General features: G+C 38.1%; 5 protein-coding genes and 1 long non-coding RNA gene across 9 annotated transcripts; 3 read left to right on the forward strand and 3 right to left on the reverse strand.

Annotated features, from left to right (window-relative positions):
* Window positions 1-3,343: 3,343 nt before the first annotated feature.
* sat2a.1 (spermidine/spermine N1-acetyltransferase family member 2a, tandem duplicate 1) lies at window positions 3,344-6,805 on the reverse strand. The gene is made up of 6 exons (XM_079865312.1): window positions 6,622-6,805; window positions 6,049-6,100; window positions 5,857-5,940; window positions 4,806-4,907; window positions 4,690-4,730; window positions 3,344-4,552 (listed from the first exon to the last, which is right to left on the reverse strand). The coding sequence occupies exons 1-6, from the start codon at window positions 6,682-6,684 to the stop codon at window positions 4,379-4,381; spliced, it is 516 nt and encodes a 171-aa protein (XP_079721438.1). The 5' UTR covers window positions 6,685-6,805; the 3' UTR covers window positions 3,344-4,378.
* Window positions 6,806-21,224: 14,419 nt separating this feature from the next.
* Window positions 21,225-27,037, forward strand: LOC307155017 (uncharacterized protein). Its single transcript, XM_079865315.1, has 3 exons — window positions 21,225-21,511; window positions 23,970-24,659; window positions 25,315-27,037. Exons 1-3 carry the CDS (start codon window positions 21,469-21,471, stop codon window positions 25,398-25,400), a joined length of 819 nt encoding a protein of 272 aa, XP_079721441.1. The 5' UTR covers window positions 21,225-21,468; the 3' UTR covers window positions 25,401-27,037.
* A 53-nt stretch (window positions 27,038-27,090) lies between these two features.
* Window positions 27,091-35,741, reverse strand: LOC307155016 (uncharacterized protein). Of its 2 annotated transcripts, XM_079865313.1 has the most exons (8): window positions 35,438-35,741; window positions 35,010-35,075; window positions 33,681-33,752; window positions 32,385-32,560; window positions 32,244-32,301; window positions 31,616-31,787; window positions 29,303-29,500; window positions 27,091-28,740 (listed from the first exon to the last, which is right to left on the reverse strand). In XM_079865313.1, exons 1-8 carry the CDS (start codon window positions 35,447-35,449, stop codon window positions 28,625-28,627), a joined length of 870 nt encoding a protein of 289 aa, XP_079721439.1. In that variant the 5' UTR covers window positions 35,450-35,741; the 3' UTR covers window positions 27,091-28,624. The 2 variants fall into 2 exon arrangements, with proteins under 2 accessions (XP_079721439.1, XP_079721440.1); XM_079865314.1 differs by lacking the exons at window positions 35,010-35,075; window positions 35,438-35,741 and adding an exon at window positions 34,142-34,259 and having other exon boundaries at window positions 27,392-28,740.
* A 5,352-nt stretch (window positions 35,742-41,093) lies between these two features.
* zpax4 (zona pellucida protein AX 4) lies at window positions 41,094-47,809 on the forward strand (the record flags this gene model as incomplete). Its single annotated transcript, XM_079865794.1, has 17 exons — window positions 41,094-41,236; window positions 41,334-41,416; window positions 41,501-41,590; window positions 41,681-41,805; window positions 42,489-42,629; window positions 42,700-42,759; window positions 42,831-42,998; window positions 43,129-43,225; window positions 44,466-44,689; window positions 44,762-44,915; window positions 44,999-45,207; window positions 45,471-45,600; window positions 46,506-46,711; window positions 46,794-46,911; window positions 47,057-47,226; window positions 47,313-47,410; window positions 47,674-47,809. The coding sequence occupies exons 1-17, from the start codon at window positions 41,214-41,216 to the stop codon at window positions 47,807-47,809; spliced, it is 2,232 nt and encodes a 743-aa protein (XP_079721920.1). The 5' UTR covers window positions 41,094-41,213.
* Window positions 47,810-48,142: 333 nt separating this feature from the next.
* Window positions 48,143-60,651, reverse strand: LOC307155756 (uncharacterized protein). 3 transcript variants are annotated; one of them, XM_079866681.1, is made up of 12 exons: window positions 60,395-60,651; window positions 53,767-54,593; window positions 53,565-53,686; window positions 53,292-53,444; window positions 51,965-52,188; window positions 51,416-51,567; window positions 51,235-51,338; window positions 50,988-51,048; window positions 50,187-50,275; window positions 49,969-50,103; window positions 48,892-48,989; window positions 48,143-48,762 (listed from the first exon to the last, which is right to left on the reverse strand). In XM_079866681.1, exons 2-12 carry the CDS (start codon window positions 54,530-54,532, stop codon window positions 48,330-48,332), a joined length of 2,337 nt encoding a protein of 778 aa, XP_079722807.1. In that variant the 5' UTR covers window positions 54,533-54,593; window positions 60,395-60,651; the 3' UTR covers window positions 48,143-48,329. The 3 variants fall into 3 exon arrangements, with proteins under 3 accessions (XP_079722807.1, XP_079722808.1, XP_079722806.1); XM_079866682.1 differs by lacking the exon at window positions 60,395-60,651 and adding an exon at window positions 55,316-56,123 and having other exon boundaries at window positions 48,254-48,762; XM_079866680.1 differs by lacking the exon at window positions 60,395-60,651 and adding an exon at window positions 54,872-55,194 and having other exon boundaries at window positions 48,254-48,762.
* Window positions 49,336-51,338, forward strand: LOC307156238. The gene is made up of 3 exons (XR_013820681.1): window positions 49,336-49,416; window positions 51,060-51,164; window positions 51,262-51,338. It is a non-coding gene; the product is annotated as an uncharacterized lncRNA (long non-coding RNA).
* Window positions 60,652-60,948: the final 297 nt, after the last annotated feature.

Consider the following 60,948-nt stretch of genomic DNA (forward strand, 5'->3'; position numbering starts at 1 on the left):
AAATACATCAAATGTGTAGTGTCACTCAGGGAATTGTGGGAATGTCAATTTACGTTTTTTCACTGTAAATTATACAATGATTTGTTCTTTTTCACATCCAAAAACTTAAATTTAAAAAAACTAAATTTAACGGTATTGTACTGTAAAATGTGCGGTTAGATTTATCACAGTTATTCACTTTCTGTTAACCAATTACCAGTTTTTCTCCGTAGCATTTTTAAAGTCTTTTACCGTTAAAATCATGATAATTTTTTACAGTGTAGGACCATAAAATGTTCATCCAATCATTTCATTCGGTCCGAACGCAATGATACGATGTCCTACCTGCCTGTCAGCGTATATATTTCCATACCTCTGCGCACCTGTTCGTGCAGACATCACACATCATCAGTGCGTTTCTGCTATGCAGAGTTAGACAGACGTCAGTCACCGAGCAGCACAACCGAAACAGTAGCCATAAGCTGCGTCCCAATTCAGAGGCTGCATCCTTCAAAGGACGATTGATTCACTGTGGCACAACGAAGGCGGTCCCAATTCGAAGGCTCCTCCAAATGGGGATTTCGTTTCCTGTGAAACCAAGTATACAGCAGATGATCCTTCGCGGCCTTGCCTATCCCAGAATTCATTGCACGCCAGTGACAACAGGATTTTTTTGGGGTTTTTTGTTGAGAAATTGCCGAATTACACTTTTAAACGCAAGTACTGGGTTTCAGCTTACTCAAATATCTATTGATACAAATGTAAACATAATTATAAAACTTTAAAGCAGTTTAAATGTTGACTTATATCTTACTAAGATGTGATTATATATAGTTTATTCTCTTTATTTTATACAGAAATGTTTGCCTTTGAATTGGGACACAGCCACAGTTCCTCGTGAGCCAAAACAACGAGCATATGCCACGTTCACACCATAACTACTGTAATTTGGAAGAGATGGAAACCTGTGATGTTACACTCGGAGCGGTTCGTGACTCGAATTTATGCGTTTCAATGGCAACACTATCAACGCCGAAATGAATCTGCAGCAGTCAGGTGATACAGGTCAGTGCTCTTTAAGTTATGTTCATTATTAATGAAATGTTATGTGCTTTGAGACATGAGGTAATTTTTTTTATTTATTCATATATTTGTTCGAAAAGTAACTGAAAGGCATTAATAACTGAAAGATTTACAAACAAAACTGAGCTTACATTCAATCATCACATGAGGTAGTTTAACGCCTTCTCTCGTCTCTGACGCTTTGCAGACTCTGCTGTACTCGTTCATGTGTTTTGAAGGAGGCGTGGCTTTGGAGACGCTCTGAAGGGAGGGTGGGATCCCATGCTTTCAAAGCTGAGATGCTTTAAATAGCTGCTCCGAAAATTGCCTACCCTACCTTTAATAGTAAAAAAAAAATATTAATAATTTTTTGCATATGCCAGAATGATCTTACTGTGTTTAAACAACATATTAGGCTCTATTTCATATGAAAATACTCCATGAATACATATTTTGGATTCTTTATGTAACCTGAATAAACTCATAAGTGATGTGAAATAGTATAGGGCTATAAATTAACTTTGTGTGTGCTATTTCATTAGAAGTGGTAATATTAGCATGTATTAACTTAAAATGACATGTAAATTGTTTGCTTGAGCTGGGTAATCTTTTAATCATAAATGTAATTTGTTGAATTTCTTAAAATCTGTTGTCATTTTTATGAAAATGTGATCTTTAAAATGATAAGTAGTGCAGTCTAATCATCATTTCCAAAAATAAACATCAATAATGTGAAGATGTGTGTAGTTCTGCTCTCCATTCTCCCTCGCCATAATAAGACATAAACAACAGGTTATTTCCTGGCAATGAGTTTGATTATTATGAGTCAGAATATTTGCAAATCACAGCCTGATTTTCAAATCACAGCCTAAAATTCACAGATTTTAATGGATTAAACAAATGAACATCTGTACTTCACATTTGTTTTCTCATTTGTTTTTAACATTGAAATACTACTTGAATTCCTCAGTGAAGTGCTCTGGAAAAGTCCTAAATGTGGTATATCGTTAATCACTTCTCCGGGTGAACACTTGATGGCGCTGTTGGTTAAGGTGTGGAAACTGCAATATGTTTGCGTTTGAGCTTTTTTTTACAGTCTATGGTTTGAGCAGATTAGAAATGTGGTGATCTGCAGGCCAAATGTGAATCCTCCTCTCAGCTACAATTTATCTTATGGTCATTGATTTAAAAGTGAACTTTGATGGCATTAACTCTGTTTATTTTATGATTGGTCGTGCATAGTTTTCTTCAACACTAATCTAGATCACACTGTTTTAAAAGCTTAAAGGAATAGGTCACCCAAAAATGAAAATTCTGTCAATAATTACTCGCCCTCATGTCGTTCCAAACCCGTAAGACTTTCGTTCATCTTTGAAACACAAATGAGGATCTTTTTGATGAAATCTGAGAGTTTCCAGTCCCTCCATTGACAGCTACACAGCTGACACTTTGACGCTTCAAAAAGTTCATAAAGAGATCGTAAAACTAATCAACAAGAATTGATGGGTCTATTTCAAATTTTCTGAAGAGACTTGATTGCTTTATATGATGAACAAATTGAATTTAACACGCGAACGAACCTCATTGCTTCTTGCTGATGCTCAAACCTGATGCGTAACACAGGAATGAACCTCTGGTTCTTGCACTTCAAGCGAACATGCTTGAGCTTCAGTTTACCACATCTGATGTGTGCGTTGATGAATGTTTATATGTGAATAAAAGCCTAAATTCAATCTGTTCAGAAAATTTTGACTAAACCACTCAATTCATATGGATTAGTTTTACGATCTCTGTATGAACTTCAAGCATCAAAGTGGTTGCGTAGCTGTCAATGGAGGGACAGAAAGCTCTCAGATTTCATCAAAAAGATCTTCATTTGTGTTTCGTAGATTAACAAAAGTCTTGCGGGTTTGGAACGACATGAGGGCGAGTAATTAATGACAGCATTTTAATTTTTGGGTGAACTAACCCTTTAAGGCCCGTTAACACCAAGAACGATAAATTAGCGTCAACACCAGCACACAATATATCTGTTTACTCCAAGCGCGTGCTGCAGTTTTGTCGTCTACTTGAGCTCTGATAGCAGGATGAACTCTGATTGGCTGTCAGTTCATCAGCTGGTAAAAATCGTTCTGAAAGTGATTCCAATGATATTGTTCCTCTGCGTCTTACCGTTATAGTTGGTGTGGACTCTATTCTTTTATGTTTATAACTATAATCTTTATCGATATAGTTACCGTCCTTGGTGTGAACGGCCCTTTAGGCAAGTTAAAAACCCATGCAGCAAAAAAATAAAAATAAAAAAACTCACAAATGTTCTTTTATTGATGACTGAAAGAACATAATCTACAGTTCATTGGATACAGCAGCTATAGTTCAGTGCTACAAAATAACAGTTTCTTTCTAGCAGGACTCAGGTACTTATGAGTTGTATGTTGTTCATTGTTGTGTTGTATTCAGCAACAGCACGAGATTTTCTTGCCAAAGACCTTTTGGCAATAAACATAAAAATGTCCATTTTCTAAAAAAATGCACAAAAATCAATTCAGAAAAGCTAAATCCAACCACGCTTCCACTAACCAATAACACAGGATTCATCTTAATTACAATTGTAGTGCATTTCTCTAGTTTTGGTGAGCTTATTCTCTGTTATGACTGACAAATGCCTGGTGACAGTTATCAAATGTTAGATGAGAAAAGTGTGTGGCTCATAACTGTGCATGTAAAACGTAAACGGACACATCTACATCATCTAGGTGGCTGCGACTCTTGTGTACCAATCAATTTTCCATATATTGCAACACAGTTTAAGAACATTACTTGTGTATATTTTCAGATAAGGTGGATTTGTGAGCTAGACTGACTAGATGTTTAAGCAAACACATATTCAAATGTACAAATAAAATGACACATACATGGCTAAACACTAAAATGGCTATTTAAATAGAACATCTAAAGGTAACAGTACCAACTGTAACTATTTCACTTCACTTGATAATGTCTAAATATCCCCAATACATCCGATTCCCAATAACACACCAGTGCACTTCTGAATCTTTGGTTAGGCCAGACTTCACAATTTAAATGTGTAAAATGAATCGGTATCACTTGAAATTATAATGCATGGGCATTTTTAACATAAATATGCAGCATCTGGTGGCTGTTGTTCTCTGTAATGTTTCTCGTCTATATAGAAAATCGATTTAGGAGATGAGCACGGTTACGTAATCCATTTGGCCCATTTTAACTGACAGATTACTCTCTTCCTGTGCTTATCAAACAACTTGTTACTTGTGGGTCTAGTCTAGGGTTGACGGGATTCATTGTGCTTCAAAATTTAAAGGTCCCCCTGTGCCAAGTGTTCAAGGGCATCGCCCTCACAGCGCATGCAGTGATAGCCGAGGTCTGAGGTCACATCCCAGCAGCCCTGCTTTCGGTAGAAGTCAAGAGATGACTTGTTCCAGTCCAGCACAGTGAAATTCAGCTGAGTGCAACCAGCAGCCAGACCAAGCTGAGGGTGATCATAAACACCAACATGTCAACTTGTGCACAGTTAACAAACAGTTTCCTCAATCACGACAGATTCAACAGCTTCTTCTGACCGGCTGCACATGCTGTATTTATCTAGTGTAAATAAACTCCCCTCACCTGGGAAACTTTGGCCATCAGAGCCTTGCCAATGCGTTTGCCTGGAAATACGCGCAGAAAATCATTAATCGGTTTGTTACATTCAAATAAACAAAAGCATGGTGTTGTTTCCTTACCTCTGAACTCTGGCATCACGTACAGATCCTCCATGTACACAGCCCGACCTTTCCATGAGCTGTACGTGTAGAAGTACAGTGAGTAACCAACCTTGGTGTGACCTGTAAAGAGAATCACTCGCTTCTGTCAGCTTGATGGCTAAAATAAAAACACAAAACTCAGAAACAACACTGTGAGCTAACAATATCAAATTGCAAAGCATACTTTTTCACCACAATATCAGTAATGTGTTCCTTTATTGCTATTTTTCCCTTCACATTAGCAAATTTGGCTTGGTACTTAATTTGTTTCCTATTCTACCTTGCATATGTAAATGCAAATGAACTTAAAGGGGTCATGACATGGCTTTCTTTTTATTATTTGAATATGTTCTTTGAAGTTCACTTATAATGTTAATAAAGTAAAAAGAAAAATACCGTCATTTACAGACAAAGCATTATGAAATCAATTACTTCAGTTTGTGCTGGAGCTGCTGTCAGATTCAATACAGTCGCTGCTTCAACTTTCAACAAAAGTTTCCTTGTGAACTCTCCATTACACTGTGCCTAGTTTATTTTTCTGCAGTTAATGCTCCGAACAAACATAATCCTCTGACGCGATCCAGTTCGCCATTGAAATAAACTATACACTTGTTTGGCCATGGAAGTGATTGGAACACCTGGATTCAATGATTTGGAGAATTGTCCCAATACTTTTGGTGTATGAGCCATTTTTGGAGATTTATTTTATAGCTTTAAATAATGGATTTGTTTATAATGAGGAGGATGTTTTAAGCCATGAAACTTATAAGATGTTTTAATGGTACAAAGACCTCTTATTTGTATGTTGTGTCATGACCCCTTGTATAAAATATATATATGTGTAACTCTGGGGAGGTAAAGCAGAGAATAAAATGGCATACAAGCTTATGTAACATCCATGCACTCAGGCTAGACATGACACACATGCCCAGATTAGATAACAAATGTGTATCCTAATGCAGAGCGACACAGAAGGACAGCAGTTTTTATCAAAGATAAATATTGAATCAGGCAGTTCTTTTTTTCTCACCATCCCTGGACTTAAGATGCTCAGGCACTTCAGCAATAATTCCATGGAAAAAAGGGTTTTTGGAGAATCCATCCTGCTCCAGATCTATAGTAAACGTAGTATGATTGATACCAGCTCCAAACAATCCACAGTATGAATTATTCCAAACAAATCATTGTATTTGTATTGAAGAGATGTGACAATCATACCTACCTCTTTGAGTAATCTTGATCTGGTCTGAAACTTTCTCATACTCTGCCAGTTCCTAGTTAAAATGATTCAACAATACAAACAGTTTTGATGCTGGGCCAATTTGCACTATTCTGACATCAGCAAAGTGCATAATTATTTTATGTATTTATTTATTAATAATGAGGTACATTTAATCCATGACGTGACACTGGCCTGCTTATTGTAGCGGACACGATATGATCTGATTTTCATCATCATTAATATGACGTCATTCAGATCCACCATTCAAAACGCACAAAAGTCGCGGCTGACAGGTGAAGGCTGCTGCACGTTCCCGAGCATTTCAAAGCCGCCCACTTCGCTCGACGACAGGAAAGTGTCAGATTACAGAGTGTCAAGTAAATGTGGCTTACTGTAAACCGGCCATCAATACTGATGCCATTATACGCACGTTACACGTTAAACAACGGAGGTTGGAGGATAATGAAAGACTGCGCATGCTGTCGGTGACGCGGAAGATGAGTGTTCCAATTCTTTAAGTTCTAAAATCGTCAGAAATAGACGCACGAATGACACGCGGGCGCTTCGACTCACCAGAATCATCCGCGAGATATCCTTACAGTCCTCGAGCGTGGCGGCCCGGATTGTGAAGTCCATCCTGTGTTCAACAATAATAACACACTGAGCAACAAAATCTGAGTGTCTTGTCAACGTGGAATATTATGAAACGGAAGAGATGTGTTTATGTTGCTCTGACTCTCACGCGGCACTTGGAGACGGAACTGTTGAAACAGCGCCATCTGCATGTATAATAATACCGTCCTGTCATCATCACTATTGTCCATTTATACAATTATTGTTGTAAATAAACCGTTAAACAGTGGATTAAAATGTGTATATTATCAGGCACTTATTATTAGACATCGTCATTGCTTGAAGGATGTCCCACAGAAACATTTCTTCTGTACAGTATATTCAAAGCTGACTCATGACAGCTGATTTAAAGTCCCCATGAAATCAGAATTGAGGTTTTTGGCTTTTAGTATGAATATGTTAGCCTTACTGTTATCTATAAGCTAGTGTGTCCAAAATAATGACAAAATTCGCATTTAGAAGATATATAAGCATTCAAAACGTACATTCTCTCATTCCCAAAATCAATTATTTTGATGACATCACTCTGCACTTCAGATTCTCATCAGATTTTCTGTCCAATCAAATGCTCTCTAGAAGCTTAAGCTCCGCCCCCTTCATTTTAAATAGACGCTGAAGCTGCGGCTAAAATCGGTCACTTGTTCACACATTTACTATTTTCTACATGGTGAATGGCACATATAGTGCACTATGTAGGGGATAGGGAACAATTCAGACGGTGTAAATATGCTCTTCATTGGGAGTCTGGTTTCTCGTTAGTATCACGTGGACCGCCACCGCGCACACACAGTCTGCTCCAGTCCAGAGACACGATAGCGCAGTGTGGATATGCGCGAGACCACAAAACATATCGGACCCATTTGAATTCTGCACAAAATGCTATATTTTAAAGCAATATGGAGGAGATCATGAGGAAATTGCGGCTTTACTGAGCTCAACGGCTCTAGCCGAACTGTGATATAAACTAAACGCTATTGGCTTTTAAATGGGAGGGGCTGTTCAATAGGCCCCGCCCTCTCTCCCTGTTTCACCGGAAATTACGTCAACACACTGAATAACACTGCGTGTTTCAAGGCTCATAGTGAGCTTTTAACAGTTACTTTCATTATTACTAGTAATATCACCATTTACTGTGTGGTTTAATTATTAGCTTGTGCTGATGCAGTGAACAAACTATTTCTCCCTCACACATTCTTTCATGAATCATTCAAATATGACACATATTCAACCAATATTAAAGCTGGAATAACCTTGAACAAAACATAAGGAATTCAAGGAGAACATATTTTTTTTTCTTGAGTGGCCTACACGTCTTCCAAATGTACGTCAGTTGGCCAACATTCATTAAGATTCATTGGTATGACCTATTGTTTATTTCAAATGTAATTTAATACATTATATCTGATGCAACTATCAGAAACTGCATGTAAACTCAAATGCCTTTCATTCTCAGTTTATTTCTAACCCTATACTATAAATAAAGTATAGACTATGTATTATGTGACTGAACAGTTTATATAGCAAAATAAATATATTTATAAAATATAAAAGTGCGGGTATCTAGAATCATATTGACTTTTACAAGCATATATATTCTAAATTCAGTGTTTAGATTGCATATGTAACCAGCTCATAATATGATAACAGCTTTCCTTGAGCTTTTTCATGCATTATTGCATTAGCTCATTAAATGTAAGGCCTGCAATCAATAGGACCACACATTCCACACCACAAAGTCGCTGTTCAACTCAGGGGTGTAAACTGTATTTTCAGAGTTTATATACGCCAGTGCTAAATATAGATTCGTTGGCTCAGCTCAGGCATTACTTAAACGGACAGGGTGGGGATGCTTTCAGTTGAACAGTTATTCAGATTTCGCTCTCATAAACTGGACTCGTGCCACTCAAAACAGGTCCAGTGTTGAAGTAATGGGCGCTGCTGACTGAACCGTTGTCTGAGGCTGACTAACGCAAGAGAGGGGGAAAAGCTGCCGTTTTCCATCAGCGACTCATGATCTTTAGATGATGACGTCACGTCTGTGAATGATCGCGCGCTTGTGTCCATTCAACTGGATGAGCGCGCGTGGGTTTCTGACGGAAACAGCTAATTGTGTGTGTGTATATGGGCCATTCTACAGAATTGGTGCAAAGTCAGAGTTGGAAACATCTTGAAATTTTTTTGTTTTTTCCCACAAATTTTGCATGTATGCAAATTGTATAATATCCAAGGTATGCTTTTCTAGTAATTGTGCAGTTAATTCTCATATTGTATTTTCAGAAAATGCTGGAATATTTTCCTTCTCCCCAAATTTGTCACTACCGAAACACAATATTAAATAATTTATTAAGAAGGCTTATAATGACCTATTAAGATTTTGTTTACATCTACCTTATAAATATATATTTTTTCTATTTTTAAAAAATATTTTTACTGGTTAAATCAATAAAGATTATAATTTTAATAATATTTTAAGTGTGATTTATGAGATTTGTTGTATTTTGAACCCAATCTTTCTTTGTAGAAGGCATAAAGTTTATCGTACTGATTTCAAAGTTAAGGATTCATTAGTATTAATATGCATTGAACCAAACACTATCATAACATCTTAGTTGATAATTCAATATACTTTATTTTTGACAAAACATCCCATGTTACGGTAGTGACTGCACATTTTTGGTAGTGACAGTAATGTTTTGGTAGTGACCACAATAATTAGTTTGCCATGGCTGAATCAGACTGTCCACATTTTATGTTAATATAAATAAATAACTATGATGCACATATGCAGTCAGTACATATAGCAGACACACATCTGACAGTAAATATCTTATAAGAACACCTCGAGCTATTCTATACTTTGGTCTTGAGGTGCAAGTGAGAAGAGGTATGCTCATAGATTTTTCTTCCTAAAAAAACAACAACTTACAATGTAGACTCAGAACCACTTTGTTTTATTTTCACATTTTCAACATTTTGTTTATGAGTCATTCAGATAAATCTCCAGAACCACTGAACTCTGTGTGTGTGTGTGTGTGTGTGTGTGTGTGTGTGTGTGTGTGTGTGTGTTTACATAATACATTAATTTCAGAATAATTTTCCTCATTCAGATAAATCTCCAGAACCACTGAACTGTGTGTGTGTGTGTGTGTGTGTGTGTGTGTGTGTGTGTGTACTGGTGTCTGATCACCCTCACTGGAAGTGCTAGGTGGTGTGGAAGCCCTGCAAAATGTCTCCATCTCTTTTTGTCTTTTCACCATCATCCTGTGTCTTTTCTGTCTTTTCCTCCATGCTTTTCTGACATGTCTTTGCTCCCTGTCAGATAATTCACTGATACTCTTCAACTTTCCTTCTTCCCTTCGTTTCTTATTTCTTTCATTTTCTTTCCTTAAGTATTCCTCGTACTTCACTGGGTCTTCCCTCAACCTTTGTTTGTATTCTCTCTGTCTCTCTGTTGTAGTTTTTCTATTTTTTTTAGGCATGTTGGTGTTTTATGTCATTCTCCTTGCCAAGTTAATCATAGAAATTAACATTACTGACAACAACCTTACACCTAAGCTAGTATCATGGACTGCAACCTTAAGTAATTGTAACCTCATCACATTACAGAATTTTAACAGAATATTGCATACTAAAACACTACTAAAACATACTACAGTAGTAATTATTTGCATAACTGTACTAAAATGTAGTTTATTCCTCCAAATAAAGGATTATGTGTTCCCTTTTGTCACTACCAAAACAATGTCACAACCGAAACTTCAAGAAAATGTTTCGGTTGTGACTGTTTTGGTAGTGACAATTTTAGATAACTTTTGAGCCTAGCTCGAAGATGCTAATCAGCACATGGTTAGCCATCACTGGTCAGAACAGTTGAACACATATAACAACTAAATTTTATGGAATAACATCCCAAAAAAAATACTCAATAGCAGAAAAAATGAGTTTGGTAGTGACATTCCTTAAAGTTACACACAGATTTTTAGACTTTAGAACACATTTACCTCAAAATGATGGGATCAATCTACTCACCATATAGCACATGAGAGCGAGGGACACAGGAATATTTCCTGATCAAAAATGTAGGAGTGTGGTTAAAATCAGTCTCAGCCAATGGACTACAACATTCACTGTTTTGGTAGTGACATGAAAATGCGGGACATGTTTTTTTAGATAAAGTTTCATGATTTAAAAATAAAATATAAAATAAATATTTTTTTTAACTTCATTTTTTTAAAAAAAACAAAAATATTTTTTTTAAAACAAGAATGGAAAAATTTGCAAAAAATTATTCAATATCATTTTCACAAGTTGAAATTTAGGGGTTAGGGTTTGGGACAGCCACCTCCTAATTGAAAGTAGCCCATAAATTATGATTTTATATATATAAAGCTTACTGATATCTTAAATATTATTGTGGGTTTCAATAGATAATTGAAGGATCTTAGTAAACATCTAAGATTTTAATAATTAAATGCTTTTCAAATGTGTTTTTGGATGAGGGACAGCAGTTTGCACCAATTCTGTAGAATGGCCCATATATATATATAGATAGATATAGAGATAGAGATATAGAGATAGATATAGGCTATACACAATTAGCTCACATATATACAGGTGAGGAAGAAAACATCTTAGAATACCAGACAATAGCAACATCTTCAGACAAAATGGGCTACGTGTTAAATCTAATCAGGTACCACATTACGTCGACACATTTCTAACGTTTTAATAGCTTTTATTTTTAAATTACACAGTTATATAATTGGCCACGTTTTTTAAACACAAGTTGCGAGTTTCTTTAGGACTAGACTACAATATATGGTTGTCTGATTCGTCAACTCACGTGGTGCGTTCAAGCCCTCCTGGGAAGTTCGTATTTACCAGTTGGGAAATCGTGTTTACAAAGTTCAGCTGGTCATGTCACTTTTGTCGGAGCAAGATGGCGGCCTACCTTCTCTTTTGCCACAAAAAAAATAAATAAAATAATTATAAAAAAAATAATACATATATATATATATATATATATATATATATATATATACAGGGGTGCACATAACTGGTGCTCACGTGTGGTAAAAATAAACGACGCGCAGCAGAAAACATGGAAGGAAGCGCTTTTGAGTAGGCCCAAAATGTTGGTACTCAAAAGCGCTTCCTTCCATGTTTTCTGCTGCGCGTCGTTTATTTTTACCACACGTGAGCACCAGTTATGTGCACCCCTGTATATATATATATATATATATATATATATATATATAAAATTGTTATTATTTTTTATTTTTTTTAACTGTACTAAAAATGAAGAAACCAATAATGTGTAGATATCAGGTATTGTTTTTTTACGTTTTAATAAATTTATGAAGCCACTGTAAACTTTGTTACATATTTTTATATTGTTTTATTACAATGCTATCATATTTTGTGCAGGCAATTTGCTTATTTTGCTGTAAATAAAAAAGTCTGAGAATGTCACTGCTAAATTAAATTTATGGTATTCTGCCTTGTTTCTCACTGACATGGCCCCAACTCCTAAAGATCAGGGATCAAAGGAAATCCTGAGCTTCCCACTAGTATTTACGACTTTGTGGTGGCATTCATGTGCGTTCAACTCGTAAATACAATCGTTCCGACATGACTTGAACACATCAACATTCTTGTGTATAGTTGAAGTCTTTAGTACGGAGCCCCTAAAGAGACATGGTGAAGAAAAAAAATATGAGATGGGAGGAAAAATTTCTTGCAAAAGTTTTGCATTCCCCCGAGAAACTTTGCGTTCACTAAAGCATTGACTTATTATTTTTCCTCCCATCTCATGTTTTTTTCCAACACCATGTCCACTTTGGAGCTCCATATTTAGGAACTAACGTGCAACTTATGTAAAAAAAAAAACAGCAGCTTCAAAATACACATTTGGGGTATAACTGAGTGTAATTAATAAACAAAACATAAAACTCTCTTCAAGTCATGTTAACCACAGACCTATCATTTCCTCATAAATCCATAGTAAATTTCAGAAACTTATGGTTAGGATTGAAAACCATGACTGGAAAAAGTTAATTCTCTTCTGGGTTTTAGGACTACACACTGAACATCTCAATTTGTGCCCGAAATGTCAAGGACAACGCTGACGTAAAGAGGACCTGTGAGTGATCAACAGATGTATGAAAATGTTGAAGGTGTGGCGACATGAAAGAGCACAAAAATAGATGCAACTTTGTCCTTTACGCCACATGGTGCCCCAGCATATAGGCTCATTAGTACCAGTACAGCGCCAAGAACCATTATATAACTGACATTAACACTTCTAACAACAGCGCTTAGAAAACGCATGCATTCATGGAAAAATAACGGCTCTGACGTCACAACCAGTAGCCTAAGTCCTTTTATACACACCTCATAAAGAGCACCAGATGGAAAAACAGAGGCTCAGTCACTCTTCACATAGGATACAAGAACCTTTATGTAGAATGGAAAGAAATTGAGGATTTTTAACAGTCAGTGCAAACAATGTAAATGTACACTAAATGCAAAATGCAAACAGTGCACAAATAACAACTATCTACACCCAAATTAACATCATCTGAAGGTCCGCTCGCAGCCTACATACTATATAATGCATTCTCCTCTTGATCCTGTGCTGGGCAGGAAACATCTTCCTTTCCTGTTTAGTCTATGACGTGATGGCAGTCTTTTTCTGCTACTATACTAGTATCTTTATTGGGCTGCTTTCATTAGTTTAAATGATTAAACATGCTTAAATAAACATGCTTAAAACATTTATATATATATATATATATATATATATATATATATATATATATATATATATATATATATATATATATAAAAAAAATCAAGAGCCAGTTTAATTAAAATACGTAATAATAATAAAATAATATTTTCAAACTGGCCTCCAGGGACCCTTCGAGGGAAGTGTTGGTCCATGGAGAAGTTTAGAGAAAAAACAGTGCAATAAATAAAATGTAAAATATATATATATATATATATATATATATATATATATATAAATAAAAATATGTAATGATAAAAAAAAAATAAAAAAAAATTTTTTTTAATTAATCATCATACTAAATAAATACTTTGAATAAAAAAATAAAAAAAGATTTAAATAAAACAATTAATATTACATAAAACAGTACAGTACTGAGTATAAAAAAAAACATAGTAACATAACAGAAACAAAACTAAACTCAGAAACTTAATATTTTGCATCTTTAATTAATTGTTCACACTCCAGTATAAACTGGGTCTTTATACATAAAAATATGTAGCTACCCTCACACCAGAATGGTCATTTAAATACTAGGCAACCCTGACATTCATGTAAAATCACTATCAGTATTACAGTTGAATTGCGTTTTTGTCAAATAAGCACAATTAACCAAGTTATTTAATAGCTTGTTGTCTTCTGTTTGTTTTATATAGATCAGATAAAAAAGGGAAATGAGCTCATAATCTAGCTAGCTGATGCAACTGAGCCGCAAGAGAATTCAAGAGTGAGGAAAAGGGGGAAAAAACCTGTTATTCAGGACTAACGTCCCTCTTTCCCATATTAGGAGAAGAACAACTGTTTGTCATCGCTGCCGTATCTGAGTGAGGAAATAAACGTTGGCCGGCAGCGTCCAGACGCATTAGTCATGTGACACACAGTGACTCGTGCTGGCCGTGTTGGGCCGTCCAGCGCAAGACTTAATATTTTGTTAGACATTAACCGTTTCAGTCAGTGAGTGAGCCATTCAGAAATGTTTGATTTTTCCTCACCTAAACCTTATTTGATCATGGACTCTTGTCCACTAAACTGACCTCAGGGCAGTGTTCTTGAGCAGAAATAGCTGCTCTTCAGAGTGTGTTTGCAGCAAAAACAAACATGTACATTTTCTAGTGCATGTGTTATTTACACATCCAGAATACTATGAGTAGAGGCACTCACGGACAGTGCACACACACCAACTCACGCCAACAAGAAAGAGCACTGAGGGAATTATTTGGGATAGTGTGAGTGCTGTAGTGTGTTAGCACTGCTATGTACATTTTAAGAACTTTTCTAAAGAAAAAAACAAGAACATAAAATTGAGGCCTATTATTTGTCTGATTGTTTCACAGTGTTATTCAAGTTGAATCACTATATTTTTAACAGAATGACTATGGGTAGATGACAACAATGTACTAAAAACGGAAAAAATGTTCCTTTTTGTAAAAAAAATAAAAAATTCCCGCCTACAGACTGAACACGTGATACACACATGATGTCACCATTTCTCACTATGATAATAGTGTCATTTTCAAAAGGCCCCCAAAAAGCCGTTTTTGTGTAAATGAATGGCCAAAACGCATATAAAAAAAAAAAATTTAATTGAATTATATATTTTGAAACTAAATTTTTAGTTGAAAATAATTCTAAGTTTATATTAATTGGCATTGACAACATTTTTGTCCTTTACGTTTTCTTATCATTCCTATAACATGTATTTTAGTAATAGTTATAGGTTATGTTAATTTAAATGGTTCAAATTCTAATAAAAATGAAACAAAACAAAACATTCATCTAACAGGTAAACAAGGCATTGAACATGAGTGAAAAGCATATGGGTAAAAGAGAGCATTTGAATGTATAAAAAGCAATAACTTTGAGCAACATACAATCCCATATATAAAAAAGATAAACAAGAAGCTCATGCTTAGAATATTATGTTTCTGCATATGTGAAGTGTTGTTTAGTCAGATAAATCTAGCAACGTATTTGTCATGTTTGATTAAAAAGGAAGACTCATCGAATTAAGAAGTATATCGGGAAATTAGATTGACGCTGTCCCAATGTTAAAACTCCATACATGCAGGATACGTTGTGAACTCAAAGCGTGTTACGTGGGAGATGCTGTATAAATTGTCGCAACTAATCTAATAATGCTGTTTATGGCTCGCTCACCTAAACTAAATTTAGCACCAGTGCTTTGTCAGAGGTCACACATAAATATTCAGCACGCAGCTGTCTCTGAATCTGCTACAGCAGACGAAGTCAGTACTAATAAATGTCTCTGTTTTAAATTAAAACATCCAACATTTCTTAACCCCAACTCTCAGTCTTATTTTACAGCCCTTTGAAAAAGTGATAAACAATAATGTACATTAACTGTTAGAAGCATATTAGGAGTCTTTCCAAATCAAATACCACTGGCGTAAATTATGTAAATCACTCACTGTTGCATATAAATCATATTTGTAATTGTAATTATTTGTTATTGACCTCATTATGAATCAGCATCATGACTCTGCACCATGCAGAAGAATGTAATTGTGCATCTTAATAAACAAGCACTGTGAAACTCAAGACGTTCAAGTAAAACTGGTTAAACCACTTCAACTTAAGCATAGCAAACTGAAGTATCAAAACACCCTTGAGCCCCATTCACACCAAGATAACTATAATGATAACGTTTTGGTTACTAACATAACCTCGGTTCCTGAGATACCTGGAACGAGAATTATACTGAGACTTTGTCCAGTAAGACAGGCTCGGGTCTACGGACGAAGCCCGTAAGGCATGACGCCACCAGAAGTAAGACCCCAGAGTTAGGCGATTGGCTATGCAGACAATATCCGTGCCTGAAGAGCAGGAACGTCCAGGTGGTAAAACCTGGCAAAAGTTTGATGGCAAGGACCAGCCAACCGCCACACAGATGTCAGCAATGGACACTCTGCTAGACCAAACCCAAGAGGAGGCCATTCCCCTGATGGAGTGGGCCCTTACTCCATAGGGCACCTCAAACTATCCAGCCACTATCCTTCGAGAAAGCCTCTGCTTCGTAACTGGAAGCCCCTCTGAGCGGCCTCCGAAGTCCACAAAGAGCTGCTCTGATTGTTGGAACTGGCTAGAACACTCAATGTACGCCCTGGGGGCCTGAACCGGGCAGAGTGGGTGCGGCGCATGCTCATCCTCAGTGGAAGGGAGAGCAGAGAGCCTTATAACTTGTGCTCTGAAGGGCGTGGAAAGCACCTTAGGCACACAGCCTCCTATCGGTATAAGGACAACTTTACTGTCATTAGGCCCAAGGCAAGATGCGTGAAAGTGCCTGCAAGTCATGAACTTGCTTGACCGATGCCAAAGCAGAAAGGCGGTCTTTAGCAAAAGAGGGTGAAGGTTGGTTGTTGTGAGCGGCTCGAACAGGGGCAGGGCTCTCAAGTGTCACGCATTGAGCGTGACAGTCACTCATTTCGGTCTTTTGTCACGCACTCCCGCCACACGCTATTTCGCACGCGGAAAAACTATTTATGCCGCAGCGCCCAAAATTTCTCTGGCCGTGCCGATCTCACTATGGAACCGGCAGCCAGGAATCAAGCGCGTCTCCCCTAGCCGAGCCTGCCACTTATCAGCCAATCAAAAAAAAAGAAAGGGGCTACACAATAGCCAATCAGAAAATAGCACTATTGTATCTGGGTAAGATTTAACGCAACAACCAATGAAAAAAAGTATCCTGAAATTGTTAACATGATTCTGCTACAGCGTCTTCGTTCAAAGTTTCGTTCACCCATAGAGGAAACCACTGGAGCTCCGAGCATCACTTTGAGCACAGAGTAAGTCATGATGATCTCCTGTTTTAATGTTACAACAAATTCACAACTTGTTTGACACAAACAGTGACAACTTGACTGCTGTTAGAGAATGTTTCCCAGATAATTAGCATCAGTTTTTCGTGAGTGTCTGTAACTTAGCCAACAGTTTTACAGCCTGTTCACTGACAACACCTGCTCAGAACAAGTAGTATAGGCCTTGTCATATTTTCGTTATCACACATGACTGATATATTGTCACATTATAAACATCTCTCTCTCTCCAAATAGGCTCAATCATTTTATTAGCACTAAATAAATTAAAGTGTATTGCATATATAGGTCACTTTTAAAATAATGTCATATTTTATAATTATATCCTGGCCATGGATGCATTAATCATTGCATCTGTCTTTCAAAGATGTCAGGTAAAAAGCAATTAAGCATCCTCTCATTCGCCCTGAGAGGAAAGTCCCCTAAAAAGGCCAGGTTAGAGGATGCTGTCCCAGAGAAGGTGGTGAAAAGGGTAGATCCATTAGAGGAGGAGACAGTGCAGGTGGAAGGCAACAAGTCCAAAAAGGCAACAAACACTTTCAATAAACAACACCAGTCATAATCAATCAATCTCTTTCTCTTTCTCTCTCTCTCTCTCTCTCTCTCTCTCTCTCTCTCACACACACACACATGCGGAAATTGAATAAATACTTTGTATTTGGTATTTAAACAATTATTAATAACAACAACAAAAACACTAATAATAATATTATTAATGAAACACCCCATTCCCGTGACCTGTACAACAACCCCCTCCCCCCCACCCCACCGTCAGGAGGTCGGGCGGGGGGGGGGGGGGTGTCACTCTTGCCTGTCTTCAAAACTTGAGAGCCCTGCAGGGGCCTTGAATTGCCCTCGGGATTGTGGACAGGCCCCTCTGAGAAAACAAACGCAGGTGGTGGAGTGATAACTTCCTTTTAATTAATCTGTTAATCTAGATTTGAGATGTCAGATTTTTTGCTATAAATTATTGACATGGCTTTTGAGGACTAAATGTAATTTTCTCAGTTATTTTGCTTTATTGCAAGATCATGTACGCACATGCGCACTCTTCAAAAACAGTGCTTTAAATCTCTTGATACACTGTAGTATGTGTTAAATCTAAGTGACGTAAATGACATTTGTATGTATTCAAAATAAAATACATAAGTTGTACTGAATGTCAGCTAGCTTATTTTGCTCAAAATAAGGATTTATTAAGTCCACATGTCATGTAAACAAGAACCTACTAGCCACAGGTCAAGAGCTGTCGTTCCAACCACACAACTTTGCGATGCTGTTTGCAAATGTTCATCGGAACACAGACTTGTAGAACTATATTGGAACTTATATAGACCATAGCTGGCTATCAATGCTTTCGGGAAACGCACCCCTGGTTAAAACATCTGCTAAATACCTACCTGCTATGAGAAAAAGCCCAAATCACATTTTAGGCAATTGAAAATGTTCCCTATTTAGAGCAGGCAGTGTCTGCTTTTTGAGATTTTCTTGTTTTTGTTGGAAAGCTTTAGTTGAGGTCTGTGAGATAAGATATGGAGGTTTTCAGAAAGTGGGTGGTTGCTCTGATTACTAAGATGTTGAGTTGAAGAAAGAAAACAGCAAACACTTTTTATGTTTTGCTTTCTTGAAGTTCTCAGGCTCCACAAATAGCAACCCCACCCCTAAAAATAACAACACAGCTTAATGGACATTAGATTAAGATCAAAGATATAACCAAAAAGATCACAGATAAGACCGCTTTATCCACAAATGGTTGTATTTCTTTTTATACAGCTGTGTTCCTATTGCATTTATATATATATTTTTTTGCACGCAAGTTGCCCTTCTTGTTCATGTCAATTTGCCATCCTACTGGCAAAAACATGAAGTGGTTTACGTCAAAAGATTTACCCGTGACAATTGTTCAGTCATTCCTGCTTTGGCATCGTGCAATGAACCTGGCACACTGTTTTTCATGTTGGGTTTACATGAAAGACAGTGTGTTTGTACTGAATGTGTTGGAGTCATTATGCATTCGGTGTGTGTGTGTGTTTGTGTTGTTGGGGGGGGGGGGGGGGGGGGGGTTGTGGCGTCATTGGCAGATGTATAATAGCACTGCTGTGCTACCAAAGGTACTTTGGTGGGTGTGTCTCCCAAGCCTCCCATTTGCTGATTACACAGGGGCTCAGTGTTCCTTTCAGTGTTCAGTCTAAACACATGGCATGAATTAACTCAATTCACGTTCACCTCTACTGAAAAACCCAGAAAATTATTAAAACACATAAAAATGTTTAATTCTTCTAAAATATAAGACATCCAATCTTAGTTATGTGTGGACTCTATTTCACTTTTTTTTTTTAATCAGAATTTAATGTTTAGGAGAAAAGATTCCCAATTTCACTAAACCAGGCTGGTGGAAATTCAATAATGTGCAGTGGAATAGAAAGAGATAAACAGATAAAATGAAATCATACATTACAATCAAACAATAAAAGTACAGTATAAACACATCACTGACAGAGCGAAGCATAACTAGCAGTGCAGTAGAGATGAGTACAAACAAATTACAGCCAATTTGCTAAATGGTGTGTAGCAGTTTGAGGGGGGCTGCACAGTGTGAAGGCTTTGGTTGCAATTGGAAAGATGCTGTTAAGGGACGTATACTGTATAGTAATATAATTCCAGAAAAAGTTCACCCCTCTCTGAGGTTAAGTGTCTTGCTCTTGCTCACAACAGCAATAGATAGCATATTAAATTCTGCAGGTGATGCATCATCTCCATTTGAGAGTAAACAAGCAACCTTGGTATTGATGGCCCATGATCATTAACCTTTCAGTTACTCACTCCACTAATTAACACTTTGAAGGTTGATTGCTATGCATTGGTGTTAATTTCCTAAATTAATTTGAGTCTCATTTGCCTCAAATGCCTATACTGTCACATTTTGTGCAACCTTTGTGGGTCCATAACAGTGAAACTAGGGGCCGTTTACACGACACGTTTTAAAAACAGAAAACTTTTTATGTTTTGGCCATTCATTTATACGACAACTTTGGAAATTCAAAGTGCAAGTTTTTGAACATGATACCATTATCGTCTTTGTGTAAACGACAAAAACGCAAATTTTTGAAAACGGTGATGCATATTACATGTTCAGTCTTTAGGCGCGTAGTGTTTCTGTCCAACGTGACATCGCCAACTACTGGCCAGGCCAGCGATACAGCGTTTTTAGTTGTTTTGGTGGATCTGTGTTAACGGGATCGTTTTGACAATATCGTCGTCTGTACATGAAAATTGCAAAGGAAAAACTTCCATTTTTAGTACATTGTTGTTGTGTAAACATACCCTTAAGTGTTACAACCTTCTAATCAACTATATTTTTAAAACAAGTAACACTCCCTATAGTTTCCACAGCTTGTCAGCTGTCTAATAAAGAGTCAAATATAGGCCTTTAAATTTTAAATTGACCTTAAATTTAAAAGATAATACTAATTAAGCTACACACTGAATGTTTTATCATTCATTTATCTTTTATATACACCTCTCTACCACATGTGCAGGTAAGCACACACCAGTCAAAAAGTGCAAAAGTAGCCTACTAAATATAGTCACACAAACTCATGCAGGTGTAGTGTTCCCTTATCAGTCAGTGTACTTACAGCAAGTTCGTCATATTTCGATGTTATCTGTTCTTGAGCATTTACATATTCATTATCTCACTCCACCAAACCAAAAGTTAAATGGTCGTTGTCCCTGGTGAATCTTATTTTTGGGTACATCGCTGACGCTTTCTTCAGGGCTGAACTTTGCTCACACACCCTCCTCCTCATACAGTTCTTCCAGCACTCGTTAACACCGTCTCCTCGTGGTTGCCTCACATCTCCCCGCGGCGCGGAGGCGTTCCCACGCCGCTCAAATACAGCGCAGCGACGCGCGTCTGAATCACTCGGTTTGTCAGAGCGCGCAGAGTGAGGTAAGCAGAGCCGCGCGGCCCACGCCAGGAGAACATGCGTTTGCCTCGTTTCATATCCAATCCCGACATTGTAAAAGAGCGCGTCGGTTTCAGTGTATCGTGAAGCGTCCCTACCGCTACAATTTCGATTTGAGTGAAAAACGGTTTACGAGGTGACAAAAAAGTACGAGGTTTGGACGTCTACTCGCCATTCAGTTGTTTGCGGAGGACGCATGATTTATCTGTGCCGGACCAAAAGCAAAGAGTGCATGAAAGGTGAGTCTTTTACTGAATTGTATGTGGAAATGAAATGTAGCCTACACAGTTTAAGAAACTTTATTTGTGCGCATGAGATTTTTTGTTCTGTCATCCTTATAGTAATACATTAGTTTAAGATGGTCTTTCAGCCTAAACCGATGAAAAGTGGCAACTGGTCTCATCCATTTTTTTTTTTTTTTTCTTTTTTTTTTTTTTTTCTTTAGTTGACCGTTTTTTATTTGTCTTTATGCAGTAGCCTAATGGATGGCTGTCAGACTCAATTCAACAATTACTATTACATTTTATAAAATTTTTACCTGATCAGAACCAACCACAGTAAATCCAGGCTGGAAGAAGTGTAAGCAATTTTTTGGACAGTTCCCCCCCCCCCCCATAGTAGGTCAGCAATATATCAGCATTGGCATCCTATATAAAAACATAGTGATTCAACCACTATGAACTAATTGCACCGATTTGTAATAGGCTAATCAACTCTTCAAGGCTTATGGATGACCACAATCTCTGACTAATGTTCAATTCATACTTTTAAAGTCAGTTAAAGCTGTGTTTTTCCTTCATGTTGACCACAGCATGTTTTAAAAAAAGCTTATCTCTATTATTAGCTGCAACTAGAGGATAACAATCAGAATGACTTTACATGTACGTCTAGTTGCCTACTGTATTTGACTATGAACGTCCTTATCATGTGAGTACATCTGAGTGTCTCTTGACAACAAATGAGGCAACATCACAGACAAATGTAATATAATTATTCAAATGTAGTGAACAAAAAAAAAAGCCATTTCAGACATTGGTCACTAATCTCATTCTGGGTCAGATGTTTACAAAGGTTGGCTAACTGAGAAGTCATTTCCTTACAGGTGTGTGTACTGTATGTGTCTTGTTGTCTCTAGATCAAATCAGTCTAGGTTATTTTGTGTTGGCATTCCTTACATGACACGCTACACACCATTGTCTTTGGGACAAGAAATATTTTGAAGTTGGCGGGATGTCGTCTAAAGCTGTTTCCTGTAGAAAGTTTCTCTTCAATAGGCATCAGGGCTAAAAACAGTTGGACGTCTGAGTGGTGACCAACATTAGAAGCCTCTGGGAATGCTCAAATAATGGGCCAGGAAAAAGACAGCAGGAAAAAAAAAGTGCAGCACAATGGTATCGGCCACATGGCCGACACAATGTGGGAATAAAAGTGAGGTTTGTTTTCTGGAGCACAAGACAATGGAAGAAAAAAAAACAGCTTCAAGTGTTACATAATTTCTGCAAGGTGGAACTTCAACACCCGTCCATGCATTTGGACTTGACCCAATGAGGCCCTCAAGGGTTTTGTTAAAGTACATGTTTGAAATGGGTGGTGTGCATGTTTCTACATACTAAGTATGTACTTATGGGACATGCTTGAGCTTGGTCATCTGTTTCTTGGTCAGAAACTTGGGATGCATGATATATATTGGTTCCATATTGATTATCAGCCAGTATTAGAAATGTATTCATCATTATCAGACCGTATTTAGATATTTAATTATGTTTATGCTCATTTCCTCTATTTTTACATATAGATTACATTTGCTGTTATTTAACGCTAAAATTAATCTTTAAAAACACAAATTTGTGAAATGACACTTAAATGTAATCTTTAGCCAATCTCTAAATGAATATTTATTGAATGTTCTGATGCCTAAACTCACTTTTAGGTGGGATTATTTTACCTTATGGCTGATAACTGCAAAATGACCAATATTAAAATGTATAAATACATTTTAATATTGGTCATTTTGCAGTTATCAGCCATAAGGTAAAATAATTAGTGGCTTATCTGTTTTGGGCAGGTTTTTTTTTAATTGGTCCTTCCCTACTCATCTAAACTTGAACAAAATCGTATTAAGCCCCTTCAACATGGTGTGAAGCTGCTAAATTGAAGTGGAAAGTACTTCTCGATGCCCACCACACACACACACACACACACACACACACACACACACACACACACAGGTTCATTAACGTCCTTTTTCCAGCAAAGTGTCTCAGATGACTCACAGACGTTCTTCCACTCTTGCTAGACGCAAATGTGGCTCCTGTGCTGCATGCAGGAGGACACAATGCACACGTGTGTGTTAATGCTTGACTGAATCTGATCCTATCCTGAGATCATTGGTGTGGGTTTATTTGTGACCATCTTTCCATGAAAAGCTCTCAGATAGTTGCAGTCTGATTGCAACATAAGAACACAATGTTCTGGGTCATTTTTATACTTAAACATGTATAACATGTGTGGCTAAAGATATAAATGAAGTGGAAAAACCTGGTAATGAAAAGTAACACTAAGACCACACTTGAGTAAATATCTCTTTTGGGTAAAGAAATTTCAATTTCAATCATACCTGCATTGTTTAAAGTGTTTTCCAGTTGTGTTGTGATTTGATGAGTGTGACAGTTTCTTTCTCTTCCTCCTCGGTTTCAGATCTCAAGGCTATACTCTGCTGCGCCACACTGGGAGGCTTACTGGATAAGCAGGAGAAGGATCCCTGTGACTCCAAAAAAGCTCCACTTTTATCTTCTCCCACGATGGCTCTGGCCTCTTTCCATCTGATGCAAACTCTAAAGAACTCACCGGCGGCTCTGCGTCGGCGATTCCGTCGGGACCGTACGGAGAGCCTCTCTCATGGCGATCCCCTCTTCAAGGTGCACTACCTCGGCACCAAAAAGATCTTCTCCCTGGACTTAGAACAGGCGGAGGAAGCCATCGATCGACTGCTAGACGGGGCCCCCGGGAAGCTTTCGAAAGACCATGCCCTGGTAGTGCGGCCCCGATACGTTGAAGTTAAAGAACTGAGCACCGGAAGGCAGCTCACTAAGACTTACTTGCAGGACATCGCGTACTGCGCCTCGCACACGGCAAGACCCAATGTGTTTCTGTACATCTGCAGGCAGCCCGGTCAGCAACTGCAATGCAGAGTGTTCTGGTGCAGTCGGGCAGAAAGGGCGAAGGACATGACCGCCTGCCTAGCGAGGTCGTTTCAGCGAGCGCTCAATGACTGGCAGGGTGGATGCGCCACCTTGCCGCAGGGGGACGGGATCACTAAAGAGCCGGAGATGCCCGGTACACCCACAGCACCCAGAGGGTCAACATTGCCAGCCAGTTTGGGAAAAGGTGAGTTGAAGAGGGACAAAGTGAAGAGTGCAAGATTCCTGTAGCTCACATGTGCCACTGTCCTGCAGAGTTGTAGCTCCAACCAGCTCCGAAACGCCTTCCTGGAAGTTTCTAACAATCCTGAAGATCTTGAATTGCTGGTTCAGGAGTGTTTAATTAAGGTTGGAACTAAACTCTGCAGGACAGTGGCTCTCCAAGGAACTGAGTATGTAGCTCAAACAGCATGGTGCTAGCAATGCCAATGTCATGGGTTCAATTCCCAGGGAATGCATGAACTGATCAAATGTGTACCTTGAATGCAATGCAAGTCGCTTGGGATGGAAGCATCTGCCAAATGCATTAATGTTAATGAGTGCAATGAGGAATGCAAGCACTGGAACAGGGGTTCTCTTCTCAAATCTGGCCCTTGAAATCAATTTTCCAGAGGTTTTGCTCTAACCCTGATCAAACTCGCCTGCCTGCAGCTTTCTAGTAATCCCGAAGACCTTGATTCGCTTGTTCAGGTGTGTTTGATTAGGTTTGGAGCAGGACAGTGGATCTCGAGAGCCAGAGTTGAGAACTTCTGCACTAGAATCTTGTAAAATTCTAATTTCCTCAATGTTCTTTTTTTGGTTTCCATTTCAAATTTGTAACTGTATTTTGTTTTGTGTTGCAGTCCGTTGGAAGAAGAGGGGGTCGGTGTCCCACAGTCCTCTCCGTGCCATCACCAGAAGAGGTTCTGCCAGCGACAACTGGCATTGAGAGTCCCCATCACACCCTGGAGCTTAATTTTGTGATGCCTGGGAATTTCCACAATTGAATGTGAGGAAAAAGACAACCACACCTACAACTGGTGGAACTTTTGAGCTTTGATAGAGTTTGCAGCTCAAGCTTGTGCCGAGTCTGTGTCTGAACAGCCAACACATTTGAGGTTACCGATTTACCAAAGTGATAAACTATAGGTTTCCAGAGATAATTATTTGTGGTTTAAGAAGTTGATGGATTCAGTCATTTTATCTCTGTTTGAGTTGGACTAAGAGACAAAAACCAAAGCTGTTCATCTGCACTGAACTGGTATCTAGTATCGCAGGGTTGAGTGTTTCTAGTCCGTCTCCTCCTCTGTGTACATGTCTGGGTAGTTTGTTAATGTGACTGATGAGCAAAGAGACCTTTTTTGTTTGTATTAGAGGTATGAAGAGAGGATCCGTGTGGAAAGAGGGTGGATGCATGATGGTAAACAGTAGCACGATCAGAACGTCAGCGTTAAAGCGTTTTAAAAGTGTTTCTATCCCAAATGCACAATGGAAGTAATGCTTTTTATGGTAAAGACAATTAGCTTTTTATCCTACAGTACTGTATGCTTCCAAATGCTCTTTTTCAAATGGCCAAATCTCAACACATTGTTACCAATGATATTGAATTCATATCATCTATGTGAACATCATTCATGGTGAATTATTTACTGCATATTTACTTGGCATCAGGACCAACTTGACAATCAGGACTGGTTGTAATTTGGCATTGGAAAGACGGAGGTACTGAGATTTTTGTTTCTGGTGGTCTTGTCTTATAGCCATATCATGCTTTGCCGGGTTCTACCTCAGTTTGCCATTTTTATTCATAGCTTGAGTCATTCAAACTTTGAGCTTGAAACGTAGGTTCTAATTCCCAACAGATAATGAAGTGTAGATGTACTGGTATTACTCTGAAAATGAGAAGTATTCTCTCTATGCACCTGCATTCCAGCAGTTTTTGAGACCATAATCCCCCTTTTTCTTTTTTTTTCTCTGCAACTGCAAGTTTTTACAACATCAGCCCATTTTTCTTAAAAAAGGAATAAAAAGCCACCTGTCTCCAGGCAACCGCTTGTGACATCAGAATGCTGACTGATTCAAAGGTATGTTTGCATAGAGCGTCATGTCCTTGAAAAAGCAGCATCGTTGCACTGCAGTTACATGCAGTTGTGAAGCATTTTTAAGTGGCCTGGTTGCATAAGTATTTTAAACAAGGACGTTCTGCTTCGAATGACTGGAACGATCAAGTTTTCCTAGTTCAAAGATTGTCTAGCACTTTCCTTCACACAGTTACATTATGCTTACTGAGAATTGCATCATATATCACAGTAGTAGGCTATACAGTCAGTGCCTCATGGTATTAAACATTGTGCCTGATGCGTTAGGGCAATTACGTCAAAGGATTTTTTTTTTTCTTTCCTGTTTTATTTAAAGTTGTATTAAACCATATCTGGCACTACAAAGACTTCAGGTCTGTTGTTGGATCTGTTCTGTCTGCTTTATGAGGTGTTTAATGTTCTATGAATGTTCTTGTACCTTATTTTAAAACTATTCGCGTGTACCTATTTAAATATATTTTATGGAATATTAAACTTTTTATACATGAAACATTTGTGTCTTGTATTCTATTCACTTATTAAACAGACAAAAGACTCTTTAAAATAAAGGTTCTTTATTGGCATTGATGGTTACATGAAGAACCTTTAACATCCATGGAACCTTTTCATTGCACAGAAGGCTCTTCATAGTGGGAAAAAATGTGATGAATTATGACATCGCTGCGAAAAACGCCTTTTGGAACCTTTATTTTTAACACAATTTTTTTTTTTTAAAGTTGCCAGCCACCGCCAGTTTTTTGTGTGTGATAATTTTCACAAAAATGTCATTGCTCACAGAATATTTTGTTATATGAATATCTGAACATGCAATATATCAAAAGAAAGAACAGAGCCTCTACTTAAAAAAAAAAAGTTTTAATGCATTTTCTTTTTTATCAACATTTGAATATGGGTTTCATTAAAAAAAGCAACATTTTAAGCAAAAAGCTGAGAAAAAAACTTGTTTTTGTCAAAGACTACATCCAGATTAGATTCAGAACGATGATCAAAACACAGATAAAGTAGATCGAGTCCGTCAACACCCCAAAGCTTCACAGCCCAACAGTCCTGGGTCCATTCAGTAACATTAGGTAGTTTTGATTTATATACTGTTTAATGTTGATGATCATGTTATTTTACATGTGCATGGGCTTACATATGCTATCGCTATCGCTTGTTTCTGCTGCTGCTTCGCATGTGTTTTGATCAGGAGATTCTGTACTCTTTCAGTGCGATGCACAATAGCGCCCCCTACCATATAACAGTGAAAACATGGAAAGCCAGAAGCGCAGTCTCATAAATGATGGAAATTTTTGTCAATGGAAGGGAAAGAGTTAATAGTGAAGACACAAATAACTTCTAAGGGTACGCTTACACGACAACGATGTACTTAAAACAGTAAAGTTTTTTTTTGCGTACAGACAACAATGTTGTCAAAATGATCCCCGTTCACACGGGTCCATGAAAATGCATGTCAGGTCAGTAATTGGCAATGTCACTTTGTAAAGAAACACTAACACACAAATTCACAATCACAAATTCGGTGACTATAACAGTATTGTTTTAAAAAAACTTGGACTTGCACACCTGTTTTTAAAAGTTAGCATTTTCCGGCCCCGTTGTCGGCCAAAAGCATAAAAAGTTTTCCATTTTTAGTAGAAAACGGTGTTGTGTAAACGGCCCCTAAAAAGCCAGTGTTTTCCTTGACTTCCAGGACAGACTACATCCTTAAAGAGGGAACAGTTTATTCATAAGTCATGGGGCGCAAATCTTTTAATGCGAGGGATTAAAATACTCCTGGTCTGATTTCATAACTTTTCAAAGACATACGTGCTGTGGTTCACAAAAACATGCCATGGTTGACAGTTAGGAGCTTAAAGTCATGGGGCTAAAGCTGTCATTATTAAACCTCTTTGTTTACACATAAATTAATGTTTCTTAGTATCAAAATAAAGAAAGAACAAAACATACTGTATTAGTTCATGGTTTAACTTGTAACCGTTCTAGATTGTGATGTTTGGAGTTTTAGGCCAATTGTTAAAATCCTCTGGAATTGAAAACCCTTGCATGTAGTTGTATTTTGAACCATCAGTTCTCATTCGTCGGGTAAGTGATATGTAGTCCTGTGAAACCTGTCACTGCCTTTAAACTTCTGGAACTCAGAGAGGCTTTGGAAATGAAGTCGTCTCAATGGCACCAACTCTGCCACAACTAGGAAACACACCAGAAGAAACAGAGGATAATGGTAAAAAAAAAACTAGCCTAAGGCCTGTTTTACACAAACTGGTAAAAGCTGTGGCTCTAGCAGAAAAGAAAGTGATTATACAATACATTAGTGATTAAATGCAACAGACACAGGATGTATTGTACGACTAGAGAAACTGGAAGAACTGGAAGAGAGAGCTACTCTCTGAGAAAACAAAGGAATTAACATTTGAACTCTCTCTTGCGAAATTAGCATTCCCATCCAAGACACATTCACACTGAGTCAATCACCTCAGTATTGTATTAATTTGCTCTCTCGTGCTGAGATCACCTGAAATTCACCCAAGAATCTATATAGTTTAATGTGAAAAATGATCATACAACACTATACATGATAGGGCAGGCCTTACAATAGTATGAATCAAGCCTAAGACTTCGCTGTGTTTAGATTTATTGTTTTTCTTACACCCCTTATCTTGTGAGCACAAGGACAATAGAACTTTCAAAATGTTTGGATCCTGATTTCCCGGACTCCAATCTTTCAAAGAAATTCAAGCTCTGTGCTCACCCAGATCATAGAACGGTTCCTCTCGGTTTCCCTGAACCACAATCATCTCCAGGAAATTCAGGAGGGCCCCGGTGGCCAGGAAGCGATCTGGGAGGGACAGGGTTTGGAGGTAGCGCATGTCCAGAGAGAAGGGATTGTCGGGAGGCGGCATGGTGCACAGTCCCACCAACTCACTCACTACATCCCATACATGAGTTCCTGCAGGGCAGAGACATGTTTAGTGTGTTATGTAAGGCTCCTCTAAGGGTGTGTTTACACAACAACTATGTACTAAAAATGGTCGTTTTTGCATTTTTCGCGTACAGAAGACAACGTTGTCCACAATCTGATGACTGACTTGTGATGCAGCCTGAATCATAATCGCACACTGTTCGTTCGTTGGCCAGAGGAGAACTGAGCCTGGTTTCTCCCAAGGTGTTTTCCTCCATTCAGTCACCTGATAGAGTTTGGGTTTCTTGCCACTGTCGCCTCTAGGGCCGGTTTCACAAAGCTAAATTTGCTCATAGACTAGGCTAATGCAAGTTAGACTGTTTCACAAAAATAAAGACTGACTTAATTTAGACCAAAAAAATTAGACACCTTACCCCCAGGCTAACTTAGGTCTAAGACTGTATGTTACCTTGGCAACAGTAACAATCAGTTACATTACAAACAGCCAAAAGAAAAGGGAAAATGGCTCATAGTTTAAACATTTCTTCTTGTTACTACATTCTCCGCTAAATTTCCCAAGTAAAATGTCCTTGTAACTGTTATAGTCCTCTGGGGTAAACTGCACTGAGCGGTTGAATGTGCTTACTCGATCTGCCATGTTTTTTTTGTTTTGAAAAGTGTCTTATTTTACCCAGAATGCATTGCATAGATAGTCAGAGTCTTAAGTGCTTTGAGCAACGGTCTGATTTAGATGTCTATCTGAAGTCTGACTATCTACTATATCTTTGTGAAACCGGCCCCAGGCTTGCTTAATCGGGGATACTTAATATTCAACAATATTACTGATCTGACTGTACTGACACTATTGGATGAGAACTGAACTGAGCTGGACAATGACATCACTGTTTTCTGTAGAACTGCTTTTTTAGATGAAATTAACTAATTTATTAATTGATGATCTTTAAAACGGAACTGAATCAACACTGAACTGACTTCAGCTGAACAATGAGAGTGTTTTCTTTTAGAGCTGCTGTACAGCCGAAATGAACTGTTTTCAGCATTGAATAATTTTTCTGTTATCACTGTAAAGCTGCTTTGAAACAATCTGTATTGTATAAAGTGCTATGCAAATAAAGGTGACTTGACGTTCACACGGAACTACGAAAACGACTAAAAACGCTGTATCATTCATGCCAGGCCAGTAGTTGGCGATGTAACTTTGTAAAGAAACACTACACGTCTATAGACTGAACGTTTAGTACTCATGCGCATCACTGTTTTCACAAATTCGCATTTTTGTGGTTTACATGGAGATGATAATAACGGTATTGTTTTCAAAAACTTGCACTTTGAAACCCATTTTCAAAAATGTGCATTTTTAGGCCCCAAAAACACCGTTGTAAAGTAAATTAACGGTCAAAACGCATAAAAAAGTTTTACGTTTTTAGTTGAAAATTAAAACTTCATTATAACCAGGGGCCGTTTACACAACACCGTTTTCAACTAAAAACTGAAAACTTCGTATTTGAATAAGGACTGAATGATTTTGGAAAATAATCTAATTGCGATTTTTTTAAAACCAATATTGCGATTTAATATGCGATTTTTTTTTATCTTCTTTATTTTCTGTATTATTCAACAAAGACAAGCAATAAATCATTGTATAGTAGTGGTGGTAATCTTTAGGCACCTCACGATCCAATCCAATTCCGATTCTGGGAGTCATGATCCGATTCCAAAAGAATTCATAATCTCCTTTTATTCTTATTAATAAATCTTATTAATAAAACTTAAAATCTTTTTTATTTAATAATAATACAGCGTTTTTAGTTAAAGCATCCGTTTTGACAACGATCCCCGTCTGTGAAAAAACCCAAAGGAAAAACTTTTCCGTGTTTAGTAAATCATTGTTGTGTAAGCGTACAGTTTAGTTCTTTAGCTAAAAGGTAAAGGCAAGATGTTTGCTGGGGCGTTAATAAGTATTATGGTAACACACAACTATTTGTATGTACGACCACCATGAGCCACTAAAGTAAGCCATATGTGCATTCATACATAATCTTTAACCTTTTAAAAGTTTCTAAACCTTGAGCCAGGAACATAAAGAAATGGTGTTTATAATAAAATAGTGAAATTATGACCAATAAAAGTTGATCTTAAAACCTTGGGATGTTGAAACCCAGTCTGTGATGGACTTAAGTTTCATTGGTGTATCCTTGACTAGCGTATCAGTTCCTCCAACGTTTACTAGGCGCTCGTGATTGGATCTAATCCAGGCATAAGGCTGCCCATACTTGGCATAGCCGGCTAACAGGAACAGGGTGCAGTTCATTTCCTGCAATGAGAGAAAAACTCTTTTGAGACCCTTGACTACTGCTAGACAATCAGAACTTTTGTCTTGATATCTTAAAGAAAACTCAAAAGTCAAAGGGAAAATACGGTAACACTTTATTTTACAGTGTCCATGTTACATATGTTACATGTACTTACCATAGTAATAACAGTAAATTATGCATAATTACATGCAACTAACCCTCAGCCAAATCCTAATCCTACCCTAACCCTATAGTAAGTACATGTAGTTGCTGAATATTCCTCAGTACTTAATTATAAAATTACACTGTAACAATGACACCTTAAAATAAAGTGTAACCGAAAATACAAGGGTGCACTATGCAACCTATATTGTATTTCATCTTTATGTCTTCTCTGTATTTTAAGATTAGTAATGTTCTTAATCTGTGAATTTGACATTGGCCCTTGAAGTCTGTGAATCTGAAACGATACTCACAGGAACAGCGATCTCTCTCTCACTTGGTGAGGCTGGGAGAAGATGAGAATCAACATCCCTATAAGTGAATAATGAAAAGAATGGATTTACAGCACTTGGTTTATAATTGCTCGAGTGAGTCGAAGGATATTTCCTCTCCACCTGCTGGGAGTTTGTTGCTGTGTGGCCTCTGGTGTCTGGTGTTCGTGCTGTGGAAGTGGTTCTTCTCCTGCTAAAGGTGAGCTGGCGTAATCGCTGTCCAGACTGTAGCTGCTACTGCAGGTTGAGCTGGTGAAGGTGGAGGCCACAGACACGGCGAACCCAGGAGAACGCCATCTCTGTGAGCGAAGAACGACGTAGCCATCAGATGTAACTATCACTGATGCTGCAGCAGTTGTTTACAGAGATATAAAAGTATGTTTTTATAGAATTTGTAGCTGCATTAGAATTGATGACTTAAAGGGATAGTTCACCTAAAACTGAAAATTCTGTCAGTAATTACTCACCCTCATGTCTTTCCAAACCCGTAAGGCTTTCGTTCATCTTCAGAACACAAGTGAAGATCTTTTTGATGAAATCTGAGAGATTTCTGTCCCTCCATTGACAGCTACGCAACTACCACTTTGACACTTCAGAAAGTTCATAAAGAGATTGTAAAAGTAATCCATATGAATTGAGCGGTTTAGTCTAAACTTTCTGAAAAGACACAATCGCTTTATATGATGAACAGATTGAATTTAGACTTTTATTTACATAAACATTCATCAACTCACACACCAGTTGTGGTCAACGGAAGCTCAAGCATGTTCGCTTGACGTGCGTGAACCAATGAGGTTCATTCTCGTGTTACGCATCACGTTTGAGCTTCTGTTCGCTGATCAATGTTTATATGTAAATAAAAGCCTAAATTCAATCAGTTCATCATATAGAGCGATCGAGTCTCTAAACCGCTCAATTCATATGGATTAGTTTTACGATCTCTTTATGAACTTTCTGAAGTGTCAAAGTGTCAGTTGCGTAGCTGTCAGTGGAGGGACAGAAATGTCTTAGATTTCATCAAAAAGATTTTTACTTGCGTTACGAAGATGAACGAAAGTCTTATGCAGGGTTCACCAATCTCGGTCCTGGAGGGCCGCTGTCCTGCAGAGTTTAGCTCCAACCAGCTCCAACACACCTGTTTGAAAGTTTCTAGTATGCCTAGTGAGACCTTGATTAGCTGGTTCAGGTGTGTTTAATTGGGGTTGGAGCTAAACTCTGCAGGACAGCGGCCCTCCAGGACTGAGATTGGTGAACCCTGGTCTTATGGGTTTAAAATGACATGAGGGGGAGGAATTAATGACAGCACTTTCATTTTGGGGTGAACTATCCCTTTAACATCTCCAAACATCTTAAACTTTTGGATATAAAAACTGTCTGAGAGAAAATAAAGAGAGATAAACAGATTAACAAAGACCCTACCAAGTCATCGTTGACTACGGTCAACAGAAGTTCCTCTCTCCCTCTTAGCCAGGGCTGAAAATAATGGAAGCCCTACAGACAGACATAAAAGACTGTGAAAACAGTGGCAAGATATTTTTTTTCTTCTACTTCTTCTTCTGAGACTAAATTTAAACAGTATCTCTTCCTAGAGATTTCAGACCTTCGGACTTGGTATGCTATATCTTTTCTAACTGATCCAACTTACGATTTCCGTTAAACAGACGATCAAACTATGAAAAGTCCCATAGACTTTCATTAAGGGGGTCAAGACTTTTGCACAATAAGACTTATACGCTGAAATCACATACTTGAGTAGGTACTGCATTTGAATATGAGATTCGCAACTTAAGAAAGTACGCTCTATATAGTGTGAGTGTGTGTAGTATGAATGTAATCTGGACGTACAACATCTGCCATGTTGTCATTTTCATGTGACCTACCAGTTGCGTTGCTTCACTGCCATTCATAAATCCTCTCACGTGGCCTCATGGGACAGTAAAGTGTCCAGCGAATGCGCACTTCAGAATCTCGACAGAAGTAGTAGGTCATCAGGGGACTTTTTACATACTGTTTTTTCGAATACTATGGATTCGGACATACTCTGTTGGCGTACTGTTTTTCACATGCTATATAGTAGAAAAGTATTCGATTTTGGACGCAGCGAGTAATTAAGATACTATCTTAATTAATGACTATCCTAGGACAACATGCTAAAACATGCTAGCAACATGCTAATTCATGCTAGTAATGTGCTAAACATTCGTATAGTAGCTATATACAGTCCTTTGGCATCTACCTGTGGTCTTTAGCAGCATGCTAAAACATGCCAACAACTTGTTAAATAATGCTAGCAACATGCTAACAACCTGTTAAATCATGCTTGGATGCTTGCAAACATGCTAATTTAAGCTAGCCACGTGGTAGTGGCACGCTAATCATGCTAGCAACATGCAAATACATGTTAACAATGTGTTAAATCATGCTAGCAACATGCTAACAACATGCTAGCAAATTATAACAATGTTAAATCATGCTAGTAACAACTTAAATCATGTCAGCAACAAATGCTGAATTATGTTAACAAACTGTTTAAACATGCTAATAACGTGCTAATTCATGCTAGCAACATTCATGCTAGCAACATGTTAAATCATGCTAACAGCATGCTATATTATGCTAGCAACACATTTGCAATGTGCTTTTAAGTTATTTCAAACTTTCAGAAAAGGCTTTGTCAAGCCAACATCAGAGTTTGTTCACAGACTTCACTCATCTATGAAATGATAGGCTACTTCAGAACCAGCCCACCTGTAAAGAACCCAAAATTGCAAGTTCGGACAGAAAGTGCTGGAGTCTCGTCCTGTGTTCTTGTTCCTGCACATGTCACAAAAAGCAAACAGTTTATCTAATTAGTTGTTCTTATATTGTAATGTACACATACACACTTATATAACAAATTGTTTGAACAGGATTTGATAAAGCCCACTACTAAGGGCTCGTTACTCCGTTACTAGGCAACTGCAGCCAAGCCTGTCATTGCCAGCGATGGGTTGAGAAGAAAATAAAACCCCTTGTATTTAATAGCCTATGAGTTTACAAATTATGTTTTCTCCAGTCTTGACACACCATTATAATACGACATTTGCAACACCGTTTATGACTGTCAAACAACATACCGCAAAAACGAGAGGTTTGCGCATAAAGAAGTATGCAATCAAGCACATTTGTATACTTACACCAGAACTCATGTTTACATGCACGCCGATGGACAATCAAACCACTCGTAAATGTGATGCATTTACATTGGACAAATTACTGCAAGCACACTGCATGTCACGCCTATTTCCATCCTCTTCTTTGTCTCCCCCTAACTATACATTGTGTCACTTTCCTTGGAAATTAATAATGCAAGCAATTATCTCGTATAATGTTTTTCATCCACGGGTTCAGGTGTAAGGGATTTCAGATCTTATTTCGTATTTCTCGCGCTGATCATTGTGCAGATGCTTCCATCCAAGGGATCTTCTGCGTGTTGTGCTCTCAAAGAAAAACGTAAAATGTCACATCACCTCCTGTGTAAATGTGTTTTTGGAGAGTAACGTTTAAAATACCATTACAGGATTCATTTGATAAATCAAATCAAATCCAGCACGAATAGTCAATGACATCTGAAAGAGTCATGGTTACATCAGTGCACAGATTTACGACTCATTTATGACCAACAGGCAAAATCTGGAATTTATAGCCACATGATTTTATAGCCAACTGCCGTTTTGTGTTCAGTTATAAGAATTAGGCCGAAGTAAATAGATGGATTGCATTTGCTCTGTGGTACGGCACTGTAATTAGCAGTAGGCTACAAGGTTATTATTTTCATTTAGCCACATTGTCTGGTCATCTATGGCCTGATAACAAATGCTAACTGATTTAAAAATATATATATTCAGTATTAATGCTTGATATGTGAAACTGTGGTTTGACTTAAACGTGTTCACCCAAAAATGTATTAATTATAATAAATAAAAGTCATTAATTAGGCTCCTCGCCCTCATGTCGTTCCAAACCCGTAATACTTTCGTTCATCTTCAGAACAAAAATGATCTGTTCATCATATTTAAGCGATTGAGTCTCTTCAGAACATTTGGACTAAACCGCTCAATTGGATTAGTTTTACGATCTCTTTATGAACTTTTTGAAGCGTCAAAGTGGTAGTTGTGTAGCTGACTGTCAATGGAGGGACAGAAATCGCTGAGATTTCATTAAAAAGATCTTCATTTGTGTTCATGAGGGTGAGAAATTAATGACAACGTTTTCATTTTTGGGTGAACTATCCCTTTAAGCTGGGGTTTAGATGGTTGGTCTGGTGGTCTCAAAGCCTGACAGCTAAGTGGCAAATAATAAACCGCTCTAAAACCAACAAACCAAGAAGACAGCAGTGTTTTCTTATCAGAGAATCATCTGTCTCCCATGCACAGCTGAAATTGCCTGTGCCAAATAAGTTAGTGATGGGTTCTTTCATACGTTTTCATGCTGCATTCATGCAGTTTCATCTGTTTATCAAAAAATGCCACTCTTTTTTATCATAATTTCAGCACATTAATAAATGAAGGCTTGATTAATGTGCTGAAAGGTCACAATCTGTAGCTGTTAAATTCTGTGTTGACTTGAATTCAACAGTCGACAGACAAATGACTCACTGCACATATATCAAGCACAGTGATGTCAACCTGCTGCCCACAACAGGAAGTGAACACAATAGCAGTCACACAAAGCTGCCAGAAGAGACTCAGTGGAATGTGTTTTGTCTACTACAAATATTCTACAGAATACATTATGTACTTTCTGTTTTAATTAGGGATTTTATGAATTGTTCTACTTTATAATACCAAACAATATGGTTAAGGTACATTGGCACTAATAACATTACATTGGTACAATAATCTACCAATGTAATGATAAGTTTATAAGTTTATTTATATAGGGACAGTACAAAAAAAACATGATTCCAGTCGAAAACTGGAAAATATGTATTGCACACCAAGAGTAAGCTAATTTGCGTCTCGGGTCCCTAGAAAGGCTTTTCTAAAAAATAAAATAATTTTTTTTTAAAAATTATAATAATCGACTAATCATAGAATAAAACTAATACAGCAAGTCATTTAAACACATACAAATACAAACCTAAATGACCTGTACCTATTATAAAGATGCAATTACCCTGGCATGAATGTTCCCGTTTCACTTTTGGCCACTTCTTCTCAGAATACAACGAAGAAGTGCAATAAGAAATATGACGTGCATGTGATCATTGTTTCTCATTATAGTTTGTGATTTATTCTTCCTCTTTCTCACGAAGGGACTTTCCTAAATTCGCAAATTTCATAGCGTTATAAGGTCATCGGATGATTAAAAATTTGAAACCGACCTCACTTTCTGTCTGACAAAGGGTATTATGTTATTTTCCTGTGTCACAAGTTCATATAGCTAGGCCTATACATATAAGGAGATGCTGTGAAGTTTATACAAAAAAGTGCAGTATCCACCCACTGTTTATTTATTAATTAATATAATTCACTACTGGAAATCTGACCATCTTTATAACACAGAAATACAATATGTCTCTATTCAATTCACTGAAAAGCTTGTTTAATCCATTGATTCTATGCCAACATCTTCCCATTCATATCCGTTCCCATTCATAATAACAAACATGTAGAATATTTATTTAATTTTCGCTCTGATTCATAAAAGCCGGAGACAGTGGTGAAGGTTGTCTGTTCATTATTTTGGTTTCAGGTCAAAAGATTGTTGATTCCATTGAACACTGTCGTCTGAACGGATCTTAAAGTTCAGTCCTTGAGTGAATTGTTCTTGTTCTTTTCATACTTATCCATTGCACCTCTCTTTTCTGGTGCAGTGTTGGATGCTGATACGGGGATGGTTGCTGACGGCCATGTTGTTTGTTTGTGAGTGAGTGAGTGAGTGAGTGAGTGAGTGAGTGAGTGAGTTAGTTAGTTAGTTAGTTAGTTAGTTAGTTAGTTAGTTAGTTAGTTGTGGCCTAACAGTTGGACTTATAACCCGAAGGTCGCGGGTTCGAGTCTCAGTAACGACAGGAAGTGTGTGTGTAGTGAATAAACAGTGTTCTTTTCCACGCTCATTACCCACAACTGAGGTGCCCTTGAGTAAGGCACCAAACCCCCAATCGCTCCCCGGGCACCGCAACAAAAATACTGCTCCGGGTGTGTGTGTGTGTGTTCAATACTTACTGTGTGTGTGTGTACTTGGATAGGTGAAATGCAGAGCATGAATTCCGAGTATGGGACACCATACTTGTCTACACGTCACGTCACTTCTAGGAAAGACAGTTTAGCAGTCCAGTTGCACTTTATCATAGAACTGGTCATGTGGTAGAAGGCGGCCAATAAGATTCTTGTTTTTATGAATTGAAAATTTAATCTTGTTTAAAAACATATTAAACATGTTATAATTGTAGGATGAAATGAGGAATAAGAATGATTCTGTGGAGGATGTAACCAGCAGTGTTGGGGGTAACACATTACAAGTAACGCGAGTTAAGTAATCAGATTACCTTTTTCAAGTAATGCAACAAAATAGTTACTTTTTCAAATAAGTAATGCAGGTTACTTTACCACATGCACTGACTGACAGCTCTTCTGTCCCCATGTTGAGTGAAATCGTGAGTAAGTGCAGAGGCGTTGTGTGTGTGAACATGATGGTTATTGTAGCGGTAGACTAAATGTGAGCATGCATTTACTCATCTCACTTGCACAAAAACAGAATCAGTATTACTCAAAATAAATAAAACAGTGAAATGCAAACTCAGAATATTACCCAAACCTGCAATCATTAAATATGTTAAAAAATACACATAAATGTATTAACCGATGTCTTTGCTGCTGACTTTTGATGATCCAATCAAACCATACTAATAATGTCTTTAGATAAGCATCACATTTGCATTTGTTTGTTTTTTGTTTTTCATTTTTTAACAAACAAGCAAGCAAAGCTCAGATGAGAAAAAGTTCCACAAAACTACTAAGTAATGCAATTAGTTACTTTTTTAGGGAGTAACTCAATATTGTAATGCATTACTCTTAAAGGTAACTTTCTCAAACGCTGCAACGGAGGAGAAAAATAAAGAAAGATGACTGACTGATCACACAGAGCTGCTCTATCATGCTTGGTTGATTTCCTGCAAGCATGACATCATGATGGTACAGGTCACAGTGACAAATTCTTATGCTTGGAGTGCAAAGCTATCTCATTGTCATTTTTGTGGTTCCCCTTCTAATTTTCAGTTTTATTTGGCTCTGTCCTTGTTATTTGGAAATTTTATTATCTCCCCTTCATTTCTAATAAAAATATGATGGTGTTTCTGTGACTTTTTATATTAAGGGCTAATTAAAACTTACTATAATTAGCCTATAATTAGGTACTATAAAGAAACAGAAATTATATCTCAAGTAATTATGACAGCTTGTATAGGGAAAACAACTCTATTTGACTTTATTGGTATCTTGACTTCATGTATTATATGTTTTGTTTAGTACCTCATTTATTTATTATGCTACAACTTTTTGTCTCTATTTCTTTCAGGATTATCAGGTTCTGAGATTTTTGCAGTTGATGACACTCAAATCATATCCTGGCACATGTTTTTGCCAGGATATGATGCAGATGCCATTGCTTCCACCTCGTGGACAGGAACATTATTACACTGGTTCAATAGTTTTTCTTTAGACAGTTTTATTAAAATTAGTTGAGAACGAATTTTTATTTATTTTTTTACTGCTGAAAAAGGCCCTGAAACTTCCAAATAAGAATAACTTTGAGTGAAAGACTGAAAGATGTAAATTATTATAATTTATAAAATAATATTTGAAGTGTCATTTAAAGAAGTCACACTGGTCTGTAGATTTTATGTATTCATATTTCCCCACTATTTATTTTCTATAGAATTCTTGAAAAATTGCTTGATTAGTTCACATAAATTATTCCATATAACTTTCCAGTGTACTTACTCATTTTATAGTGACTTTATTCATACTTTATTCCAGGCTGTTGTGTGTATGTTTTGTACAGGCCAACAAATATCAGCCTGCAAAAATTTGTCTGAAAATTGTTTGTGACAACACCAATGCCATATGTGTATATCTTTTTTTCCCTCTCTTGATGCAGGACTTACAACATGAGTTGTACAGAGTACAGCATTTTTTTGTGTGTGTGTCTTCCAAAATTGCATTCATGTCTAGTGTTTTCCAAACAAAGAAACACAGTAGGCCTACAATCAAATCTGGCGGAAGTCTTTTGTGTTCTGTACTGTAATTCATAAATTGACGCTAAAACACATACTGTAAATTATCATCTTAAAACTGCCAGGTTCTTACTTTTATTAAAGTCCCCCTGTGGTGAAAATCAAGTTTTTAATGTTGTTTATATGTCTATGTGTTGTTTTTAACTCTGAGCTGGCGTAAGTATTTAGAGGAGGGACGAATTTGCATAATCATAGAACCGCGTATATTAAATTAGGCAAGGGTGTATTCAAGCTATTTTAAGGCATGAATACATTTTTTTTTTTTCAAGGAAATACGGTTAAACAAGTAATTTTATTGATAAAAGATGAGTTATTGACTGCAGGGGGACTTTAAAAAAAACGTTTTTGAAATAAAACAAAATTGGCCTTTTTTTAGCTCCGGATAATGGGCGGAGCTTTACAGCCAATCAGGAAGTTCTGCAGCCGCTGTCAATTATGACTAATGTTCTAATAAGCACAACTGCTTTAGAAGTAGCCAATCAACACATCTAGCGCCTAACAAGTCAATCAACATAATGTATTTTAAATCTGCCCAGCAGATGTATTTTAAATCTGCCCATACTACTGTATGTTGTTATTCTTTGCTGTGTAGTTCAGGATAGTCTTATTTAGTACTAATGCAGTTTTGGTAGTGTTTTAAGCTACCTCATTGCAGACACTTCAGTTAATCAGTGGCTATGGCTTTTGGATTTCTTTCAGGGTAATTGGTTTTTAACCCCCCCCCCCCCCCTCTTTTCTTCTTCTCTCTGTATGTGAAGTGATTCTAATTGAACTTGGCATTGTTTCTTTCTCTTTAGAGGGGTGCTCTTCCTGTGTGCTGTATCTTTTGCTCTAAGTGACTTCAAAAGCACGTTCCAGCAGTCCCCCAGTCTGCCACAAGGTAATGGCTTTTTAAAGAGACGTCTATCATTAGGGGATAATGTGTGTTTGCTTGTTTTCAAACTTCTTTTTGTCTTGCTCATAGTTCCCGTTGAGGTTGAGTGCAGGGACCGCTCCCTGTTCATCTCGGTAGACATACCATCCTCTGGTGTTGAGCCTCGCTTTGAGGCAGTTGGTGCGTTTGAGTTTTACATCCTCTTAGCATGTACTTTTGTTGTTATAAATGCAACATGGTGTTTTTTTTTTTTTTTTTTTTCTGTAACAGGACCCACAGGTGTGTATCCTGTTACAGTCCCCGGGTCTCATTGTGGTTACACTTACTCTGTTGATCCCCTGTTGGGTCGTGTGGTTCTCAGAGCCTCATACTTCTCCTGTTACACGAACAATCAGGTACAAAACGCCTATAATGATTGACGACTTTCAGGATAATGTTCATTTGAGTGTGATTTAGGTCTACACTACTGGCCAAATGCTTGGGGTCAACAAAAAAGGGTTTAATTAAATTGAACCTATTCCGAGATTCATTACTGTATTAACAATGGAAGTCTTTACTGTGACTCGTACAAGTTCAAATAAATGGCTTTTTGAACTTTCTACTCAAATAATCATGAGAAATCCCAGTTTGCACAAAGCAGCAATTTTTTCTTTTTTTTCTTTCTCGGTATGAAGAATAAATGGTTTGAGCACCAAAATCTGCATATTAGAAGAATCATGTGGTGAAAGATGGGTAATGGCTGCTGAAAGTTTAGCTTTGCCATCACAGGAAAAAGTTTTGGTCTATTAAAATAAAATTATTGACAGTGTGAAGTTTAATTTATTGCACTTATCTTTTGTCAAATTAACTTGGATGATTAACATATTTCAGAGAACAATTGAGTTTTACTAAATCTCCTTTGTATTAACTCAATATTAAGGCAACCAGGTGCCTTTTTTTGTAATTAAGTGTAACGTCCCAATACTACTGTATTTGATTAAATGCAGACTTGATCCTAAGAGACCTCAGAAAAACTCTTGTTGACCTCAATTTAAAGTTTAATGTAAGTTACTTTTTTTTTTTTCTCCTCCTCCCCCAGAATGATGAGGTCTTCAGCTTCATGTTCATTGTGATCATTACAGATGAGCGTGGTGGTGAATCACGTTTCAATTTCTCCAAGGCTTGCTCTGTTTCTTATTTTTCTCCAAGAGAGCTTACTTGTGAGGAGAACTACATGGAGGTATGAGTGAAACTTTCTTATATGTATTGTACTTATTTGATTTTTCTCACTCTTTCACTCTCTCACTCAGGTGTCTGTGGCAACAGCTCTTTTCTTCCCTGCAGCCAGCGGTGTTAAAGGTTTCTCTATGGTAAGTGGCTAGCTGTTTATCTTAATGGTTCACTTTGAAACATGGTCTTGGCTGCACTGCTTTTCTTCAAGCCCCAAAGTTCAGTGGAGTCCTGGCAGGTGATGCTACAACGAGATGGACAGCAGTCTAATGTCATGTCGCCTGAAGATGCTGCTGTTCTGGGCTACTTCATAATAATCACACCTGGCAGAATTGTGTTTCGGACAACCTTTGGGCAACCTTACGCTTCTGTCAAAATGGTATGCCACATAACCAAAATGGTTAATGTCACTTCCCCTTAACCCAGAACGGGTACATATGACCTGATCTCAAGTGTTTACACACATTTTTGACTGCCTTGTGATTCAATCATGGTTTAACTTGTTTCAGGTCAGTGGTGTTTCAGTTGAAGTGATCCAAGCCACTGTGTTTTTTAGACAGAACTGGATATTTGTCATGGTGGACCTGGTTGCTGCCTGCTCACTGGGTAAGAATCAAATATGTACACTGCCTGGCTAAAAAGTTGCTTAAGTCATTGATTGGATCGTTATTACAGTGATTGTTTCTAGCATGTTATGTTTGGCATTTCATTTCTTAAATAAGCATGTAGGAAGACGCATCACGGTCATTCCAGGAGGACAATGTCAAGATTCAGGCTCAAATTGTTAAAGAATGGTTGGGAGGAGCATTAATCCATTTTTACACATGAATTGGCTCGTCTGAGTTCAGACATTAAATTCATTAAAGTCTTTGGGATGTGCTGGAGGAGACTTTGCAGAGTGCTGGACTCTTGCTTTGTCCATACAAGATCTTGACCAAAAATAGGAAGCGTAAACGTTCTGATGTTGTTTACATCAAGAGTCATAAAATCAAGATCTTGTGTTGACGATGCAAGAGTCCAGCACTCTGTAAAGTCTCATCAAGCACATCCCAAAGACTTCCAATGAATTTAATATCTGAACTCAGACGAGCCAATTCGTTAGAATGAAAAATTTAAGGTCTGGACTCAGAGGTGCCAATCTTGACATTTGTCTCTTGAATCTTGACGTTGTCATCCTAGAATATGGCCATAATGTGTCCTTCTACATCAGGGGTGTCAAACTCAGTTCCTGGAGGGCCACAGCCCTGCAGAGTTTAGCTTCAACCCTAATTAAACACACCTGATCAGCTAATCAAGTCCTTCAGGCTTATTTGAAAACTGCATGTGTGTGTGTTGAAGCAGGGTTGGAACAAAACTGTGTAGGGCTGTGGCCCTCCAGGAACTGAGTTTGACACCTGTGTTCTACATGGTTAAGATATTAAAAGCAACACACTCCAATTACACTGAAATTATAGTTGAATTTACTACATTTATCGTAAGTGGTTGCACAATTGATTTTAGCTACATTTAAACAAGTGCATTAAGTTGAACTAAAATTTAAGTTTGTTTAAATGTAGCTAAAATCAATTGTGCAACCACTTACGATAAATGTAGTAAATTCAACTATCATTTCAAGAACTGTTGCCAAACATATAACATGCTAGAGACAACCACTGCAATGATCCAATCATTGACTCATTGAATCATGTTTTTTTTTTTTTTTGGGCTGGGCTTGTTTTAGCAACTAACTCTTAAGAACAGTGAGCATTATTTGGTATTGTGAAAAAGGGACACGTGCTGCACATCTGAAAGATGTTGCAGTAGTTCTGTTTTCAGGTTCCATGTTTAATTTAACAAATCATTTCAGATCAAGGCTCTTTTGATGGCTACATGCTTCACTGGAGGACCCCTGCAGTAATGACTCCTCTGGTTGCTCCACCTTCTGTGTTAAGGAGTGAGTCCATAAGCATGGGGGTTAATGGCGAGCTCCTAGATGAACAGAACTTTATAGACCGAGGCTACTCTGTGACATTCAGTGACGGGGCCATTGTTTGTAGCATCCCCATTGCTTCTGTGGGAGTGACTAGAAAGGTATGGTCGGGAGTTCTGTCCCTGTATGATGCTGGATTAAGCATCCAATGTTAAATATTAATTTGCCTGCAGAGCTTTGTGATCGACGGTATGTATCATGAGGTGTACGCCGTCCTGCTGACCTACCAGCAAGATCTTGTGGACCAGAATGGTGTGGACACCAAGTACAGTGTGTTCAAGCAAATGGCCACTCCAGCAATTCCTCATATTCCTTTTTCAATTAACCGTGAGTTGGGTTGCTTTTTAAATGGGCATGTCATTGCTGCTCTGTGAGGATCAAGTTCACTACAACTGTACTGTCTCTTCCAGAAACGATACCTGAGGAACGAGTCTTCACGGTCTACCTGGGTGATATTCCTTTTGATGTGGAGCTGATGTCCCTGGAGCTGAATGGGCAGGAGTTCTCCGTGTCAGCTGCCATGCAGATGGGATGTTCCATCACCAGAGTCCCACAAGACAATAATACTCTTGCGTATATCATTGGGGTGCCATTTGATGCCCAATTTGTTGTGAAGCAGGTGAGTTTGCTTTCGTTAACCGCATTCTCCATTCTCTTGGTCAGGCTTTTTTGTGGCTTTTCTACTTTAATATAAATGCAGACTCCTAGCTACCTTGACACTTTTGAGGGTGTCATTGGCATCAAAGTTTGTGGGAAAAACAAAACTCTGCTCCAAGAACTTGCTCTATGCATTTAAGACTAAGTGGAGCTGATTTCAGACCCATGTTTAAAAACAAGATTCCCTAAAGTCTGGCATTTGAGTTTTATCTGTCTGTCTTGCAGCTTATTGCAGAGAGCCTTTTTGAGTACTTTTTGGAAATTAAGTGGACTTTGATCATCCTTCCTCAAATGGAGCCCTATTACTATTTTTCTTCTCTGAGTGCTGTCGTTCATGATGTCTTTCATGATGTCGGTAAGAGTTTAAGAGGTTTTGCATTTCTTTTGGAACTTTTAGATACTTTAAACATTTGACAATGGTGTAATAAACTGTCTGCTAGAGCTGGGTATTGAGACAAACTTCACAATTCGATTCAATATTTTGGATATCAGGTACAATACATGGCATATTTTGAATGATATTTAAGGTAAAAATGAACTGATTTGTATTCAAACACTTAAAGCACTTATTTTTATAATGAAGTTATATGAAATGTAAACATTTAAATGGTGGCTGTCATAAAAACCTGCCATTTATTCAAATATGCATTCAAAATTGAATAACATTAAATTATGATTATGTAATATGGTGCATATTAGCAAAATGCTCCTAGTTAATTTTTCTAGCTGACTGATGAGTTTATGGTCACTGGATATGGTTTTTCTGAGGTAAATGTGACGTTACATGACATTATTTACAATCTGATTTACTGACGTCTTTCCACGGTTGAAACACTGAGCGATTCCATGTCACATGATACGGATTTCAATAAGTTGTACGCTACCTTAACACTTTCAGATGCTCATGTTTATTTTGCGCGGTAACTGGTATTAGGGCGGAAGAGAAGATCATGTGCGCTCCGTGCCAGAGCGATCTCACGCCACAGCGCCAAAACGGTATTAGTTTTTGAATTTCATAAGAAAATGGATCTAAATCTGAGACTTCATATCAATAGTTACAAAGCACAAAGATTATTGCGGTTTTATTGGATGGGATGCGCGCTACAATGTTTCATTCATCTGAAAAAGGATGACTAATCGATTCTTGAGATTTCAGATTCGATATCGGTCGTAAGAATGAGAATCGATTAAAATTGAGTTTTTTTTTTACCCAGCCCTATTGACTGCCATACACTTAGGTGTTCAATTTTACCTCAACAGACCCACCCATCTTTGACAGCATGTGTGCTAACAATGGCATACGCTTCATGAAAGCCTATCATGATTACGACTACTTGTGGGACATCGTCATCGGTCACTACCCGCTGACCCAACAGCTGGTGTCTGAGCGTGGCTACATAATGTCCAATGACAGCAACGCCTTCATTTTGGACGTCCCTCTATTTACAATTGGATACCGCTATGAGGTTTGTTAATCACTAGCAGGCCCTAACTGTTGAAAGCCATGACGTTTATTCAAATTGCTGAAGTTACACCCCTCTGTTGTAGAATATTACGCTGCAGCAGTTCTATGGCAGTTTTGAACTTCTCACCAGAAATGTTAAAACCCTGGAGATTGAGCAGTCCTCAAAAAAATACTGTCTCTTCCAAACCACTGAGCTCTTGGGTAATGTAGTGGTTCTTCTTGGCTTCACCCAAATTTATGGCATTGGCACCAGAGCGCACAATTCTCATATGAACTGGTTTAGGGATGGAATGGTCACTTTACACAATAGTCTGGTTAACTTTCAATTTAATTGTTTCTTTTGTAGTGTGCTCTGCTGAGGGTGTGATGACTGTAGTGAGTGATATCACTAAAGCGTTGCCTACTGCAGACCCTGCCCGAACCACACTATTGGACCCAAGCTGTAGACCTCAAGAAACTGATGAGTCCAGAGTCCTGTTCTCCTTCGGTCTTAACACCTGTGGCACTAGATTTCAGGTGCAGTTAAATGGGTGTCTTCCCCACCCCATATGCATATGAAAGTTACTTGACTTCACTTATTATTTTCACCCCCTTCTATTCAGGTTGATCCGCAGTATGTGACTTATGAAAACGAGATCATTTTTCATGAGATGTATTCCACAGACAGCAAGCCAGTAATCACGAGAGATGCTGCATACAGGTAATGTTATTACCCTAGTGCAGGGTTCACCAATCTCTGTCCTGGAGGGCCGCTGTCCTGCAGAGTTTAGCTCCAACACACCTGTTTGAAAGTTTCTAGTATGCCTAATGAGACCTTGATTAGCTGGTTCAGGTGTGTTTAATTGGGGTTGGAGCTAAACTCTGCAGGACAGCGGCCCTCCAGGACCGAGATTGGTGAACCCTGCCCTAGTGAATACCTATTAGTAGCCAACTTAACCACACAGCCATTCTCTCTCCCCTCAGGATGACCGTGAGGTGCATTTACCCAGTACATGGCACTGAAAGCCTCTTTCTGGACCAAAAGTTTAGCGCTGAGATGCCTGGAATTGGACAAATCACAGGATCTTTGATGGGCAAGTTAATTTGCTCAACTACCTGAGAGCCATTTGGGCTCCATGTAGGCCTAGAATAATCTTGAATATCTTCTATTTTCAGCTCCTCCCCAAGTGTTTAAGCCCGTGCAACCACAGAAACAAACTGTTATGAAGACTTATCAGGCAGCTCCTGCAATTGAATATGTGCGTGTGTGGCCCAATAGAGCTCGCCAGTAGACAGACGTGCTTGTCATTAGGTGAATTTTATTTAAAATTATTTGTGTATATGCATGTTTATGTATGTATTTTAAATGTATTCATTTAACCTTTCTTTTTCAGGACCTAATGGAGACTTTTAGATTTGGAGTGATGGTTAACAAACTTGTATCTTAAGCATTGTCTTCTGATTGTGCAGTTTATTTTCAAAATAAAACCTTTTCCTATAAAGCCGTATGGTGTCCCTTTTCACATGACAATAGGTTCTTAAATGTGTGAAGATGAGTCTGCATTGAAACATGTAATATCATTTAATGAAAGTTCTTATGGCATTGAAAGGGTTAAACAACTGTACAGACATAATGTCAATTATTGGGTATCAGTCCATGGTTTACTTACACTGTCCTGTATGCTCAAATGGAGCCCATTTACAACAGATCCACGGTTATAAAACAGGCCTCCTGTTTCTACACTGTGCAGGGAGCTCCATGTCTGCTGATGTCCAGTGTGGAGGGTCAAGGGAGGTGCTTTGGACACAATCTGTGGGTTCTGGGTGGGAGCCATGCAACTGGCACTACTGGTTGGGCATGTGCTCTGAGTCTTTGTGCTTTGAAGAAAAGCCAACTGGTTCTGTGTTTGGACCAAATTCTGAATCAGATTTTGGGTCAAGATGTGATTCTGATGGTGTGTCTGGTTTAGGATTTGCTGGTTTGGGTGTATCTGTAGTTTTTCTCTCCAGTCCTCTTGCTGCTGTCGATGGATCTTCATGTGAGCATTTCTACTTTTTATCTTGTAGAACATCCTGAAAAAACAATTTGCAAGGTCAAATGGAAGGCTGGACACAATTGGTTTCCAACATAAGCCATGGTGTTTGTTTCAATTGCATAAGTAGGCTATTAGAACAGCATAGGCAAAAAGCATTCATACTTACTTTCCACACTGTTTACAGGGGAAGCTTGTGGGAAGTAATGGGGTATGAATCAGTCTCTCGATACCTTGATTAACTAGCATCTTTGGGGCTGGAAGAACCTGTAGAAGAGGAGTTTCAAATATTAAATGTCTATTTTTAATCAATGCAAAAGCAGTATTCCACATGGTTCCTGATGTTGTCCTTCAGATGTACAAATCACAAGCTGTAAACTTGGTTAACGTGCATTTAATGTTACATTAAAAAACGGCCACAAATGTAAATCCGAACAGAAGGACAGTTTAATTAAAATCAAACAATACCAGGAAGAGGGAGAATGTTCCGCAAAAACAAACATTTATTCCACTGAAAATAGTAGCACGTGTATTTGAAAATGTCTCATTGCATATAATCTCAGTCTGACGCGCATGCGCGCTGTGAAGTTTACAGTAGACTCGCGTGCTGCTGTGCTGAGTCTTTTCGCATTCCAAAAAGGAATCACTCGCGTGAATTTCTCACATTTGCAGGATCAGGATATAACAGCAAAAGGTAGTTTTTCACTGTGGTAGAACATTTCTCAAACGTAAACGTATGCAATCTATCAAAGCAACTGACACGGAGCCACACTAAACTCTGCTTTTGAGTTGGACAGCTTGGGCCGTGCAATGTTTACTATGCAGCTCACTCTGTGACCTTGGGTAGTTTTCATGGTTTTTTTTTTTTTAAAAAGAAACGTTTTTCGGTTCAGTAAAAGTAGACGCGAGAAACGAAGCTTTTCTAACTCTAAATCAATTGCTTCGAGATTCATTGTATCGAAGCGCTCGAAACACCACATGAAAGTGTAATCTACCTTTAAATATGAAATTTCTGTAAAATTTGTGTTCTTTAATGTGTGTTATTATTAGACAGGGCATGGGAAAACTAGTTCAATTAAAAGCAATTAGGCTATAATTCTCCTTTTCGAATTAATGCTGCCTTCACGCGCTATCGGCAACAAATACAAACTCTCAGATACGAGTTTGATTCAAGCTCTCTGAACCACTGATTCGCAACAAATGATTCTTAAATGTTTCGAAGCTTCACGATGTCAGTCTTTCTTACCTGATTGATGACTGCTGCAAGTCTCTCTTCCTCCAAACTTTCTTTTTCTCTCTCCATCTGCTTCCTTTGTTTCTCTGAAAGCCTCTTGGAGTTGTAATAGAATTCAATACACTGTGACACCTGCTTTGTTCTCACCTGAAAGCATGAACACGTTGAATTGCAAATGCTGTGATCCCAAATATTTGTGGCTTAGATTTACAAATGTTTGATATATTTACCATTTTATGTACAAAGGAGAAATCTTTTCCATAAATTGTAAATGCCTTATGGAACAGTCTTTGTTCACTCAAAGTCCAGATATCCATTCCTAAATGCAAAGTGAAATTGGATGAGCCTTATTTTATAATTTGTTGATTTAAACGTTTTTGAGAATTAAATTAGGGTAGGCAATTTTTTTTTATAAATTATTTTTGTTATTCTGGTTAAATCTCCTCACATCCTGATAGCAACCAATAATAGAAGTGGTCTAAATATTAAAATATGTACATGTCTTCTGTGGAAGTCTCAGGAATAAAAAATGTTTGTCCAATCATTGCATTCGGTCTAAACATCACACATCAGCACGTTTCATGCTATGCAAAGTTAGACAGACGTCAGTCACCGAGCGTCACAAACAAACAGCCTTTTACAGTTCCTCTTGAACCAAAACTACGAGCTTATATTCACACCATGTCTTAACCGTTATGACGAGATGGCAACCTGTAACGTTCTCAGACTATTTGTGATTTTCTATGTCAACAATATTAACGCCGAAATGAATCTGCAGCAGTCAGCTGGTACAAGTCATATCTCTGTAAGTTGTTTACGTTCATTATTATTGTAATGTTATGTGCTTTGAGACGAAGTAATTTAACTCCATATCTCTTGTGTTGCTTTGTAGACTCTTCTGTGTGTGCTTTGAAGGAGGCGTGGCTTTGGAGACCTGTAGGGAGGGTGGGATCTCATGCTTTCAAAGCTAACTTGCTATTGCTAGCCTCTCTGAAATTGCCTACCCTACCTTTTAAAAAATGAGTATTTACCAGAATAGTGATAGTTTTCTGATGGAGGGGAGTCTTTAAACAACAGCATCTCCAGCGCTGCCTGTTGTATAGGATTGGTGGAGAGGGAAAACGGGGAAAAGAAGGAAATTAAATATCACGCTGAAGTAATTTGTGGAAGACAGCTTGTCATCAAAAAGTCATGACCATTTTGGAGAGGTAATTGTGAATAGAGTCTTGTAATATCATAAATCTATAAACATGAATTCATAATGAATTTTGCACTTACTAGAATGTTTCCCTTGCAACGAGACAGGCTGTGAAGGGCAAGCTCCAGATTGGCGCCCCCTCCTGGTAGAACACTGGAGGCACTCAGGTCAAGAAGATTCTCAACTGAGGTTTGAAATCACACTCATGAATAATGTTTCAAAAAACCTCTTGCTTTATGATAATTTGAATATTTTTATTACCATGCTGTAAAAGGGTGTCATTTTCTTCTAACTCTGCCCAAGGTTTCCATAACAGCTCCTCCCTGACCGCTTCCTCTGGACATTCCTCATGCTCTCTTCCTACTATCAGATCTGGCAGCTCAGCTTGGAAATCAGGGCCTATATTTATGAACCTTGAATGTGATAGAAAGTTTAATGACATTATCTGTCTCATAAAATAATAATAATTCATAATTTGTTACATTTATATAGCGCTTTTCTAGGTACTCAAAGCGCTTTACATATGGAAGGGGGAATCTCCTCAACCACCAAACTTTTTGTTTCTTAAAATGAGGAAGGATTTGACACAACCAAGCAGATTCTTACCAAATCAAGAAATAAAAAACTTGACACCAATTTTTTTATTATTATTGTTGTCAAATAAGCAACTATTCTTTTCTGTTGTTCAGGCACGCTCTTAATAAAACAGCATTTGCTTCAGGGGAAAATCATTCTCAGCGGCAAGGCTCTGCTTCGTATATGACACCAATGAGCGACTGAGAAGGAAGAAACAAACATCTGAATGCTCACCTTTGTGAGTCATCCTCTTTCCTCTCGTCTGTCCACAGTGCTCTGTTTTCCACAGCAAGGGAAGAAAGCAGGTTGCAGAAGAGCCCCGTTCCACTACGTGTCGGGTTCAGCATCGGCGGTGGTGTATAGTGAGACACAGTTCCTTCCCAGCTCTCCATGAACTCTCTACTCAGCTGGATCACACTGTTGAACGGCACTCCAGTATATACGGAACTGGGAACATTCTATGAACAAAAGTTGCATGTGAGTTATGCTACGTAAAATGTCGCTGTAGAGCCAATCACAGCTTATAACAGTCGAAGGCATTAAGGCTTGTGGTTTTAACCTAACACTCGTAACTGTGCGTTCAAACAATATGTGAAGCTTTTTCTATTTGATATATTTTATGTTTTTATTTTATGTATACACTACCATTCAAAAGGTTGGGGTCAGAAAAGTCTCTCATGCTCGCCAACTGCTTGTCGTTGATCAAAAATCAGTAATATTGTGAAATATTATTACAATATATGGAATATTACAATATATAAATGTAAAAAAATAATTTAAAAAATGGTAATGCATTTTAAAATGTAATTCATTTATTCCTGTGATCAAAGCTGAATTTTCAGCATCATTACTCCAGTCTTCAGTGTCACATGATCCTTCAGAAATCATTCTAATATGCTGATTTATTATTAATGTTGGATACAGTTGTGCTACTTAATATTTTTTTATAACCTGTGATACTTTTTCAGGATTCTTAGATGAATAAAAAGTTAAAAAAAGAAGAGCAATTATTTAAAATAGAAATCTTTTGTAACAATATACACTACCGTTCAAAACTTTGAGGTCGGTAATTTTTTATCTTTTTTTTTTTTTTTAAAGAAATGAATACTTTTTTTCAGCCAGGATGTGTTATATTGATAAAAAGTGATAGTAAAGACTTATATTGTTAGAAAAGATTTCCATTTTGATTAAATGCTGCTCTTTTTAACTTTTTTTCCAACATTAATAATAACTGAGTATCAAATCAGCATTTTTGAATGATTTCCGAAGGATCATGTCACTCTGAATACTGGAGTAATGATGCTGAAAATTCAGCTTGACATCACAGAAATTAATTATATCTTAAAGTATTTAATATACTTTAAGATATAATTAATTTCTGTGATGTAAAGCTGAATTACAAAAAACATTATTATATTTCACAATATTGCAGTTTTTTCTGTATTTTTTATCAGATAAAAGCAGGCTTGAGAAGCTTAAGAGACGTCTTTCAAAAACATTACTACAGTACCGGTCAAAAGTTGCCATAACTAAATTAATTAGTAAATAGTTGGTTTCATGCCTGTGTGCTGGAGGACCTCTGAGGTTTGTCTGAGGACCCAGGATTGAAGTTCTGTCCAAAACTGATTCGTGATCCTTCTCCGGGCTCTGACCCCTGCACATGGAGACTGGACTGGTGCAGAGAAGGTCCATATGAATGGGATGATTGCCCCATCTGTCAAGATGAGAAAAATAGTTGTGAATGTTGCATGCTAGCAAAACTACACGAGAATGATGCATTGATCTAAAATGCTTGACCAGGGTAACAATCTGTGTGAATGTGCAGATGACAGACCTGAGGCCATGTCATGTGATCCTCAGATGTCCTGGGCTCGTGACCCAGATGTTGCTGCACGCACGACTGAGGATGATGATGTTGAGCCAGTGCAGGGTTGAGGGACATTTGCATTGAACAGTCTATGCAAGCAAAAACACGTTTCATTATGCATTTCAAAACAGGTCAAACACACAAAACGTCGCATTTACGTTACCCCTACCTTTCTGCAGGGAGTTTATTTGTTTCAGATGAGGGCTTCCATGCTCCGAATAAACTAGGGAGGAGTTTGAATCTTGTTGGAGGTGCTGCGTTAAGTCCAAACTTTCGTTGCCGTCGGCTTGCAGCTGGAGCCAAATGGGGTGATTGTACCTGCTGGTGGACGGCGAAGGTAAAGAGGGGAAGAACTGCAGCGACCCGTCCGTCTGCGATTGGCTCAAGATCTGTCCGGGTAGGAAGTGTTGAGGTCGTTTGGGAGGAGAGAAGGACTGAGGAGGCAGGGGCGTTGGAGGTGGGCTAAGAACCAAAGGGAAAGAGAGGGAATGGGAAGGAGGAGTAGAGTTGTTGAAGCCGCTCTGCTCTCCTCCACCCTGCATTCGCGGCGTGTTGCGACTGCAAAACGCCTCGGAGAAAGAATCCAGTTTCTGTTGCTGGCGCCCAGTTGGTTCGTAACAGTCTGCCGCCTCCTGTTGGTGGCAATGAGAAGTCCAGTCGGTCTCATACACTCCAGCTTGTGCCTTGATCCTGTTGAGTCCCATAGAGGACACTGGGGACATACTTCCCCAATAAGCAGTGCTCCCCGATTGATCTATTCCATTCAGAGCACTCCCGGTGCCATCCGTGGCTTCACACGGGACTTCAAATGGCCCGAGCCCACTCATTGAGCTTTGCTGGTAAAGGTCGTGGCTTGACCTTTGACCTTCTGTCTGAGGTCGAAACATAGGAGCGAAGGAGAGCGACTCGGGTTCGGGAGATGCGTGGTCAGCCATGTGGCGTGTTGTAAATGGCTGAAGCACTCTCGAGTTAGAAGACGCTCATTGCATCTGAAAACTGAAAAGACACACAAAGATCATGAGAAGTCATCGAAACCCTTTCAAGCTCATGAACGTTAGTGAGCCAAACCACACAAACAACCGATAAATGGTTTCTTTGCATCTCCCTCTGTAACAGATGCTTTTTAGCTGCAAAGAAAAACAACGTCGTAGACACAGATAAACGCAACAATCAAAAGACCACAAACGGCCTTTGTTTGTTCTATGTTTAGCTTTTTACATTTTCTCTCATCCTTTTTACTCACACTTTTTTTGTTTTGTCTAGTGCTTACTCACCAATGTTCCTCTTTCTTTGTCCATAACCTGTTGCTTTTGTTCGTGTGCTATCTATTCACGTCGTCCTGTGAACGTGTGAACGAGCAAACGAAATGAAAACGCAGCCACGTGTGAAAGCAGCCGCTCTCTCTCTGTCGCTCTTTCTGGCTCGTGCGCAAACGCATCATACTTAAACGTGAAAACACTTTCTCACACATTTCTTTGACAGGTGCCACCGATCAAAAGGTAAGCCTTCGGTTGTCATAGAGTCACCCCCTCCCTTAAAACCCCGAACCGAAAGCCACATCCTGAGGAAGCAGTCACGGATCTCCCTCTATCTCTCTCTCTTTCTATATCTCTCTCCCTCTTCTGTCTTGCTCTCCTCCTTAACCTCCTTTCCTTCTCTCAGTCTATTTTTATCTGTTTCCCTACATCACAGACTAAAGCAATCTGTGGTATACTCACAGTCTCCCTCCTGGTCCGACGAGGATGTCATTCATGGTTAGACAGACAGACAGTCGAGCAAACGGCAGAATCCAGCAAAACTTTACTTTTTTAAACAATTAACAAAAGCAGCAGGATGAAAGCTTGTTGTCTTCACTGATGTTGGCAGGTTATGAGACCTTTTAGGGTTATTGTGCTTGTGGCTCAGAGTGTTATCTTGAGATTCACATCTGTTGTGGTTAGTGACTTCAGTGTAAAGAACGTAAGAGTTGTTTAACTGGCAGGTAAGGCGTGGGTGTGCGTGTTAGAGTGTATACGAAATGAGTGAGAGGCAACGCTTCCTGTCGAGTTTGTGTGTGTCGGTCAGAGCAAGAACATGTTTGTGTGGTTTTTTATTTTGGTATTTCTTTTTTTGTGTGTGTTAATGTTGTGTGTTAAGTGTTTAACTTAATTGCTTTGGTTGAGATTTTGTGCATGCATAAGTGTGTGTGTTTCTCTGTGCATGTGTTTGTGTGGGCGAAAAGATATAGTGTGTTCACGCCAGTGAGAATCTGTGGTTGTTCAAAATCATGTGACGGGAAGTTGACCATGAAACAACGACAGAACAGGAAGTGGACAAGGGAAACCTCCGTACACCCCGCCTCCGCTCGCTCGCTCTCTTTCTGCAAGTGTATCCCTCTTATACCCACAATATAAAATTGTTTCCATACCGCATACATTGTCTTCGCACCCCTTTTTCCACCCACATATAGTGTTTCCCTCTCTTTTCTCTCTCTCTCTCTCTCTCTCTCTCTCTCTCTCTCTCTCTCTCTCTCTCTCTCTCTCTCTCTCTCTCTCTCTCTCTCTCTCTCTCTCTCTCTCTCTCTCTCTCTCTCTCTCTCTCTCTCTCTCTCTCTCTCATGCTATCTTATTCACACTATTTTAACTGGATAATAGCACTTCAATCAACGTAACCACTGCATTTTTATTTTGAATGACAGGTCAGTACTACAGATCCTCCCACTCTGTCTCCGTGAGCCATCACACGTTGAGAGAACGTGAATCTGGACGGCCCCCGCACAGGTTGTAGGTTTGGCAGTTTTGGCTGATGAGGGTGATGTTAATTCAGTGGTGAGTACAGTATGAATGTACCTGCACAAATCACCTACACAAACCTCACAATTAGCATAATGTGGGTGAAAGAATAAAGGTGAAAGACAATACGCAGTGAGCAGACGGATCCTGGACCAGAGAAATGTAGATTTTTTACTCTCACTGCCCTACTTCTCTTCTTTTTTCTGGCTTTTAAATCTGCTTTCTAGACGTTTTTAATACACAAGGACGGAGAGTGTAAGAATTTGGGACTAATTTGCATGCTTAAAATGCAATGTTTCATCCTTAAATCAGAATTGCATGCCCTAAATCCGTATGTCATCAGATAATACTGGAGAATGGGGCGAGCGGGTTAAGGGGGACCAAAACAACATAGGATATAATTGATGGAAAGAGGAGTGTGGAGGCTGTTTTCTAGTTTTCTGTCAGATGTGTGAAAGAGTGAACAGAGGAGGGGGAAAGCAGCAGAGCGGTTTGGACTTTTTTTCCTCTCCTTCTCTATCATTCTATCAAACCGTTTATCTGTGAGACAACCTTTATAAGTGCATGCAAAGAGATGACAGATGAATGCGTCGAACAAATAAAAGAAGTGAGAAAGGAATGAGAGGACAACCTAAACTCCCGTTGAATGTGTCCTGTAGTTTAGGTTACGCAAATTAATATAAGTGCAAATTACGTCCCTGCAGTTTGTAATGAATTTAGACTCTTCTCCATCATTAGTCTAGTCCTGTCTGATTCAAAGTCAGATGTGCTGATGATGCATTTTAGAAGTAATATTTTACAGAGCTAATATATAACAACGGCAACTTTCCACTGAATTTCAGGACTAATTACGAAAGACCACATGTGGCCATGAGAATAATACATCACTACGTGAAAACTACGCAATCTTTAACTATTGTGCACATAGACTTCAGCTGTAGCGTCTTTAGGATTGTTGTCTGTTATGTGACGAATTGCTTGTGCTGTGAGTTTTTTCATTAGCACTGGATAAAAGTGTCTGCTAAATATAATAAAAATAAATATCAGTGTGCAATTCAAGATTCTGATACTTATGTCTGGCCGTCCATGTCTACCCAGCTCTGAGCCGGTGACCTTTTTTTATGATAGCATATACTATTATAAAGTATTTTTAGTTTTGGAATTGTATTGAATTTGATGGTGCCCTTTTATAATAGCTAAAATGTAATTGTAAACTTGGAATTAATCAATCAAATTATTAGCACAACTGTAATCGCTTATTGGTTAGTGAACCCAATGATCCGAAGTTCGCTGAAAGGCAAAGTCTGTAATTTAGATTTATATTTGCATGAAAATATATTTTTTGTCAATATTACATTTTCATGGGTAGTCATTTTCAGTGCTAAATGTCACACATTATTATCAAATCGACCCTTACTTAAGTTATTTCTATAAGGCGATTCTTGTCGCACACGTTTCCCATGCAAAAATAAAAGAATTGTAAAAGTGTAGCATTAAAAGTTCCATATAAATACATATAAGCGACAGTTTAAATGTACGCTTTTATGATTACATGAATATATTTTGGTTCTGCTCAAAAGGTTTTCTATTGAGAGAATGATATAAAAAATGACAATAAAGAAGACAAAATCTGTATGACTCACGAGCCATTGCAGTCTCACTGATATAATGATTATCGATCAGATTTATCACCAATATCATTCATTCTTGTGTTTGAATTTTTTTTGTATGTGTGTTTTTTCAAATCTGTGCAGAAGACAAAAAGTAGCGAATTTGTGTCTAACTGGGTTTAATCTAAAAATGTTTAGTGCAAAATGATAATCATGAATGCAAATAGTGACAGGCCTCTAATGCAATCCATCCTCGAACCTGCATGAATAAAACCTTGAACCAGTATTTGTCTATAATATGTAAAAGAAATACAATTTTTTTTGTTTTGTTTATATTAAACAGGCGCAATCTAGATTAAATATCTTGCTTCTCACAGTCAAATGGTCCAACATATCCAAAATCAAATAACTGACACGCAAGAAGTGTTCAGTGATGTTTCTAAGGACTCCCAGAGTCTACATACCAGTATTTGTTTAGCTATGTAAATGAAGACACAGTATACTGTCATTTTATATAAAGCTAATTATAATCAATAGATTATCTATATCTATAGACAATAAAAAAAAAAAAATATATATATATATATATTTACATCTGATATGCGACATTTGACACTATCTGAACATGCAGTCTGCGCTTTACTTAACGTATCAATCAGATTACATCAAGCCAACTCTACTTTTTCTTTTTTTGTATTCCATTATTTTAAAAAGCATCGCTAATTTGTGGTTTGTGACCATCGTCATATTCAGTTTGACCTTTACAAAATAATGATGGGAGTTTTAAAATTCACTTCGCACCTTACAAAAACCCATTCAGTAGCTGAATAACAAAGACGTAACCGCTGTTTAAGCAGAATTACTTTTGCTGATCATTTTAAAAGCTAAATTTGGCCGCAGTGATCAGTTCACAGGAAATATGCCCTTGCTGGATGACAACATCAGACAGAACTCTTGCTTAGACATCATTTAAATGACACTAAGAGTTAAAGGCACAAACCAGAGGCTATTCTATTAGTAGTAGGATTCTCATTAAGCCTAATTATTGTTTCAGTATATTTTTTTACAGTGTAAAGTTTAAACTGAATATTTTGGCTAATGATTTCTTATACATATTTTCAGGAATCAGCATCGCTTGGATGAGTAGTCGAGAGCAGCAGAGTCATGGAGGCGGTTGCAGGACATTATCCGTCATATTACAGGTGAGTTTAATTTCGGGAGCACTTTAGTTTACAGTCCTGTACATACTATGTACTTATTATAGCAATTACAATAACTGGGTAATAACCCTGAACCTCCCCCTAAACCTAACCTTAACCCATGTAGTTACCTTAAATTACCAGTACTTTCATGGATAAGTGCACTGTAAGTACACGTACTGTAAAATAAGTTTAGCGTAACCTTAATTTCATAAATGACTATTCGGAATTGCTTTTCCACGCATTACATTTTACTTTGCAGTAATAGCAAAAAGCCTTAACTTCGCTTATTAGGCCCCGCTTTGTCAATATGAAAAAGTATGCAAATGACAGAAGAATCACACAGTGAATTATACATTATTAAGTGAGTTATGAATAATTTGCATTGTCCACCATCAACAACTACGTCATTAATGACCTGCTGTCTGGGTTAAAAGGAAGAACCTTGCGCAATCTCAGTTGTTCAGGAATATCAGCCCCATAATCATTGACGCGACTCTTCAATTGCACGTAAAAGGTGAGCTAAAACAGGAATTAACCTTAAAAGCTGCAAAATAATTTTTTTAAGTTACACATTCAAAAAATTATTGACTGAATATGACTTACAGAATAGAAAAGCATCGTTTTACTATATAGTGTTTTTTAGGTAAAGAGCACAGAACCAAAAAGAGCTTTTTAAACAGGGACGTGTAAATTCACAGATTATCAACAAAATCGCTCAACTATTTTGTGCTTCGCAATACACCGAATGTTGCAGAAGCCACTGTAATATGCTCATGGAGCGTTAAAAATGCTGTTAAGTATTAGGAAATGATGCATCTCATAACCTAAAGAGGATATACCTTAATTAAATGCAAATAGAGGTACATTACAGTCAAAAAGAAACCACATTCAATCCACGCAATCCAATACTCCAGTTGTTTTCCTAAACTAGGCCTCAAACACGCAGATCCATGTTTCTCAGCTGAAACTGTTTTTGCTCAAGTCTACGAGTCGGATGCAATGCACAAGCTTATCACTTTTAAGAACAAGCGAAACACACATGCATCGCTTTTACATTCAAGATGTGCAGAAAAACAAGATGAGTGTCCGCGCAGCCATGCCTGTGTCTTAAACATCTGAAATGCATGTGCACATACTTGTAAAACACTTCTTATAGCACTCGCGAACTCTGTCCTTTCTTGGCTTGTTCATAAATAGAGTAAGATGTCACTTACCTCTTTGAAGTCAAGGGCCGCAGGACAGTTGAACTCTACCAGCTACATGCACGTCTGAAAGCACGAGTGAATGAAGGAGGGATGTACTGTTAAGGTAAGACAGACAGAGAGAAAGACATAGAGAGACTCTGCAGAGGCGTTGGCGATGGTTAACTTTTCGGTACGGCAGTCTTCTCTTGGTTCCTCTGATCTTTTGAAGCCTTTGTCATTGTGATCCTGGAAACGAGTGAGAAAAAAACACATCATACACCATAGAGTGTGTGAGAGAGAGAGAGAGAGAGAGAGAGAGAGGGAGGAAAAAAAACCTGTATTGCTCCGTCTCAGACCTCGGAGGCAGCTCTCAGTTTGACAAAGCGCCTGTCCTTGCCCCTATTTCTTTTTCACTCTCTCTTTCTTATCTATCTTGTGTTTGTTTGTTATTCACCGCTATGAAATGCTGCTTGGGAAAAATGTATTCTACAAACTTGTATCCTATTGGTTGTAGGACACTGGTATGTGATGGTCTCCTATTCTTCAACCGGGTCCATGAAGGAACTACATTGGGTCGATGTAGA

Source organism: Squalius cephalus (assembly GCF_949319135.1).
Source record: "Squalius cephalus genome assembly, chromosome: 3".
Classification (NCBI taxonomy): domain Eukaryota; kingdom Metazoa; phylum Chordata; class Actinopteri; order Cypriniformes; family Leuciscidae; genus Squalius; species Squalius cephalus.

Excerpts from the sequence above, each read along its gene's own strand:
- LOC307155017 (XM_079865315.1), top strand. The coding sequence starts at position 21,469 with ATGATTTATCTGTGCCGGACCAAAAGCAAAGAGTGCATGAAAG. Across the intron at positions 21,512-23,969 it reads AAGCAAAGAGTGCATGAAAG|ATCTCAAGGCTATACTCTGC; the intron begins GTGAGTCTTTTA and ends CCTCGGTTTCAG. Across the intron at positions 24,660-25,314 it reads GCCAGCCAGTTTGGGAAAAG|TCCGTTGGAAGAAGAGGGGG; the intron begins GTGAGTTGAAGA and ends TTTGTGTTGCAG.
- LOC307155756 (XM_079866681.1), bottom strand. The coding sequence starts at position 54,532 with ATGGCTGACCACGCATCTCCCGAACCCGAGTCGCTCTCCTTCGCTCCT. Across the intron at positions 51,568-51,964 it reads AAAGAGGATGACTCACAAAG|GTTCATAAATATAGGCCCTG; the intron begins GTGAGCATTCAG and ends ATCACATTCAAG. Across the intron at positions 51,339-51,415 it reads TGACACCCTTTTACAGCATG|TTGAGAATCTTCTTGACCTG; the intron begins GTAATAAAAATA and ends TTCAAACCTCAG.
- sat2a.1 (XM_079865312.1), bottom strand. The coding sequence starts at position 6,684 with ATGGACTTCACAATCCGGGCCGCCACGCTCGAGGACTGTAAGGATATC. Across the intron at positions 4,908-5,856 it reads GCATCTTAAGTCCAGGGATG|GTCACACCAAGGTTGGTTAC; the intron begins GTGAGAAAAAAA and ends TTCTCTTTACAG. Across the intron at positions 4,553-4,689 it reads TGATGGCCAAAGTTTCCCAG|CTTGGTCTGGCTGCTGGTTG; the intron begins GTGAGGGGAGTT and ends GATCACCCTCAG.
- LOC307155016 (XM_079865313.1), bottom strand. Across the intron at positions 33,753-35,009 it reads CAATTTTGGGTTCTTTACAG|GGCTTCCATTATTTTCAGCC; the intron begins GTGGGCTGGTTC and ends GTCTGTCTGTAG. Across the intron at positions 28,741-29,302 it reads GGAACCGTTCTATGATCTGG|TTGTGGCAGAGTTGGTGCCA; the intron begins GTGAGCACAGAG and ends TGTGTTTCCTAG.